The sequence below is a fragment of the Balaenoptera ricei genome, chromosome 7 (assembly GCF_028023285.1).
Source record: "Balaenoptera ricei isolate mBalRic1 chromosome 7, mBalRic1.hap2, whole genome shotgun sequence".
Taxonomy (NCBI): Eukaryota; Metazoa; Chordata; class Mammalia; order Artiodactyla; family Balaenopteridae; genus Balaenoptera; species Balaenoptera ricei.
The window spans coordinates 109,719,505-109,791,593 of NC_082645.1; the positions used below are offsets into that span (position 1 = coordinate 109,719,505).

The following is a 72,089-nucleotide window of genomic DNA, read 5'->3' on the forward strand; positions in this document are numbered from 1 at the left end:
TTTGCAGCAACAAGAAAATATTCAGAAGTATATAAACAATATATATTTTCCATGTCAACTAGATAATAGATTTAGTTAGGTAAAGGGCATACTTTTTTGTATTTGTGTCCGTGTGTGTACCTGTGTACGTAAATACGATCCTTTGCTGAGTGCTTTTTATGTGTCATGTGTGTTCTGAGTTCTAATTACTTTATCCCGTTTAAGCATCTTAAGAACTCTGAAAAGTAGCAATTTTTATCCCCATTTAACATATTAGGAAACTGAAGTTTGGATAATTTAAATAACATGCCTAAGATCAGACATCTAATAAGAGGTAGAGCCTAGATTTGAATCTGGTTTTATATGATTCTAAATCCCTTCATATTTTCAAATTCTTTTCACACACATCTCATTGGACTCCCCCAATAATAATGTGAGGCAGAAAAAAAAGGCAAAATATTATTCCATCTAAGTGTATGTATGCACACAGATACACACACACACACACACACACACACACACAGAAGAGAATACTAAGGCTTGATGAGCTTAAATGTTCATGTCTTGATTTGAACCCAGACCTTCTTACTCCAAACACATTTTGATTTTACTAACTACTTAAGAAATTAGACATTCTTTTATAACACAATCTACACGAAGTCAAACAAGTATTGGCTGTAGCAGACATTTTTTATTCCTTCAGGTCATCTGTGAACCAATCATCCTTTTATGTACAAGTCCCATGCCTATCTTATGGAAAAGACTACCTCCCAGTGTATAACTGGAGAATGCCAGCCTCCCCTGAAGCTAGGGCAAGACCTAGGCTCCTCCAGTCACATGTGCCTTCCCTGAACTTTGAATTTTGAAATGGGGATGCAAGCAAATAAAGTGCATATACGATCCATTGTAATAAGGTCGGGGAGGCAGCAGAATTAGCGACTGCATCCAGTTCACAGGGACACAAGTGCTCAGCCATAGCGTTGATGGTACTGGCCACTTTGGCGGTACCCTGTGGTGATAGTTTATGTGTCGTTCTGGGGCACAATTTGAGATATTCTCCCTGGCTGCCTTCCCCCAGGCCAGTCCTGTGGTCCTCTTGGAGACTCTATGACCAGCCACCTACTCCGTAATAAATTTCTTTACTACTTAAATTAGTTTATTTCAGTTGCTTGCAATTCATTACACCATTCAATGTACCCATCATTGGTCTAAATGATAGGTATTTTTTCTGGGGGTCATATTTGACTGTTTAATCAACCTCAAAGACTGTGTCTTTCCTGAGGTTAGATATATTTCAGAGAGCCCATTTTTTTTCAGTGAAGCAAATGCTTGGTCAGAAGGGACTCCAGCAAGCTAGCAGGAGAAAGGAATAAACATATCACAAAGCAACCAAGTCTTTCATCTCACAGATCTTCTGCAGATGTTTAACAGACCTTCACTTCATTCCTTTTGTAACACTGTCTTGAAAAATAGGTTATTTCTATGGGGAAAACTTTAGGCATGAAATGATTGGAATGACTACAGGATTTTATGACATCTTGAAAAAAAATAACTGAAACCAAGAGTATTTTGAAATTAGCAGTAACAGCCAGTCGCCCTCAGGATATCTGTTTCCTTAATCTTCTACCTTCAAAAACATGACTTTGATGGTCTACTTTTTATATATGGGTGTGTGTTCATCTTATATGAATGTTTAATCAGCTTCAGGGATGCACTTCAGTTGGAAATCTGGAATTTTTCTCTCTGGATGCTTTTAGAATTTTTTATTAGAAGCTGTATTTTCTAGAATGTCTAGGCCTAGAAAAACATCATTACAATAATTTGGCAGTAAAATTCAAACGTTTCGTAAGGGACACTAATCTTTATTTTGTTAATGAGCAGAAATGTACATAATGTTTTTTTTTAATGAATGCATTTGGAGGCTCCTGAAAATTTCACTCTCTATAAATAAACTTTATTGTTCTCAATATTTTAGCTCCAGATCCTAGAAGATTAGTTTTTTTTTTTTATTTGGTTGGTTTTTGTTTTGTTCTGTTTATGTGTGTGTGTGTGTGTGTGTAAAAAGTAAAGAAAAGAATGACAAAAGAGAAAGAAAATCAAGAAATGTAAGCTCCAGTCAGAGTAGAATAATGGCTCTCTTTAAAGTGCTACAGGAGATCCTGGGCAAGTTTGTGTTCCTCTTTTGGCTGGACCCTGATAACCAACAAGACCTTCCTTATTCCACCACCCTTCATATTTATATCTGTCCTGTCTCTTCCTGTTCCTCACAGGTTTGCTGACTTTGCCCTACCAGCTTTCTATTCTTTTTCTTTACCATGGCTTATAAATCAAATTAGTCTCCTGGTACCCGAACACTTGCATTTGGCCTAGGGACCCACATTCTCTTTAACAACTTTCCAAGAGGGACAGCTGTTTATTCATTCTTTGTTCAACAAAAGGTTTTCAACCACCAACTACGAGCCAGGCATTGCGCTAAGTGTTCTGTATCTGATGGTGAACAAAACAGACATGGTCTTCACTTTTACAGGATTTACAACACAATAAAGAAGAAAACTTTTCAGTAAAATAATACATAAACAATGACATATGTATTGGTACCTTCTATGAAGGAAAATAACAGGGTAGAGCAGCAGAGGAAGCTTAATTTATGCTGAAGATTAGTGAAGGCCCATCAGAGGAGGTCAAATGTGAGCTAAAATCTGCAAGATGAGAAAGAGCCAGCCACATTATGAGTTACCACAGGTGAAGGTCTCTACAAGGCCAAGAGATTGATGCTTGGGACTTAAAATAAGGCCAGTGGCTAGAGCAGTTAAAGAAAGCTGAAGTTCTAGTGTAAAGCAAGGAACACACTACTTCAGGCCTGGTAGACCAAAGCTAAGAGTATAAAATAAAATAATAGGAATAATAAGAGTATAAAATAATGCAAAGAATAATAGTAAGCTACAGCAGGATTTTGAGCATGCAAGTGTTATTTTCTAATTAATATTTAAAGACTATTTATAATGTGGAGAATGTATTATAAGAGGAGCTGGTTTATCTATGAACTCAAAATTTAGTAAGTATTGTGTGAAATTCTACCCCCGGGAAGATTTCTTTTCCCACACTGTCCCTCAGGGCCACCCAGGCAGCAGGTTGTAATGCTGGTGCCAATATATCATGTATAGTTATCTTTAACTAGGCTCTTTTTCTCATTTTGTCATAGGAAATTGCTCTTGAGACCATAATAGTATTTTGCAGAAGAAGCAGATATTATAGGGATGTTAGTCACCTGTGCCATCAGGACATGCTTCCTTTTGATGAGGAAGTGCCCAGGGGAACCCTTGACTCCATGGCTCAGTCAATCAGATGACGGTGAATTGATGACAGAGAGAGCTTGGACAGCATCGTAACCCTGTGTTTAGTCTCTTTGACGTCGCAGGAACAAGCTAGGGTCTCCTCCTTAAAATAAAAAGAAATTTACTTTCTGAGAAAGTATGTCTTTCCTCCAAAACTCTGTGGCGTTTGTCACAAGCTCAATACAATAAAGATATCTTCCACAGATACTGCATCAGATAGGCAAGGCCATTCCTATGATAAATAATCTCCAATTCTCACTAGTTTAACACAATATAGATTTACTTTTATGTCCCATTGCAGTGCTGATCATTTGGGAGCAGCGGAGGAAGCAGCCTCTACTCCAAGTTCCTCCCATCTTGTGATTCCCCAAGTCCTCAGAAACCTCCCCATTCATCAGACATTAGGGAAAGAGGGTTTTGGAGGATTTTGTCGGGTAGACGCATAAGTGATCTATACCATTTCCATCAATCCCATTGAGTAGAACTCATTTATATGAGTTTGATATGGATCTAGCCACAGGGAAGACTGAAAAATATAATCTAGTTGTGAGACCAGGATGAAGAGAACATGAATATGGATGAGTACTAATAGCTATTTGGCAAATATTTAAGCCCATTAGATCCAATGGGTCATAAGGGATTGGTGACAACATCTTGATTTGGTTCCAATTACATTGTCCTTTATACCCAACTCTGAGCTTTGCCAAGTTGAAACACTTCATTTTATGAAGGTTCTATATGTAATAATGAGCAATGGCTGCAAATTGCTGACCAGACCACATATAGAATAAGGTCTTTTCTAAGGCCCAGTGTTCTGTTGGCACAAAAATAATTTTACATCAGAGTTCCATTCTAAATCTTTAGACCATTCAATGCCATTATCTCTCGCAATGCCAATATCTCCCTGATATTTTTGGCTTCTATCCAAAATGCAAATCTTTTTGTATTCCACTCCTTCCCAAACTCTTACTCAGACCCCATTTCTTCCAATTCATCATCCTTTTGAGGCCCTCCCTGCCAATCCATTTAAGGTTATCCTCGGGAACGCATGTTCCAATAAATGTTATTTCTATCATCATCATCAATTTGTTCACAAAAGAGTCCCTGCGCCTAAAATTGTTCCTAAGTTCACATTTCACTCTATTTTTCCTTAAGATAAAATTTTTCTCCTTAAGATTTTTCCCATCTTGCTTTCAGTCCACTCAAATAGAGCCTGCACATTCTCCCACTCCAAGTTCTTACAAGGCTAAGATTAGAGAACGGGGGTAGAGACTAGGAAGTGTGTGGAAATTATTCAATAATTGCTTCTTGCCCATTGCTACTGTACAATATTATTAAACCTACTCCCTAGAGTAACTATATCTCCTTGGGACCCTTGTCTCTCTCCTCATCACTGTCATCTATTTGCATTCTATTTCCTTCTCCACGTTCACTAATGATTTTTTATCAGTAGGTCATGGTCTTCCATGAGGATAGACCCATAGTCTTGCCATCATCCTAGCTGACATCCATGTTCATTTTGGTAGTTTTACTATGTTAGACAACTGCTCCTTGATCTCCTCCATGTCAGTAATTTTTCTTACCTTCACACCATCAGTTCCTATAAACGTGGCTGATATTTTGTATAGTTCCACATATTGTTCATTAAATTCCAATATTCCACTCTCCCACTACAAACATCATTTCACAAACTCATCTTTCCAAACCTCTCTATTTCTTACCCTCATAGAGACAGTCTGGCTCTTGTACCCATCAATGTTTCCTAATTGCCTGTACTTTCCAGGTCTTACTTCCATACCTTTCTAACCCATTTTCTTAGGCTTATCACATAAATATTTCCTTGTCCTTTCCTCAAACTCTTGTTTTCTTGCTTTCTCCACCTCATTTGCCCTGGAATAGTATAGATCTGGATAAATCCAATTGCCTAACTTGCCTGTTCTTTATTCCAGATGACTGAACCCTGCTAAAGAATATCACTCAGGGATCTTGATGATGAAAGCCCATATTAATTAATAATTTCTAAGCATGTACATTAATAATCCCACCAGCCCTTCTATCTATCCTTAGCCCATTCATCTTTCCTTTGCTTCTCAGCAGATGCTCTAAACTTCACTTCTTTCCTCAAAATTTCCAACCCATTACCTGCTAGCTTATTCATGGAAGCTTTGACACTAGCTAGCCAGGAACGATTAAGAAGATCTACTGTTCATACAGAGACCTTCATTCCTTCATGAGAACATGGGAACTATCAGGATAAAAAGAAAAATTCTACTTATTAATTTGAAACTTTATTCCTCATTTCCTTTTGTCTCTGAAGGAAAAACTAAAACTCCAACCTTCCCTCTCCATAGATATTTTTCATTTACTTTTACATACAAGCAATTTTACATAAAAGCAAACATTTCATTGGCTTTAGGATGTGCAATACTGGCACTCTTCCAGTATTTTATGTATATCAGCTCCTTTATCCCTCACAAGAACACCGAGAAAGCATAATTACTCCCCTTATTTTACAGATGAAGAAACTGAAGCATGGGGTAGTTAAATGATGGGTCCAAAACCACTCATCCAACAGAAAATTTCTCCTATGTTTAAAAACAAAATTGGCCCTAAGTTCGCATTTCTTTCTATTTCTTCTCCCTCTTCTTTCCTTTACGAAATAATAAATGTTTTTAAAATAAAAATCTATATTCATACTATCCACTACCATAGCTCTTATTCGTTAACATACTGCTATTCGCTTTTGTCCTCCCCACTCCAGTAAAACTGCTCCTGCTAAGGTCACTAATAACACCCATAGTATCAGATCGGTGAAAAGACTCTGTCCTTCTCTTCTTTGCTTTCTCTTTGGTAGTTGGCACTGCTGACTGCTCCTTACTTCTGAACCCTTTCTTATCCAGTGGCCTGCATGTCACCTCTCCCATTTACTACTATCGTTTTACTTATTTTCTCTTGGTTGCCCTTGTGAATTCCTCTTTCTCGCCTTGCATTTATGTTCGTGTTCCACAGGGATCAGCTGTCAACTTTCACTCCCTTCATTCAATTATCTATCCTTCAGAAAGACAATTGCCAACTTCAAGAATTTGTGACCGTTTGCTTAAAATAATCTCAAAACTATTTTTATGTATATCTTTATCTTTCTGTGACTTTCAAGAATGTATGTAAATGTGCTCTTTTGGCCAGGCTAAACAGAAGGCCTCTTATCCAGGGATGACCATCAATAGATCATCTTTAGACCAAAGGTGAGGATAGGAATATCATCTGAGACATGATAAGTAATATATGCTTATACGTCACATAGAAACCCTTGTCATTTTAACCCATAACTGGGTTCGGGTCCTCTGAGAAATAGATGCCAAGATGGGATTAGATGTGTAAGAGCTTTATTGCAAGAAAGGCCTATGAAGAATTAAGATAAAGGAAGCAGGAATAGACAGGAAGAGCTTTCCAACCACAGTGCAGGTCAGACATTTGTGCAAGAAGAGTGGGAAGAGAATTGGATAAAAAAGTCTCAGACTATAGTGAAGCTTTGAAAATGTCTTGGTCAGGTTAATAGGAAGCTCGTGAGCAAAGAATGTCCATGAATGGACTCCCATTTATGGCAGGACTGCTATATCTAGCACTACTGCCATGCTTAGTCATTGGCCATGGTGTGAATGCCCCTATGGAGCCCAAAGTTGTGGTAACTGGAGATTGTTAGGTAGGCAGCTCTGTTCCTCACAGCAATTTTCTTGATGGGACAGATGAGAAATGCAACTCCATGGCCACCACGTTGGTCTATCCAAATTCTGGTGTCTCCTCTGCTTGTCTCTAAGAACAGGCAACACAGAACTCTGCTTCTGCCTTATGCCCACCCCACATTAATTATGTTATATCTAAACTGCTTCTGATTCCATTTATGGTACCAATTAAGACGAACAACTAAAGTCCTCTTACCTGAAACCCTGTCTATAATTGGCCAGTGAAGCATATCTCCACAAAGATTAGATCAGTCTTTTAGAATTAGAAAATTGTTGCCTTGGGAATCTGATTCTATCCTCAAGGGAAAATACAGCTGATATTAAATGCCCTAGAAAGATCAGAAGTGTGACTCAAGGGGAATGTCCACTTGAGACAAAAGGGGGTTAAGAGAGACACATCTAGTGTTTCAGGGGACCTCTTCTCCTTGTCTAGTTGAAGGTTAATCAAATATGCCAGAAAATACTCTCAAACATATATCTAAATCCCAAGCTACAACCTTGAATTCTAGACACAAACAACCCAATCTTCCTGAATATGCCCACTTCTCACGTTTTGTGTCCTCTATCTTAGTGATCCCACCATCCATTCCCAGTTGCCAGACTAGAATCAAAGGAACCATTCAAGACTATACCTTTTCAATCCTCCCCCACCTTTAATCAATCAGTCACCAAATCAAAAGGATTTCATCTTTCACAACTCTTCTATCCATCCTCCTCTCCAGCCCTCATCACAATTCACCTGGATTAGGAAAAATTGCTTCTCTCCACTTCTACCTCCAGGATGGCTGGCTTTCCTTTACTGTACCATCAGAGTGATATTCCCAAACTGAAAATCTGGTAATGTAACTGTTATAAGTCCTTCAGTGGCTTCCCACAGTTTTCATGATCAAGTTCTAACAGTCTAGATAAGTGCCCAAGGCTCTAAATGATCCACACCTGCCTCTACCTCTAATTTTGTCTCTTCTTACTCCTTCATACGAATCCCTCATTCCAGGCATACTAAATACTTCAGTCCCTTGAACCAACATGAGAGTTCTTGTGTCCATTTTGTTGTATATGCTGAGTCCTTCAACAGGACAGTTTTCCACCCCACCCTTCCCATGCTAAGCCTTATTCTTCTCTAAATCTCTGGGAAGACTGTTTTGAAGACTCTCCTCTTTCCTATGAAAGCACTCACCTATCATCACACTTAACCCATTGCAAGTTATAAAAAACTTAAATGGTTTTCTGCAATCATGCTTAACTCTTGAGGGAGTTAACTCATTCTACGTATCTTTATGTCACAGTACTCAATAAAAAAGGTCAGACAGATACTGGTCATTAAATAAGTGTTTAAATGAGATTCTTTGAATTGTCACCACAACAATTCACCTTCTGGTCAAACTGTTAGTGGTAGACCTTTCAAATTTTCTGTAGTTATCAAGTACATAACAATAAAATGTTTCATAAATAGAAATGAGTCAAATCAATTATTTGAGCCTAAAAGCCAAAATATTTATTATAGTCTAATTGATTTTAGAAAATATAAATTCAGTCATTACTCAGCAACTCCTGAGGATCTCCAAGTTTTTAAAATCATTTCATCTTAACTTGAACATTAGGGTTTTCACTGACTTCTGCTATCAACAAGAATAGAAACAACAAAGACAAGCACATTTTAAGTGCAGCAGAAGCAGGATGCAAATGCCTTGTGTTTTGTGATCATTTTTGATTCACAAAAGTTTCTTTGCAGATTACAAATACTTAACCTTAAGTTAGCCTATGGAATCTTAAAGATCACCTGGCAAAAAGTATATAATGATTCCTATGTTATAGTTGAAGAAACCAAGACCAGAGAAATCACATTTACAGAAAGTGACATATCTAATCAAGTGTTTTATGTGCTACTCTCCATGCCTACCTTCTTCACTTTTGGTTGATCATGATTTTATATATATATAATCTTCAGTCACTCATTAAATGTTCCTCAAACATTTAATACACAGCTAATTTAGTAGAAGGAGTAGTCCAACAGGACACCTAATTATTTAAAAAAATAGAGTTCAGTGGTTACTAGCACAAACTGCAGAGATCTAAAGCCCGAAGTTCCTCACTAGCTATGTGGCCTGGACCTTAACCACTGAGTGCCTCAGTTTCCTTATCTACTAAACAAGGATGGTCCACAGTGCCTTCTCCATAGGGCAGTTCTGATTATCAAATAAGCAAATAAATATAAAACACTTACAATGATGCCTATACAAAGTAAGTGTTAACTATCATCATGTGATATCAAAAACTAATAATTCTGTGGAAATGACAACACTTGAGATCAAATTGCATCCCACAAAAGTCGTGTTTACAGGATAATTCAATCTTTTTCCAACTGAACAATGCCCCTTAATGTAACCATGCATTCCAAACCAATGACTCTCATTAAATCATGTTTAACTATAGATACAAAAGGTGATCACTTAAACCCCCCATCTTAAATATTATCGATATCTATTAGTTTTTAAAACATAAAGACTTTTAAAAAATCTTTGTTTATATTTTGAGAAAGTTTTATTTTTCCTTTCTTGGCTAAATGGGCGATTAATATGTTGGCTGTACTTTGTTTCATATATTTTAGGCATGTGTAAGAAAAGTGAAAAGATGAATGTTTCATTTATGGAGCTTAATGCTTATTGACGTAAGTAATAATTATCATAATTTATATTTAGATGTGACAAGTATCATAAACAGAAAAATAAAAGATTCTGTGCAATAAGATTTTTATTCTTTTCATCACCCATGTGTATGTATACACTTAAGAGCTATATGTAAAGACTAATATTCTACTTTATTAAATATTATAATAATTTTTCATGATGCTATACCAGTTCATAAAGATTAATTAAATCAAATTTAATATTATCATAACATAATAGAAAATATTTTATCATAAAATAGAAAGCATTATTAATATTTCCAAAAATACTTCTATTACAACCTTAAAACTCAAATAATTGTACATTTACTTAAAGTATAAGCAAGAATAATCAGATTTGGGATATTTATTTAATTTTATAAAATCTACAGTATGGAGTAAATGATAAGGATTAAGAAAAATGAGTAGAGAGATCATAGCTTGGACAAGTCTTACCTCCTTTTGAGGGGACAGGGAGAAGGTGATGGGAAAAAGGTGAGGCAGCTAAGAAAGGAGGCAAGAGGGCTGAAGGAGTAATGGGAGCAAACAAACATCTGTTTCAAGGAGTGTATGAGCTGTCCTAACAACTCTACAAATATTTCTACCAAGCAACGGTTCAATTCCCATGAAGTCATGGCCAAAACACCCAGGAGGGAGAACGAAGAAAAGTGAAAGATATTAATCAAGACATTCCATCACCAGCAATGGGGAAACGGCAGCATTTTACCCACAAGAGGACCAATCATTATGAATAGCTATCCTGGAAATGCTTGCAGAGCATCTAGGCTATTTAACTGACCAGTGAACACATTTCTTCACCATAGTGATTTAAACAAATGATTCCCATTAAAAATATGTCTCCCTGACACTCTGGTTTTAGTCATCTAAATTTGGTTATTGCAGACTTTGTTGGGCTAGACATGAAAAGCACGTATATAATTGTTAAAAAAAAAAAAAAAAGTAATATCAGCATTCAGGAAAATGAACAAGCCTTTTTGTGAAACAAGCAAGGACTTACACATTTTTTGTTTGCTCTTTTTCATACTGATTGCTTTGAAAAAGCCATCTCCTTTTAGTCAATATGTTCCTTCCACGTTGTCCTGCTGGAAAAATCCTCCTTATTCTTTAAAACATGGTCCAAATGTCACTCTCTGACAAAAGCTTTGTCTAAATTCTGCAGGCAGCGTTAACCAAATCCTTCTCTGCACATTGTCCACATTTTTATTAGGACATTTGTCATACCACTGTAATTATTTCCAGGTTGGTCTGTCTCATAGACAATAGGCCCCTAGAATGTATGAATGAATAGTGAGAAATTGAATGGTTGGGATGTGTTTCAGAAGGGGAAATTATGCTTTTGGTTCATTTAACTCCAAAAAAAGATCTTTCTATAATCTGGGATTTCTAACACTTTGGGTTCACTTTTTGAAAAATAAAATAATTGGGGACAACAGGTGGGTTCAGTTTAACTAACCTAAAATTCACTCTTCCAAGTCCATGTATTCATTTTTCTTTCTTGTTCGTGTCAATAGCATGCTTTGGATCAGTGACCCTTTTCCTTTAAGAAGGAAAGATCATTCAGATTTTTATTAAGTCCTGGCAATTTGCTATTTAGTTCTCTTTGTTGTTCTGCTTGCTAGAGTCTTATGAATAGTGGATGCCTGCTCTTCTGGGAAAAAACACTTCACAGAGCTCCCCCATCCTGCTTGACATGTTGAACAACCCTTAATTTGATTTACTGGAAAGAAGAAAATGCTGTTCAACATGTTTTCCCTCCTGAGATTAATCTAGTTAAGTATGAGAAAGAAATGGGGTGCTTGGCACTCAAAAAGCTCAAATTATCCTGAAAAAAAATGAAATTTATGGAAATTTTAACTCATGTAAAAAACAAACCTTTTCCTCCTACTTCATAGTCTAGAAACAAAGAAGTATGGTGATCAAAAGAATAAACAAAATTTCTCTCTTCTTCTTTAATGAAGATTTAAAAAATAGGAAGCATTTTGTGTGAGATCATTAAACTATGTACCCATGGAAACCTTTTTTTTTTAAATGCTCTCTTTTCTATTCATCAGAATCTCGTAAGGTTGACTTTTTGCATGCAAGCTAATTTGAATATCTTCTTATGGACTTTTTCTCAATTCCCATTCCAAAGGAAAAATTGTAGTGTTTAACACATACAGTGAACACTAATCAATGACAAAATTAAGTTCCAAAATAGTGACTGATTTTTTTAATGAGAAATCATAGGCAAATATTGGTCCTGCTTTTCTGATAATAGATTTAATGAAAAAAAAGTATCTAGAAATTATATATGTAAATATTCATTTGCTCATTCAACAAATATTTATTATATTTCTACTATGTGACACGCCATAGACACACAGGGAGCAAAACAGGCAAAAATAGAAAAATTGTCTCATGTGGAGCTTCCAATCTACTGAAGAAAAACAAAATGAAGATAAATAAATAAGGGGGGTGTGTGTGTGTGTGTGTGTGTGTGTGTGTGATATCAGATGCTGATAAATTGGTAAGTACCAAGGAGAAAATTAACATGAAAAGAGAATAAGAAGGATCAGATTTCTTATCCTATTTTAAATAGGGTTATTAAAATATATCATAAGAATACATAGTGTGATCAAATATAGGAGGCGAAAAAAGCCAGTTGTCATCTGTTTGTCTTAGTCACTTGAAATCTGGGCTTTGAATTTGAACTGTGGAAAAAATGAAGAGTAGATATTGAGTCCTTTCAAAGACCCCTGATCACTCAGAGTGAACTGGAGATTCAGTAACATCTCTTGAGCTTAACTTCAGTAACACTAAGCCAGATTTGATCAAGTCCTGACAGAGCACAGCCAGAGATGATAGGTGTCCTTTTAAACAGTGGTCTTTTTTCTTCTATGCCATGATGTCAAGTCAATGTTATAGCAGAAAGGAAGTATCCAAGAGAGGAAAAAATATAAGGTAGGAAAATTTCCTCTCAAAATCCAAGGAAAACAATAATTTGGCTAAAATATTACAGATGTCTGCTAGTAGAGTAACCCAATGCAAAGGGCTTTCTTGACATTAAACTACACTAATTAAATGGAATTTTCAAAGTTAAAGCTGTCACGCTTTTCAACCTTAAAGCAACCTTTTAAGTCATGCTCCTCAACTCAATATTCTACAAAGAAAGAAATAAGATGAATGAGATTAAAGAATGTGCTCAAGATTATACACATAGTAAACTGCAGGGGAAAAAAGCTCTTGGTAACTCCAATTTAATTTGTTTATTGAATTTTTTTAAGTATTTATTGAGTGTCTATTACATCCTGAGTCCCAAACTGAGGCTATAGCTCTGAGGATACAGCTGAAAACAAGAAGGGCAGGATCTCGGCCCTCACAAAGGTTTCTCCTACTAAGAGGATACAGACAATAAAAAGGAAACAGATAGGTAAGATGATTTCAGATATTGACATAAAATAAGGTAATGTGATAGAGAGTAATGGCAGGGGACCACTTTAGAAAGCATTAGAGCTTTAGACATCATTTCCTACTTGAGGAAATGACATTTGATGTGAACTTTGAATGACAGGAAGGAACCTAGCAAGTAAAGATTTAAGAGCAAAGCATTCTGAGGGGATTTCATAAAAGAAGGGAGACAGTAACCTGTAACTTAAAGCAATATTTAGTATGCTAATTTTTTAACTATCCACAATATGAGCTAATAAACTGCTTATTGTCAGGATTTCAAGAAACAACAGTCTTTGCGTAGGTGATTCTGATCCAAAATGATACCAAGAAGAGTTTTGTTTATTTTTTTTTTTAAAAAAAGAGATGTCAAATGCCATAAATTTGAAGCTCACCTGTCTTCTAGTAACCCTTATATCAAATAATATTTCTGGATGACATTTCTTTTAAGAAAATAATATGCATTAGAGCATAGCATCAAGATTTCCTAATAAGGAAACACAAAGAATACAAAAAAAAAAAAAAATCAAAAGCTTAAAGGTTAGCAGGTCTGTAGTCTTTGGTATCCAGACATGATTTACGTTACAAACAAGTGCAGTAAGCCTGGGCCACAATACAGAAGTGAAAGCCTGATGAACTCAGAGAATTGTAACTTTCCCCAATAAATCACAATTACCAAACACCAATGATAAATAGCTAGAATCTCAGAGTATTTACTAGCTCTCACCATTTGTTGGTTTGTTGACTGTTTGACTCTTTCCTCCAGAAATTGGTGTTTTGTAGTTCAACCCCAATGTATTAATATTTAATTGTGAACCCTTGGAAACATCAGTTATGAAAGTTTTAAAGAACTTACTATTATAAACAAGACTAGAGTACTGCAGAAAATTCTTCTCCATGATTCTAGCTTACATTCTAGAAGAAATAAAAGCCTCCAAAAAAGCTTTAGATCAAAGAAGAGACGTTTAAAAACTGAAAGAAGAACTTATATGAATAAGGAAAGAAATGTTGGTTCAATTTTCGATCAGAACATCTCCAAAAGAGCAGCTAAGTAAACTATTGATACGTCAAAGGAACATAACCCAAAAGAACAGGTGAAATATCAGAGTTATCAATAAATCCAATCGACAATCTTTTTTGCATTGATATAATTTTTCCAAAATTTTAATATTTCATCCTTGCAGAATGACTGCAATAACATTGCTTTTTTTCTTCCAATCTTATTGAGATATAATTGACAGACAGGTCTGTATAAGTTTAAGGTGTACAGCATAATTATTTGACTTACATACATTGTGAAATGGTTACTGCAATAAGTTTAGTGAACATCCAGCAACTCATATAGATACATAATAAAAGAAAAAGAAACAATATATATTTTACTTATGAGGAGAACTCATGATTATTCTTTGAACAACTTTCATACATACACAGCCATGTTAATTATATTATTCAGGTCATACATTGAATTTATAGTACTTATTTATCTTATCACTGCAAGTTTGTTCCTTTTGACCACCTTCATCCGATTCCCCCTCTCCCCACCCCTGCCTCTGGTAATCACAAATTTGATCTCTTTTTCTATTTTTTTTGTTTGTTTGTTTTTGAAGTATAATTGACCGACAACACTATGTTAGTTCAATCACAAAGTGATTTGATATTTCTATACATTTCAAAATGATCACTAGGATAAGTCTAGTTACCTTTTGTCACCATATAAAGATACTACATTATTATTGACTATATTCGCCACACTGTACATTTCATACCTGTGACTCATTTATTTTGTAACTGGAAGATGGTACCTCTCAATCCCCCAAACCTATTTCTTAAGTTGTTTCTTCTAGTAACCTCGTGAAGCAGCATTGATCTCCCTATTTCCGAAACGATAAGAACTGAGGCACTGAGGTTGTAGAGGATGAAAATAAAATGAGGAAATCCCAGAAACAGGATTAAATCTAAAAATCTTTGTTTTTAACATTTTCTTTATAATTACTTAACTAAATTATTTCTTTGCACACTGTTAAAACATTTTGGTTGGCCATAACTTAAAAGCATTGCCTTGACATAGTAACACCTGAATATAAATCTATTCTCCCACAGGTTTTCCAGTTCTTCCCAAAGTTGAACCCAACACCTATTTAGAGTCAATACTGCATCCATAACTTGCACAAATCAATCCTTCAGTCATCCTGAATGGGATTTCACTCACAGTAAGAACCCACACACCATCACTCTAAAATCTCTTTCCATTTGTGTTCCCACTGACTGCAAAGAGAGCTCCAGGCAGGAGAAATGTTTTTAATGAACCACGAATTGGTATCATAAGCTGCTGTGTGACTTAATGGAAAACTGTTTCAAGAAAAACTAGTCCTGAGCAGAACTGTGAAATACAAGTGTTTCTCTTCATCACCATCATCTTTGTCTCTCTTTTCTGGTTTGTTTTGTTGGGTTTGGTTCAGTTAGTGAGTTGATTCGTCAGTGTTTTTAAAACCAAAACATTGCTGACACCAACTAAAAAAGACAAACAAACAAACAAAAATACCTGCAAGTAGGAAGAGCTCTATCACTCAGCTATTGCCACATGGAGTTTACTTCACAATTTCACATACAAGAAGTTTGTTCATCCCTTAGGTTTGCCCCTGATTGTTAATTATACTGCTGAAGATAACAAGAAAGAGTCAGAGATCTGTGAAGCCCCCAAAGTAGGTGTTTTGATTGATTTCTATTCTCCAAGGAAATTCATCTCTAATCTGGACTCACTTCACACATTGGATTTCTATGAGTTAAAGTTTCTAACTTACACATTAAACACATTAAATTATGGATGATAAATATTTGAAACAACTTATTAAAACAAAACATTTCCTTCCATCATGTGAGATGACTATCACCTCATTCTCTACCCTTCCCAACACATGTAATCCTGTTTAGTCTCACATGAAATCCCCAAGCAGCACTCTTTTTAAAACATATATCTTTAATTTTTCCAAGGTCATATAACAATTTATAGGTATAAGTTAAAGTCTTCTTTCCATTCCTTTTTTCTTTTCCTCAGTTCTTCATTACCACTTACCAAGAAATCACTATTGCAAATTCTTGTGTATCCTTCCAGAAGTTCTAAGATAGATTAGATATATATAGCCATACACCTTTTATTTTACACAATTGCTAGCATACTATACCAAGTGCTCTGTATTTCTTTTGTTTTATTCTGAGAGATCATTCCATATATGTACATGAAGAGCTTACTCATTCTTGCATAAGGACTCAAAATAACCCATCCTGAGAACTGACTCTTGTCCTAAAAAGAACCCAAATGAAAACACTCTAACTTACCACGGTCCTTCTTCCTACTACTACAGTGGGTTCCTACAGTTTTCCCCCAGCCACTGGCCAAAGTTCCAGCCCTACTATTACAATTGTCCCCGTGGCTCAAACTACCATCTTGGATCTTGGACATTGTCTATTCTTGCCTCTGACAGTTGCCTAAGTCTCCAGCTCTTGGGCCTTCCAATCTTTGTTGGGAGTTGATCCTCATTCATTTGCGTGTTCTCTTAAATTGCATGACTTGTTAGCAGTTACTGAGTTTGAGTCCCTTTTCCGTCATAAGCTTTTTCTTATCTTCCCCAAATATTAACCTGGACTATTAACTACATTTCAGCACTTCTTATCTCAGTTGTCTATCCTAGGCCCCTCACCAGTTCCCTTCAGTGATATTAGGGCAAATACTAAGTTACATATGTATGTCTTTCTTCATGAGCCTAGAATCATTATGTTGTTCCTGCCCTTCTTTTTAAAATACCATTGCTGGCTTTAAAGAGGAGTCTCTTCTTTTCTTTCATATACCTAAACAGTTCCAAAAGCAAAGGCTCTCTGTTCAACTATGAAAATATTGCCTAGAGAGTAATTTCTATGACTGCCTTCTTTCACAAATTTTTTTACATAATCCTTCTAAAAGCTTTCAGCACCTCTTAGATGTTTCTTGAGATCCTCTGAGACACAAAAAGGATGTCAAACAAGCAGCCATTTGTTTCAGGACACTGAGTCTATCTGCCTCCTGAAGAATTCTACTTTGCTATTCCTTATTCTCTAGAAAAAGGAAAAAAAGGTAATTTCATCCTTTCCTTTCTCCTAACACTGTAATATTACTTGTTAATTAACTTATAGCTCTTCTCAGCCTTAAGGTAGTCTCCGGGTACAAGCTGATATGTTTTGTTTTAAGCTACAGGAAAACTGCAATAGAAGAGAAATCATCCTGGCCTCTTCATTGCTTATTTCAGTTAATGGCAGCAACGCCATCCTCCCAGTCACAAGAGATGGCAAAATGATAATCATCTTCAATGCCTCTGTATCTCTCAACCCAACATCGGATCAGATTCTTCGAAGTCTTTGAAATCAAACTCTCTTTCCTCACGACACTGACCTTGCTCAAATTCTCTCTGTCTCTAACAGTTCTCTTTAAGTCATATTCCAGGTAGGATTCTGAAAAGACAAACACCTACTTTCCCCTGAACCTTCTTTTCTTCTCTCCAGGAGGAAGAACACTCATTTAATGAGTCAGATTTCAGGCATGTGCCTGGGCTGCGTTTACTAATGAGCAGGGTCGCTGTGGATTAATGATCACACACATTGGCATGGCTCATTCTTTTGCTTTCTCCTTTTATGGACCAGGAATGGCAAAGTAGCCCGGGACTTCTCCCACATGGGGGAGGTTGAGTCATCTAGTTGCCTTACTCATCAATTCTCTTTCATATATATTTCAGTCCACTAATCTCAAAAGTTTCTGTCCTTTCTCGAAGACAGCAGGAGCACAGCCCCCAGGTTACGATCTAGGCTTAGGGATAGCAAAGACGCTCTTTCTTGTCTACATGCCACTTGCTAAGCCCATCTTACTAGAGTCCTTAGGTGTTGAGGACAAAAATTTCAACTAATAACTTTTAACTCACAACATGGGCAACCTTATGAGAGGAGTGGCTGTGGTCTTGTTAATATAGTTAATAAGATCACTGTCCTAACATTCCTCAAAATCATAAAAGGCATGTTCCTATAGTTCATATCTAATCACACCAGATCCTTCTTGGAACTATCTGATGTTCTGTTTGTCTCCATTGGTATCACATATAATTTAAATCTCTAGAATGTCATTCAAGACTGTCCAATATCTAAAACTAAATCTATGTTGATGATTGCTTCATCGCTGACCCCCAATGTATGAATCCACCAGTCATGGACTTCCTAACTGGATCCTTTCCATGCCTCCGTGTTTGGTTTATACTCTTTCCCCTCCAAAGAAGCTTTCCCCAAACCTCTGACCTCTACCTGCCACACTCAGTCACTCCTTATATATCCACTGAGCACCTGCTATGCAGCTGCCACTGAGTCAGGTACTGTGAAGACTCCAGGCAAGTAAGATATTCAAAGTTTCACCACGCCTACAAATCTTATCAGATTCTTCCAGCTATTAAGAATGTCTGCTTCCTTTGTGCTCTGGTCTTACATTATTTATTGTGCCTTGGACTATAGAAATGTACATATATTCTATATCTCCTCCACTGAATGACAAACCTCTTGGATATTACTTTTTATTCATCCCTGCATTCTTCCAGTACCTTAAAAAGAGGTATATTTATAGATGATTTTTATAAAATTATTTAGCTATCTTGTCACATGTTTGGAAGCCAAGTTTGGCATCTAGAGTTGATGGCAAATTTGTGATATTAGCCAACGTTTCCACTCCACATATTTTGTTCCAAGCACAGTTTGCTCCAGGCAAATTAGGTGTTAAATTAGTTTTCCTTCACAACAGCCCTTTGAGGTAGGTACTATTATTATTTACATTTATACTGATGAGGAAACCGAGACATACAGATATTAAATAACTTGCCACACAACTGATGAGTGGAAAAGCCAGACTGTCAATGCTTATAGTGAATGGATAAGTAGGAATGTTCTGCATCAAGGGTGCTTTCTGGAAAGCTCCAGTCTGAGTCCTTTCTTTGAAACTGAAGGAACCTTGTTGCTTCAGTCTTACTCCAGGTCTGACTCTGGTTGTCAGTGTAACGGACAGGGAATTTATTGAAAAGTCCAGTGAGAAAATTGTGATGGTAGAGGCTTGGTACAAGGCCTGAAATCACTTCTACAATCTGCAGGGATTCACTTTTTGCTATGTTAAGACAGAGACAAAGAGGGTGAACAGGTTTTATTTTAACTCTAGAAATTTTGAAAAGAAATTTTCCTCCTTATTTTCAGTACTGCTTGAGAACTTGTTTCAGTTTCTTAGAAGGGTGTATATGGAGGCTCATTCCAAACAAATCAGCCACATTGTTAGAAGGTGGAGCGCCCTGGAAAAAAAAAATAATGAGTACATCAAAATTACTGAGATATGATAAAGAGCCCTTAGCTAGGATTTAAAACTGGTTTTACCCCTGGCTTTGCCACTTACAAAGCAGGTAATTTTGCACAGGTCCTCCCATGATTCTCACTTTTCTTATCAGGAAATGGAGACAACTATGCCTGTTTTGTAGGATTGTTGGGAAGATTAAATGAGACACTAAACAAGAAAGCATTCGACATCAGAAGATTACTGTCTAAATTGAAGGAACCTTGTTGCTTCAGTCTTACTCCAGGTCTGACTCTGGTTGTCAGTGTAACGGACAGGGAATTTATTGAAAAGTCCAGTGAGAAAATTGTGATGGTAGAGGATTGGTACAAGGCCTGAAATCACTTCTACAATCTTCAGGGATTCAGTTTTTGCTATGTTAAGACAGAGACAGAGAGGGTGAACAGGTTCTATTTTAACTCTAGAAATTTTGAAAGGAGATTTTCCTCCTTATTTTCAGTACTGCTTGAGAACTTGTTTCAGTAAATACAACAATTTTCATCTAAGTTTAAAATACAAATAGATATTTTTGTTCTTTTTTTAACTTGCAAGACTTGGAAATCACAGGCCAGCAGTGACAACATTCAACCTTCTGAGTAAGGATCTTCATAGTGCACTCAAAAATCTCACCAGCAACTTCTTCAACTTCCTTATATTGAACCTGAATCCCTCTAGCTACAACCCCTGTTCCTCTGGCTTGTTTTAGCAGGGAACAGCTGGTCTACAATCTCCATGTAATATCCATTCATGGATTTATTAAATTGTAATGCATATTAGCTGGGTTACATATTCTGAAAGTAGCAGGCTCTTAGCATTACCAGCAGTCATTTTTCAGTTCTGTGCAAAATATACCCCTGGGAGCTCTTAGCAGATGTTTGCTAAAATTATTGAAAGAAACAAGAAATAAGACTTTCCCTAGTTTTGAATCCACAGTGAGTAAACCATTTAAAAATGGCCACAAGGCATCTCCAAATCTGAAAATTAAGAAAGGCACTCTTTTTATGAGTATCCTTGTCCAAGCAAAGTTACATATCACAAGTTAAATCCTAAAAGGTGATGCCATCTTACACAGGAGAACATGTTCCTATTACAGCAGTTATGGCTTATGCATGTTAAAATACTGTTTATTTTTTAATTTTTATTTATTTATTTATTTACTTACTTATGGCTGTGTTGGGTCTTCGTTTCTGTGCGAGGGCTTTCTCTAGTTGCGGCAAGTGGGGGCCACTCTTCATCGTGGTGCGCGGGCCTCTCATTATCGCGGCCTCTCTTGTTGCGGAGCACAGGCTCCAGACGCCCAGGCTCAGTAATTGTGGCTCACGGGCCTACTTGCTCCGCAGCATGTGGGATCCTCCCAGACTAGGGGTCGAACCCGTGTCTCCTGCATTGGCAGGCAGATTCTCAACCACTGCGCCACCAGGGAAGCCCCTAAAATACTGTTTTTAAAACTAAGATTTTATATATTCTTACCTCAAAAGGGCCAAGTAGGATCAGACTTTATGTAACAACCTAAATCAGGAAGCAAAGAAAGAGAGAGCAAGAGGGTGAAAGAGTGAGAACAGGAGTGTAAATGAGAGCAAGAGAGGAAGGGAAGGATGGAGGAACAGAGGGAAAAATGAAAGGAAAAAACATTCATTCCTCTATTCCTAGAAAACATATGGTGATTTTATAGCATTTTATTTGTCTCATTTATTTTCTGTAAGATACTTTGCAAAACTTGTGCCAGGAGAAATCTTGGAAGGAGTAAATCAAAATTAAAGGGGGATACACATAAATATATAAAGCAAATATTAACAGACATAAGTGGAGAAATTGATAATAATACGATAATAGTAGGGGACTTTAACACCCCACTTACATCAATGGACAGATCCTCTAGACAGAAAATCAATAAGGCAACAGTGGTCTTAAATGACAAAATAAACCAGTTGGACTTAGTAGATATCTATAGGACATTCCATCCAAAAACAGCAGAATACACATTCTTTTCAAGTGTGCATGGAATGTTCTCAAGGATAGACCACATGCTAGGCAACAAGTCTCAACAAATTTAAGAGAATAGAAATTATATCAAGCATTTTTTCTGACCACAATGGTATGAAACTAGAACTCAATCACAGAAAGAAAAATGGGAAAAGGACAAACACATGGGGACTAAACATGCTACTAAAAAAGAAAAAAATAGGTCAATGAGGAAATCAGAAAATACTTCAAGACAAATGAAAATGGAAACACAGCTTACCAAAATCTATGGAATGCAGCAAAAACAGAAGGAAGTTTACAGTGATACAGGCCTTCCTCAATAAATACGAAAGAACTCAAATAAACAACCTAACCTACCATCTAAAGGAATTAGAAAAAGAAGAACAAACAAAGCCCAAAGTCAGCAGAAGGGAGGAAATAATAAATATCAGAGAGGAAATAAATAAAATAGAGACCAAAAAAAAAAAAAAAACAGTAGAAAAGGTCAGTAAAACCAAGAGCTGGTTTTTTTGAAAAGATAAACTTTTAGTCAAGCTCACCAAGAAGAAAAGAGGGAAGACCAAATAAACAAATTAAAAAATGAAAGAGTAGAAATAAAAACAATACCACAGACACATGAAAACAATTGTCAGAAAATACGATGAACAATTATATGCCAACAAATTGGTCAACCTAGAAGAAATGGACAAATTTCTAGAAACATAAAATCTGGCAAGACCAAATCAGGGAGAAACAGACAATCTGAATAGACTGATCACAGTACTGAAATTCAATTTGTAATTGAAAAAACTCCCAGCAAACAAAAGTTCAGGACCAGACAGCATCACAGGGGAATTCTACTAAACATATAAAGAAGAGGCAATATCCATCCTTCTAAAACTATTCCAAAAAACTAAAGAGGACAGAACACTCCTAAATTCATTCTTTGAGTCCAACATTACCCTGAAACCAAAACAAGACAAAGACACTACAAAGGAAAAGAATTACAGGCCAATATATTTGATGAATATAGGCAGAAAAATCAACTGAATATTAGCAAACCTAATCCAACAATATATGAAAAGGATCATACACTATGATCAAGTAGGATGTATTCCATGGATGCAAGGATGGTTCAATATTCACAAATCAATCAATGTGATATACCACATTAACAAAAGGAAGGATAAAAATTACATGATCTTCTCAATAGATGCAGAAAAAGCATTTGACAAAATTCAACATCCTTTCACAATAAAATCCCTCATCAAAGTTGGTATGGAGGGAAGATATGTCAACATAATAAAGGTCATTTATGATAATCCCACAGCTAATATCATACTAAATGGTGGAAAGCTGAAAGCCTTTTCTCTAAATTCAAGAACAAAACGAGATGCCCAGTCTTACCATTATTTAATATAGTATTGGAAGTCCTAATCACAGAAAACAGAGAAGGAAAAGAAATAAAATGCATCCAAATTGGAAGGGAAGAAGTAAAATTGTGACTATTTGCAGATGACATGATACTATATATAGAAAACCAACGATTCTCCACCAAAAAGCTTTAGAACTAATAAATGAATTTAGCACAATTGCACAATACAAAATTAATATACAGAAATCTGTTGCTTTTCTATATGCTAAAAATGAACTACCAAAAAGCAAAAAACAATCCTATTTAAAATCACATCAAAAAGAATAAAATACCTAGGGATAAACTTAACCAGGGAGATAAAAGATCTATATCCTCTGAAAACTATAAAACACTGATGAAAGAAATTGAAGATGATACAAAGAAATGGAAAAATATCCCATGCTCTTGGATTGGAAGAATTAATATTGTTAAATTATCCATATTACCCAAAGCAATCTACAGGTTTAATGCAATCCCCATCAAAATGCCCATGATGTTTTTCACAAAACTAGAATAAATAATCTTAAAATTGTTATTGAACCACGAAAGACCCCAATTGTCAAAGCAATCAAGAAAAAAGAATAAAGCTAGAGATATCACACTCCTTGACTGCAGACTACAAAGCTACAGTAATCAAAACAGGATGGTACTGGCACAAAAGTAGACACATATGTCAATGGAACAGAATAGAGAGCCCAGAAATAAACCCATGGTCAGTTAACCTATGACAAAAGAAGCAAAAATATACAGTGGAAAAAAGACTGTCTTTTCAATAAGTATTGCTAGGAAAACTGGACAGCTACATGTAAAAGAATAAGATTAGAATATTTCCTCACACCATATATAAAAATCAACTCCAAATGGATTAAAGACCTAAATGTAAGACCTGAAACCATAAAACTCCTAGAAGAGAACATAGGCAGAACACTCTTTGACATAAACTGCAGCAATATTTTTTTGGATCAGTCTCCTAAGGCCAAAGAAACAAAAACAAAAATAAACAAATGAGATCTAATTGAACTTAAAAGCTTTTGCACAGCAAAGGAAACCATCTACAAAATGAAAAGACAACCTACTGAATGGGAGAAAATATTTGCAAATGATATGACCAATAAGGGGTTAGTATCCAAAATATATGAACAGCTCATACAATTCAATATCAAACAAACCAACAACCTGATTAAAACAAATGAAGGAATATAACAAAATAGAAACTGACTCACAGATGCAGAAAACAAACTACTGGTTACCAGTGGGGAGAGGGAAGGGGAGAGAGGTGAGATGGGGTAAGGGATTAAGAGGTACATAATACTATGTATAAAAGAAATAGGCAACAAGCATATATTGTACAGCACAAGGAAATATAGCCATTATTTTATAATAACTTTATTTATTTATTTATTTTGGCTACACCACGTGGCATGCGGGATCTTAGTTCCCTGACCAGGGATCAAACCTGTGCATTCTGCAGTGGAAGCACGGATTCACTGGACCACCAGGGAAGTCCCTGTAATAACTTTAAATGGCATATAATCTATAAAAATATTGAATCACTCTTTTGTACACCTGAATATAATATAGTAAATCAACTATATTTCAATTTAAAAAATTAACAAGGGATAAAGAAAACAATTTCCTTGGAGAAATACTAAACATTGCAACCTTGCATTGTATTCATAACTGCATGAGTTTCCATTAACAGTAACTAATAATTCTTTTTCTAATTCAGTAGACACAGAAATCAGGAACTTTATGTTATTGTTTCTATGCAAGTGGTCGTTTTCCTCTCTCCACTCCATGATGCTCAAATTCCTTTTTCAAAAATATCCCCGTGAGTGTAAGTCTAAATTCATGCCACAGCAGTTGAGAAAGACTATGGTCTGCAAAATTCTGTGCTTTGCTTACAGTTTAACATGTTTGCTGTTTCTGAAGAGAAGGAAGTTTCCAAATCATGCATAGTTATGAATGAAGCATTTTAGCAAGTAATCCTCAAGGAATAACAAAAGATCAATTCCCATTGTCACCTTACAAAGGAAGAGATTGAGCTTTTAATGCTGTACTCACAGTACATGCATGCCAAAGAAACCCAGAACTGGGACTTTGAGAGCAGGACAGAGACTGGTGGGGCACTTTGTGGAAGTGATCCTCAGATATGTCTATCATTGAATGACACTGTGTACATATGGAGTGCTTTCTTCCTCTCCCTGTGAAGGCACTAATGTCATCACCGAAGACAAATATCACTTGTATGAGAATACTTCTATTGTTCCTTCATAATTATAAGTAATACATAGCTGATCTGGAGATTTTTGAAAGTATAGAAATTGCAAAGAAAAAATTAAAACTCCTTTTAACTCTACTACATCATTGTTCACAGTTTGGTTCATTTTCCTCCTGGAATTTTTTTTTCCTTAAACCACAGAAATTTATTCTCCCCTAGTTCTAAAAGCTAGAAGTCCAAGATCAAGGTGTTGGCAGAGCTGGTTCCTTCTGGAATCTTTTTATACCCAAAATAGTTATTCCTTACTTACAAAATTTGGATTATCCTAAATATGGTACTTTTCACTTAATGTAATGTCATAGCTTCTTCTGTGTCATTAAATGTTGCTCAAAAATTTGAATTGATACATATTATCTCATAGCATAATCATGACAATATTTAACCATCTGTTAAGTATTGCCACACATTGAGTTGGTTCTAATTTTCCAGTGTTATAAATAAATATTCAATAAGCATCCTTGTACATAACTCTTTGCCTCATCTCTGATAATTTTCTTAGGATAAATTCCTGAATATGAATTTACTAAATCAAAGGGAAAACAAGTATTTGGAGGCTTTGTGTCCCAAATTACAAACTACTCTTCTGAAAGAGAAGACCAACTTACAGTCCTACTAGCTGAGCAAAAGGTGTCCATTTCCTGAACCCACAGAAATTACTGTATTCATCTTTGACAGTTTAAGAGTCATGACATGGTACATTGTTGTTAGTTTTACATGCACTTCCTTAACAATCACCATGGTTGAACACCTTAATTCTGTTGATCAAGTATTCCCTTTTCGTGATAAAGCCGAAAGGTTGTTCCCTCAAATCCCCTGGGCAGTTTGTTTACTCATCTCAGGGACCAATGAAAGGAAAGAAGGTGTACGGTTTGCCTCCTCTCCTTGGTAACCCTTTCATTCATAGTACCAGCTTCATTCATGATTTCTCATTATCTATCCAGGAAGTGAGATATTTACTTACAAGTGGTGACTACAGTGAATCATCGAAGTGTGTAAACATTATAAATAGATTCTTGTGGATACTAAGAAAGATGTTTATACGTTTCAAAATATAAGAGAAACCTAAGTCAAGCAGCTGTGAGGAGAGGACTGCATATTCTTATCAGTGTGGCTGATATGGTCAACAATGAGTTTCAAAAATCTAATGTCAGTTTTATACTTGATAGGCATTTTATTATTTTGTGTCCTGGCTATAGTCAACAAGTTCAATAAGAAGAAAAATAACAACAAATAATTATTAACACCCCATGAGCAGAACAGTGTATTTTTTTAAAATCCTAGATTTTAAAAAAAAGAAGAGATTGATGATGCTTTAACGGAATTGTGGAGGGCAAAGAGATTTCAACTACAATAAGGTGCTAGATGTAGTGAGATTACATCTTTGAAAAATCATATTAGTCATTGTGAGGGCTTGAGAAGTGAATTCTTCAACCAACACTCTTCTCCCCTGGAGAAGGGGAGAGAAGGGAGCAGAGGAGACATGATGAGAAGAGAGAAGTGGGTAGATCCTCATCATAAGGACTAACTAGCCTCCTAACTAAAATCAGAAGCCTTTTTACTCCCTTTGGGGTGTGGTCTTTCAATGTGGAAAGAGGGTGGGTGGTCTTCACCACTTTTGCTTTTGGTCTGACTGCTGCCCTCCCCTGAGGCAATGAATGAAGAAGGTTTAGATGGTTGGAATAGAGAAAGGGTAAAAGATGGGGGACAGAAATAAACACTCATAAATATCTATAAAATATCAGTTAATATGGCTGAAAGGAGGTCCCCAAGGTAACAACCATGGGAAAGTCCCAGGGTGGAAAGCAGCTGTGAGCTGTCAAGAGACAACACTCTTGGTAGCTGGGAGAATGGATGCCTCAGTCCTGAAAGGAGAATCTGGGCATTGTCCCCCAGTTCTATTTTAGCTGGTTAGGGCCTTCAACTCACCCCCAGTATAGCTGCAGTGTATGAGAAAAGCACGGGAAAACCTAAATTGACTAAGATATTTTTTCTGCTACTATGGCAGGATAAAGACTCCAGAGAGAATACTATTGATAACTACAGTAATGTTACTTTAACCTCTTTACATTTGGCAAAATACAAACACAACACTACAAAATTCATTTACGTTTATCAAGACCCTACTCATTTATTCAGCAAAGCTACCGAATGCCTTGCCTCCTGTGTCCAAGCTAACTGCAGTCCAAAATACAGAGATGAGTAACAAAAGCCTGACCAAATGGATGTTAGTCTTTTTTTTTTAAGATTTTTTTTTGATGTGGACCATTTTTAAAGGCTTTATTGAATTTGTTACAATATTGCTTCTTTTTTCTTTTTTCTTTTTTTTTTTTATGTTTTGGTTTTTTGACCACGAGGCATGTGGGACCTTAGCTCCCTGACCAGCTCCCACAACCCCTGCATTGGAAGGCGAAGTCTTAATCACTGGAGTGCCAGGGTAGTCCCAAAGTCTTACAGGGGAGATTTGGCAATGAGGGTAGAATGAGATCCCAATTCCCTAAAATGGAATATCTAGTTGGAACTATCTCGTTGGAACAACTATCCAGTCTGAACCATAGCAAGCCTGAGGTTTACCTATGTGACAACTATGTAGGATCACTTTTCACCGTTATAGCCTGGGCCCAGGAATATCAGACTGTCTGAGTTGAAATCTGAACTTCATCACTAGGTACTTATGATAAGTTATTCGACCTTTCTGGGCCAGTTTCTACATGTATCAAATGGGAATTATTATAGTACCTAAATCGTGGAGTTGTTGTAAGGATTCGAATTAGAAAATTCATATAAAGAACTAAGCATTGTGCCTGGCACATAGTAATCATTAAATTAATATCAATCTTCACACATCTGTCTCACCATCACAGAGTTAAAATGTAGTTTGCTTTATTAAAATTCAACGTACACAGTTTTCTATTGTATAAAGCATATGAAATGAGGTGCATCTGGCATACACTTAGATTGGGATACAATCATGAAGAAATATGAGACAGGGTTAATTTTGATATCACCAAATCTGCCATTTGTGAAAACTCATTAATGTAATTTACAAATCAAATTCATAATTATTCAGGTAGAACATTTGCTCTGCTCTCCACTGACCTAAATTTCATGCCACATTCAGTAGTTGTACAATCCAGAATTTAGTAATCATGCATATGGGATGATTTCCCCAATATTTGTTTTTACCTTTAGAATAAGGACTGACGGCTAACACTTTCCATTATATATGTATCTGCATGGGCTTAGCAAGTTTCTTCATCCAGAAAGACTTCTATCACTATGCTTTTCCTACCATGCCAGAAATTCAACAGTTATATGGAAAAAGGAAATCATGTGAAGAAAAGGGGACTTGCCCTCACTCCTCAGGGAAAAGAAAAACTCTCTGCTCTATCCTCCAGGACCTCTTGGCCACAAAGCAGTAATGTACCACCTAGGCTGGGCTTCCTGCTGCTTTTGATATCACTGTGATAAGCTTATCAGGGAAAAAAAATAGCAAAGCAGAAGCAGAGCATCAGCATGTCACATTAATGTGATATTCTTGCTACCTGCACGACCAAGTGGGGAGCGTTGTATGTTACAGTGAGCTTCCTGGTTCCCTGGAGGATGAAAGAATGCCAGTATGATCGCAAACACGCAGCTTGCAGAGGCACTAGCTCACTGCAGCAGACGCTGAGCACCTGCCTGCACTGAGCTGGCAGGAGGACTCACCATATTCTGTGCTGCAAAATCACAGGAAGGGCTGTTTATAAACCTGTGAAAGGAGGAAGCTTCATTCGATGGAAAAGGCTTTAGAGGAAATCCAGCTCCCTGGCACATAATCTGTTTCCTCTGCCTCCACCTTCCTGGGGACCCTGCAGTAAGTAATGCAAAAATGACCATTACATAGTGCGAAACCATTATAGAGAGAGAGATAAAGAGAGAGAGAAGAGGGAAAAAGAGAAGAGGGTAGAGAGTTCTTAGAAGGCAAGGTAAGATAGCCAGTTTACCAGCAGCTTCATTTGGGGGCTGGTAGGTGCATTTCCTCCTAAACTGCTGAATATCTAGACTTGATGTGAAAGTGATCAGATGAATATCCTTAACCCCCATTTCCTTTGCACTCCTTGGGCACTCTGCAGGTTATTTCAAGTGCTTAATAAAACAAACCAATAAGACAAAAGAAAGATCTGTGTTAGATTTCCTAAGAAGCCTTAAAGTCAAACATTAATTGCAAATTCAGATACATAATACAGAACTCAATCACTGTTCCAATCTACAGTCATCACATACCTTGTTGATTTCGTGCAATTTACCAAGATGACTAAGATCTGACATACTCCAGTGTAACTCTTCAGCACGCAGAAAATCTAGTGAAACCACTGGGGAAATTAGTCTTAATAGTAGTGCTTAACTGTAAATCTTCCCATGGCTGGTCACAAATTTAATCTTTGGCTAAACTCTGGTTCCCAGTTTTTCTGTTGTTTTGCATTAAAAGCTTAGGATGCTTCTGAATTATAATCAAAAGCGATCATGGTTTTAAATTAAACTATATTCATACATGCATACACGTACACATACACATAATTCATTTGGCACAAACACCAACAATTAGGTTTTACTCCCAGAAAACTGATAGAGTGAAGATGAGATAGAAAGAAAAAAAAAGAGAGAGAGAAGAGAGTACAAAGAATCTCTCCGAGCATTCTGTGTTTAAATGTTTTCTCCCCATCCCTCTTCTCTAAAGTGTTAAGAATATTTTTTGGAATGCTTTGGCAGGACTCCAAAGATTATCGCCGCCATATTTCAGAATCACACATAGAATTATAATCTCCATTCCAAGCCAAGTGCCAGCCTGAGTCTTAAGAAATGCCTCTTCTTGCTCCCTCCCCCTTTTCCAGAAACTCCTAATGTGGAAGTAGTTGCAGCTTTGAAAGAATCAAACACAATGCTGCACTGCTTTTCTCCTTTTAAATCCCACCCTGACAGTCACCTCTAAGCCAACTGGTTTCACCCACCTCAGCCTCCTCCAAACAGCTTAATCCCAGCCTACAATATTGAACATTCCTGACTCTACATTCCACTGACCCCTAATCCTTTAAATCTCTCCCCCACTCTCCTTTGCCACATTCCTAGGATTTATCAAACTTTTGTAATTCAGGATTAGTTTGCATATTTACCTTGGGTCACTCTGGGATACACCAAACTATTCTGGTGCTAAGTGAGTTGGCATACCCTGAAGAAGTTGAAGGTAAGTAACATATAAATTCAGATACTCAGACACTGTCAAGTACCCTAACTGCTGAATTTAAGGTGCCAGACTTAGCAAATAAAACTACAGGGTAACCAATTAAATTTGAATTTCAGATAAACAATGTCTTTTGCATAAGTATGTCCTTTGCAGTATTTGGGACATACTTATCCCAAAATGTATTTGTTGTTTACCTGACATTCAGATTTATCTGAGCATCCTGTCTTTTATCTGGCAACCTTAGCTGAATCTGGACACGGTGAGGAGGAAGTCAAAGTTTAATTAATCAATAATATTCCAGAAGCAGACCTCAACAAAGTGACAGAGGACCCATGTCCTGCCTCAGAGTTTAGGAAAAGAAAGTCTGGAGCAGAAAGGGCAAGACAAGGCATGCAGCTGCCCTTCCGCTGTCCCATGCCCACGGCCAACATCCTTAATCAAACAAGATACCCCTTTCTGGCTTCAGCACAACCCCTCAGACATCCATTACAAATCAATCAGACTTCGCTCGTGAGATGAAACCTTTTAGCAGTCCCTGGCCTAGACAAGGTGAAGAGTGTGGAAATATGTGGAATTACTCAGGTTTAGTTCCCAGGCAAATCTCAGTGGGTTTTCCTGTATTCTCTGAAAAACAGAAAATAAAATTTAAAAAACAACAACAAAAAGACCATAAAAAGCCATGAAATTGCAGAGTTGTCACTAGATAGCTCATTGGGGCCTTGATAATGAATGATTCTCTAGTGGTAGTTCTGAAAATCTGGATTATAATCCACATTGGGCCTCATTGATAATGCACATTCTTTCTTTGGTTCTTACAGCTGAAAGATGCATAATTCATATACTGTCATTACATACATTCAAAGATTACTTGTTGGCCACCTACTAAATGAATGAGTTAAAGTTATTGAAATGATGTATTTACAAAATTAAGCTCTTGCTTTAGTAGGGTTTACTCTACTAAACTCATAATTAGATGACTCTAATTCAGGGTCCTACACTGCCATGTAATGCAGGCAAGGTTGTGTAAGTCTAATTGAGCACAACTTGTGGAGTGCCTGCAGTTTTCAGGAAGCATACTTGGTTATCGATGTGGTCTTAACTTGGTCATGGTTTCCAAATGCCGTGTACTTACGAATTACTTTTGGCTTAGCTTCTTCATTTACATTGGACTTTGTTGTGGATCATTTGGTTAACCCCAGAGTGTAGAGTGATATATGCTTCCATCAACGGTATTTGAGGACCATAATTTTTCAATCACCAGACTTTAAGTCATGTATACATTGTGATTCAAAGACGAGTCATCTCTACCACTCTGCTAAGGCAAACCACAAAAATTTGCTTATACAGTGACACATTCCCTCTTATTACTATATTCTCTTCCCTCTGTAGAGTGGGAATGGATAGAATAAGTGGGCTGTGGGGTCTTTTGCTCTGCCAATCCACACCATAATCAAAAATAGTTTGAGAAATACTCTTCCAGAACAATGACTCTCAACTGTAATCAGATGGTATTAAATATTAATACACAGAATGATATCACGTGGCCAAATCTTTTTCATAACCAGAAAAATGTCACAGCAAGAAACAATAATTTTATGATACATAAAATTTCAACCAAAAACACATCACTAATGTTTTAAGTTATTAAACTAAACATGGCTCTACTAATTTTTTTCCCATAAATATTTGTTTCCTCTTCCTTTATTCTTTATGTTTACTGGCAAAAGCCAGCTCTTTAAAAAGAAATGTATAGAAAAAAAATCTTTAAATTGACAAACTGTTTTCCATTTAATTTATTTTTCCTACAAACAGGGAAACTACTTCCAATATTCTATTTTAGGGCTATACTACTTTGGTTTCTTTGGGAGCACAAACCAAATAAGTCACAAACTATTAGTGAATTATGAAATCAAAGGAGTAGATGTTGAGCAGATTTTGGGGGAGACTTTGTGTTTTTGTTTGTTTGTTTGGATAGCATAGCATAAAATATACAGCATTAACCTCCTGAAAATTGTTTCTTCAGCTGCATGTGTGCACGCGTGCACGTTTTCTAGGCCACAATGAAAAATGAATTTCTGGCTATGTGAGAACGTCTTGGTTTAAAAATTTGAAAAACATTGCTCTAAAGTATTGCTTCTCAAACTTTACGGCATAAAAATTACCTGGGAATCTTACTAAAATGCAGCTTCTGATTTGGTAGGTCCGGGTTAGGGTATTATTGATACATTTTGCATTTCCGTAAATCCAAAGTGATTCTGATGCTTCGGATCCAGGGGATCACACTTTGGGTCGCAGCAGCCTAGAGCGACAGCCACAATCCACGTTCAGAGGAAGACTAGACCTCTAAGGGCACGGTGAATGAACTCTGTATCCCTGTATTTCCCACTCAGGTTGCTCATGTAGCGTGAGGAGCCTGAAGCCATAGACCCTGGCTAAAGTACAGTAGACCCTCCTATTGGAGGGTTCTGCATCCGACATTCAATGAATCAATTGCGATTGGTTGAATTCTAGGTTGTGGAACCCGCGGATAGGAAGGGTCGATTTACTACACCGTTTTATATAAGGGACTTTAGCATTCGTGGATTTTGATATATGGGGGGAGGGGGGACCAAACCCCTGCCAATACAAGGGACGACTGTAGTTCCTTCTACCAGAGACTGAGCCTGCTTACCTTCCCTTCTCTGCTGTCTCTTCTTCCCACTCCTTCTTGTGTGTGTTATTGAAAAGTTGGGAAAGATTACTGGTCACAAGTCACTGACATGAAACAGGTCAAAATAGGTATGGGATTCAGAGATGCACAGTTGGTGAGAACTCTGGACTAATATCGCTGCAATATCGATTTTCCACCCTGCCATTCACATAATCTATTCACAACACAAATCTGTGTCTTGTTCCTCCCTAAAAGTCTTCAGTGGTTCTTTATTGAGGATTAAGTTTTCTAGTTTTATAGACTTAGGACATACTCTGCTTCCCTCCAGCCTTGTTTTCCTCCAATCCAGTTCCCAGAACCCAACCTGCCTTTTCAGTATGTCTATTTGTTCACGTATGTTCCAGTGTGAAGTCTTCATCTGGTTAACTTCCATTCATCTTTCCAGATACCCAGCTAAAAACTGCATTCTGTTGATCTGGTTCCAAGGGAGATATCACCACCTCCTGGGCGCCATCTTGGAAATTCTAAACCCAGGATTATATGCCTCTCCTAGGTACTCCTGTAATATCCCTACCTCTTCTTATGTGCTGTATGTAATTGTCTACCTCCCTTCACCAGATAGGGTATAGATGAAGCGAAAGGGCTTGCTTTCATTGTCCCACAACCCTAGCACAGGTCCTGGGATGAAAAATAGGATGGAATATTGAGAAGGGGACTTAATGAAAGAGTCAGCACTTTTAATCATTCAGGGAATCAATAAGCCTATTGACCACCATGGAACTCCCTTAAAGCATGATGCAAAAACTGAGAACCCTAGCTTTCTTTTTTGTCTTGTTTTATTGAAACTAAAATTGCTAGAAATATCCTCTAGATAAGCTTCTTCCCTAAATAAGTTACTCTAGATAATGGAAACTTTTATTTTGTTGTAAGGCTTCCAGAAACACAGGGTGAGGTTTACAGGTTTCTCTCCTTTAATTTCTATACCTGGATTTTTTTAAGGTGAGGTGTTCTGATTCATGGAGAGGTATGAATAGAAGTGACCTCACCATGGGTGGGGTCAGTCTTAATCTGATACCTCCCTGCCTTGATCCATTCCCTGATTCTTCTGCCAGGCAAAAGGACTTCTCTGCTCCTCTCCCCTCTAAAAGTCAAAGAAGAGAAAAACACCAAAAAGCTCCATTTTATCAAACTCTGCCAATAACTGCAGGGCATTGGGCTGATTATTAACGGTGTTTTATGAGACTTTCTCATTTTACACCTTCCACAGATGTAGAAAATTATTTTGTATTCATCCAAAAAGAATTAAGGGCATCCAGATAAGTTTCCTAACATGACAGACAAGTCACTCCTAAAGTGAATTTTTATGTCTTGTGTTTAGGCAGAGATTATTTTTCTGGAAATTGATAGGTTGAATACTTTTTATTTCTCTTTCCTTAAAGTGCTTAGAGGTAGCCAAATGTTAATTGAATATTGTGAAGAGACCCTTAATTCAATTAATTGGCTATTTTATGACATGCCACCTGAAACCTACCTTCCAACAAAAGATGAGAGGTTAGTACATTTTCGCTTTGTCTACTAGCAAGTTTTCCTTTTTGTTCCTTGGATTCTTGCAAGTTTACCAACTTTATTTTGCCTTAGGATAAGATTAACTGCCAAGTAGATGTTCATTGTTTTTAAGTCGAAGCTATATTTAGTCAAGTGATGAAAATCCAATCAATCAGTTCCCGTGTTATTCTATAAATACATATGAGGGAGAGTTTGACTTTGTCAAATTCTCAGTAATCATAGAATAGAATTTGTTCTAAATGTCAAAAATGGCTTCAGAAAGATCCCTCAGAGACCCAGTATGTCCCTGTTGAGTATCACTGAGTTCTTAATTTCACAACAAAAAGAGCTAGGAGGAATAAAAATTGAGTAGAAAGAAAAAAAGAGGTTACAACAAAAATTAAAAGCTCCTCAAGTTGTACAATTAAGACATAGGAATAACACACATTGGAAAGACACAGCTTTGTAGTAGTTGGTTTTGCAGAATAAAACTCTAACAACAGGTTTATTTATTATCAGGTTTTGTGGCTATCGTCATCCTTTCTTAAGTAATGTTTCTATGTATATGGAGATAAGTGGCTTCCTGTATTAAAACTGTGCAATTGTTCCCTCAGCTCAGAAGTCCCATTGCCTATATATGAACATGAATTAATATAGCCCAGAATTGTTATTAATGTTGAGTAACATATCTACCCTGGCGAACTATGTACCCCTATTCTTTCTGATACTCAATTGCATATTTGTCCTTATGTCACAAGGGAGAAATTCAAAAGGAATTTGGGACTTTTGCCAAATTCTCTAAATTCTTGAATTCAAACATTTTAAGCAAGATGAAACAGGAAATCCAAAGGGTATCCTCTGAGCAGGAAAACACATCCTAATAAAAGGAATGCAATGAAGCAAGCCTTTATTTCAGGGCACTTTGGTCTGTGAGCAAGGTGGCATGCAGGATTGTTATGAAAATTCCTTCACAAAGCAACTTGAGAGGACTTTGAATATCAGTTTCCATCACATGGCTCAGCAGGGATGTTAGCTGGTCCAGAGAGTAGAACTAAGATGACCTTCTACCAACAGACCTAGGTCAGTGCTATTCAAAGTTTGTTCCAGGCACTGATGCTGGTCTTCCAACTGTTATTACCTGTCCGTAGTGGCAGAAGTATAAAAATTGAAAGAAACTATTTAGAAACTTTTTAGTGAATTGATTTGCCTGATCAGCAGACTTGTGTTTGTGTGTCTTTTCTTTCTTTGGGATTAAAGAATAAAACCTGGTCCTTCACAATAGATACAGTTTGAGAAGCGTTCCTTGAGGCACTTCTAGATTGCAGCCATCCAGGGTGACACTGGGGATGGGCATATCTCTGAAAAAGAACTATTCAGACACAAAATAGATGGTTGCCTCAGGAGTTCCCACTGTTTGAAGTCTTCTTCCCAGAACGAGTAACCCATCAGGAAGGAGAGATACCACCACTACTGCCCAGTAAGCATCAAAAAGAATGTCGAGACTTTTTTTACATTTCATCTTCCAAAAAAAAGAGCATCTTTTACCAAGCCACTCCCTTCCAGCTGAAACTTTCAGGGCCAGATACCAGTTTAGAGCTTTTTTTTTCAGATTGTCTTGAGCCCCTATCTAAGTTGCAGGGCGGCGGGGGGGCGGCGGCAGGGGCTGTCCAGCATCGTTTCCTAGTGAGAAATTATTATGTGAATATTCAGCATCAGTTATGAACTGCTCCCCCTCCAAAACCAAGCCTCCAGAATCCCCCTCCTGGACCACCGATGACTAGTTCCCAAGGAAGTCTTTGCAGCTCCTTTTATTCCAATAACTTTATAAACAATCATGAACAAGATTTTTCCCTTCTTCCCCTCCTGATGCACTCTGTCCAGTAACAAAATCTCCATCCACCAAACAGTGGAAGAATATAGACAAATATTGTACTTAAATGACATTTCCTTCCAGGTATAGAAGATTTACAAATGTCAGAGAATGCATTTGATTCCAGAGAAGGTCAATAGGGAGGGTGATAGAAAAGCAATGAAGAATTACATTCTAAATATGAATATCAGTTTCGAAAAGCGCTCTGTTTCTGAACTTGAATAAGTTCATTTAAACTCCCTGCTAGCATTTTACCACCCAGATTGGAGGGACTAATTCAAAACAGAACTAATCTGAGAACCCCACTGAGGTTAGTGTTTCTAAAATGCTTCACAGTGTATAAAAGGGGGATCTACGTGCCAAATGCTATTACTGTCCACTCCTGCCATGTTTCAAATTGACCTCTAACCTTTGATACAATGGAGTGTGAAACCAGTTTTAAGATGTAGCTAATGCCAAACTGGCTGCAAGGGAAAAATAGGAAAAGTAAGCCTGGCTGAGTTAAGCTCTAGCATACCACAATTTCACAGTCGAACCAAAAGTAGTGCAAATTCAAATTGTAGGGTGTAGAGAACCTCAACTTTGAAGTCAATCCCTTGGGTAGTGGAAAGTGGAGCTTGTTTATATCTGCAAGTTAACCCTTAGGTAGGACAAGATCAGGCAACAGAACTCCAGCTACTGCTAAGAGTGTGTCTCTGTGTCCCCAAACTGCCCCAAACACTGTTGACAGTTTTAAAAAGATTCCAAAGAAACACAACACTCCCCCTTAGTTTTTTTTTTTGGCTTTCAGCTACTTTTCTCTTCCTCTCTGTATCCTTCATTTCATTTCCAAAAGATCCTGGAGAAAACTACTTCTAGGTAATTAGAAATCTGAGAAACGTTTCCATCTAAAAGCCAAAAAAAAAAAATGTTTTTTTATTAAAAAAATAATAACCTGTCAGTTTAAAGGGAGCCATTTTTTAATACAGTGACTCAAATTTCTGTGGCCAAAATCTTCTTTCCTGATCATGACCATTTCCCTATTCAGTTAACGGTATTGAGATTTCCTTCTTTATCACAGCCCTGCTCTAGCTGTTACAGATATAAAAATATGAGAGAGTAACTCCCTGTACTCCCAATTCCTTATAAAGTGCTGCTGAGAAATTACGTGTATTGTGCTCTTTCGGAAGTTGCCTCACTTCTCTTATTAAAGCATCTTCTACATTAATGAGTCATTTACCATTGTCTGGTCAAAGTTAAGGGAAATCAGCAAGGGAAAGATTAGAAAGGCTGAGATAGAATCTGGCAAGGTCAGTGAGACCCGACAGAGAGTTTTATGTGCCTTAAGAGGTCCCAAATGTGTGAAGGAAGGTATAAGAAGGGGTAAGAATAGAGAAAACAGAAGAATATTGAAAATCCAATTTGGGATTACTGGCCCAATCAAAGATAATGGGTAAACCCAAAAGAGCTGAGTTCAGTACCCAAGTCCAGGAGTCCAGGCTGGGCAGAGGGGGAGAGGTCAAATCTAAAATCTGAATACACAGCTAGAATTTTAAGATTCAAATGAGAAAAGGGGAAATTGCACAATTCAGGAGACTTGAAAGCACATCTCAACAACTGGACCAAGACAGCTGCCTGGTCTGAAACACCCTCTAAAACGGTCTAATCTAATGGAAGTGTTCCTCCCGCAGACGGGCAAGGCTCGGTGGGTGCTTGAGCAAAGGTAGAAACCCAGGGGCCCGGAGCATCCTCTCAGGAACCATGTTGTCTTTTCAAAGACAAACATGCTGGTAAATTACTAGTGTTCATGCAGTATAATCATTTGTATAAATAATAATAATGACAATGCATTTAGAACCAAAGAATACGTAGCCAGTAACTGTCAACTTACTCCTTTTTAAGTCTTCTGGGAATCCCAGAGACCACATGTCTTGGTTCTAACATGATTCTGCAGAATGCCCTCATGCAGTCATACATACCTACTCTATACAATGATTCCCAGGCTTGGGATGAGGCTCCTGAGTATTTACCCAAGAAATACCATTTTCAGTTCTGCCAAAATCAGCTAACTTTTGCTAATCCAGTTCAAGAATTCAACTTTTGTCTTTCATTAGGTAAATCTAAAATGAGGGGAGGTTACGGTAACCGGAATAATGCCCCCACCAATGATGTCCACACCTTAATCCCCAGTACTTATGAATATGTCATGTTACATGACAAGGGAGAATAAAGGTTGCAGATGCAATTAAGTTTGCTAACCTTGAGATTATCCTGGATTATCTGGGTGGGCCCAATGTAATCACAAGGGACTTTTAGAAGTGGAAGAAGGAGGCAAAAGAAAAGTCAAAGTCAGAAAAGGAGATGCAATGATGGCAGCTGAGGTCGGGGTGACACAATGTGAGAAGGACCCAACACTCTATTGCTGGCTTTGAAAATGGAAGAGAGCCATGAAGCAAAAAAATGTCAGCAGCCTCTAGAAGCTGGAGAAGGCAAGGAAACAGACGCTCCCCTAAAACCTCCGGAAAGAAACCCAGGCCTGCCAACACCTTGATTTTAGCCTAGTGAGAGCCATGTCAGACTTCTGGTCTGCAAAACTGTAAGACAGTAAATTTATGCTGTTTTAAGCCACAAAACTGTGGTAATATGTTAAACTTCCATAGAAAATTAATAGTAGTAATTTCTAAAATATACCAAATGGTTCTAAACCACCAACCAAGCATTTATATGCAGGGCAGAAGGGGTCTTCCATGCAAAGGGAATATCCCACACTGAAGAGAAGGATTGCAATGGTGTCTTCCCACATGTGTAGGATGACCAGGCCACAAATGCCCTTTTGAGTATAGGGAGTGCATTGCTATATATATATGTAACAGTGTTTTATATATATGTGTATGTGTATATATATATTATATATATATAATATATATATAAAACAGTGAAGAATCTAGGTTGAGAAATCGGACCAAACTAGTTAATAAACACTGCCAACATATGATTATCCTCTTTATTCTGGGGTGTGAATTGCTTGAGGCATAAAATTTTTCTAACCCCTTCTTCTTGTTCTCCACCTCTCAGACATAACAAAGGGGAAATGGAGGATTTTTTTTCAATTCAGGGTCACATCTCTAAGCCTGGCAAGAAGCAAAGAGTTCTAGATGGAAAACGACATTGTTTACTGCTCCCGAAAATCACTCATTACTTTGATCAAAAGATCAGATAATCCAAACTCTTTAAACAGAGAAAAAAGTCTTAATTCCCAATCCTTATAAAAACGTGTACATTAAATGCTACTTTTAATATTGGCTAGTACTATTTCTCAAGCCCTATGTAAAGAAGACAGATTTCCAAATATATCATCCTCTCATTTGCCAGTTTTACTGATGGAAAGGAAAGAGGAGGTGGAAAACGTCATTTCTAATCAGGTATGATGGCGCTCTCACTGCTCTCTATATGCTTTCTACCTATGAGATAAAATTATTTGCAAGATATTTTTCCTAAGGGAATATTGATCAATTCTACCAAACAGAAGTTCTCTTTACATCATATTGTTAAAACTCTTTTCTTCCTAAGAAAGCTGAGAAAGTAGTTGTAGGATATTCATTAAAAAGGAAGATCAAGGTGCCACGCAAGCTGCATAAGGCCCTTTTGTATCCCAGGAGCATCTGGGGAAGCCACATATGTATGTTGCCATATCATTGCATCATCACTTCTCTGAATCTGAGGGGAGGGTTTTGCGCTACATAAATTGTGGTCACAGCGACTAACTGAGCCCACTTCTGTTACATTTGCGGCCAGGAAAAGAATTGTACATAATTATGCATCTTTGTGGACCGTGCGTGGAAACAAATCCTGGAAATAAAACCAACTCTTTTATCAAGTTCTCCAAGCACACATCCATCACATTTACGAGACCTCAAGAGTGTGAATTTGGAAATTCAAGCATGGCGCTTCCCCTGAAATGGTTCCCCAAGGTGTGTGGATCAACAAGAATGGAATCCTTCACAGTGTGACTGGGAGCCAGGAGAGAGAATCTGGGTAGAACATGATGAATGAACGACTGCCTCAGTCACCCAGTACATCTGCAACAACTGCTTTGGCATCCAGCTATGGACTCCACAAAGACTTAATTTAACGGTACGAATACACAACGCGGTGTGTGTGTCTGTGTATGTTTTTAATGACCTCCACACAGGCGACCATTTTATCGTGGCTTCCAGCAGAGAGAGGGAAAAACAAGATTCAACTATAGAAGCTGTCTATATTTAATATTTCTGTTAGTTTTCTGTCTGCCAGTCTGGCAGATTGGCCCAATTGGAAAAACAACATCTATGATTGCTGAAACAGTTCCTGGCTACATTTGGCACCCTTAATCATGGAATGACACAGAAATCCCTGTCTGCAAATCTAAGGCAAAAGAGGCCAGCCTTTGTATATCACCAAGACTTATCTGTTTGTCTTTATTTCAAAGTCCAAATTCTAAGGTCATAACTCAGTTCAATAGCATAGCCTTCCACAACATTTCACAAAAACAATGCAAACTCTATGCAAATCCTTGGGTTAACTGGATGTCATCAGTACCATGGCACTATAAAAAATGAATCTATTTCCTGTTCTCTGTTTTGTTTTGTTTTTCTAGGTCAAGCAAAAAAAAAAAAAAAAAAAGACACCCAAACTTTCATTCACTCCACTCAAACTCTACTTTTAACAGTAATAGAATTAAAATAATTTTTCTATATGTTGATATACAGCAAATGAGAAAAATAAAATTAACATCATGTGCTTTTGGTTACTGTTTGGCCACCAAAATTCCTAAATGTGGTGAAAGAATTTTTCAAAGTACTGAACTTGAAATTGGAAGTGCCAAGTATGAAACTTGGTCCTGACTCTTAGTAGCTGGGTGAGATTTGACAGCTCAGCCCTCTGAGTCACTCAGTCTTACATTATTGGAAGATCAAGTGGGACTCCATGGGAGGGAGTTATTGGTAAAACACAGGGTGCTATTCAAAGGTAACATATTATACGATAAACTGGAGAGAGGACACATGAGTTTGAAAGGTACTACTTAAATCAAAGTTTAACATTGAACAAATCTGTAATTCTTAAGATCAAAAAAAAGGCTGAAAATCCTATTCCTAACTTTTATCAGTAACCATCTGGGCTCTTACTGAGCGAACAAACTGTAATATGTGGTCCCACGTCTAATTAGGTCCTGAAAAATTCAGCAGGATGTGAATGGAAGTTTTGTTTCTATGCAAGAAATCCTGGCAACTAGAACATCTTTTTTTCTCAGCACATCAACATTCCATACCACAAATTACTGGCGTAGACTGCCTCCAGAATCAGCTACCTCACCCTTAACCCTTTGGTTGCCAGTAATGGGGAATACACATTATCAGCAGAGCTGGAGTGGCCCAAGGGATAGGCCCGGGAAAAGACAGATACCATCTTGAGTAAGGCTTTGAATTGGTTATAAGAAGAAAGCATGAGCTTTGAAGTCAGACCATGGTCATTCCAATTTTGGATACACCGTTTTCCTCTTCCCATCTGTAAAGTGGCATAATAATAATCTACAGGATAGTAGTGTGGTTGTGAAGTATCATAAGACGAATTAAGGAGAGTGCCCCAATGCCTAGAAAATACCCAGGAAATGATTGCCTTTCTTATTATCAACTGTGAGTTCATTTTTTGGAATGTTTTAATGTCCACTCAAATTTTCTATGCCTGAAAAACTGTTTTGAAACAAATGCACACATGAAAAAAATATAATATTACCTCATTAATAACATATCTTACATGTTTTTAGAATAAATACATTTTTGTAATAGAAAAGAGTTTCACTCCTCCTCCCCCCAGACAAATTAGCTCAAGTTGAAAAACTTATTCAGTCTAACTTCACTCTCACCTCCTATACCTACTCAGTCTTCAAATCCTGTCAATCTCATCTCCAAAATCCCCCCTGAGAGCCCCCGTACCTGCTCTTGTTCTGCCTCTGCTCTGCTCTGGACCTCATCACCACTCTCTTCCACAGCTTTCTGGTCTCTTAATTTTGTCTCCATGCTTCCAATCTCGTCCTCCTTCCACGCATGCTCTACACTCTCACCCGTTACCTGGGTCAAACCAGTGAACCTGGCCCATGGGTGCTGCGGAGAATAATCTTCTAATTGTGTCTCATTAACCCAAAAGTGCAGATTTCTTACTGTAATATACAGCTTACTTTGCAGACTGACCCCAGGTAACCTTTCAGTCTCACAGCCAGGGACTCCCTCTGAATGACCATTTTGCACCTAATTATACACAGAAGGATGCTCCAATGGGAACTTCACCCCCTTCAACAGACACAAGATGCCATAGAGGGGAGGGTGTGTGGCTGATCTAGGCTAGCAGACAGAAGCAAAGGAAATAACCAACCTGATATATACATGCATAACTGAATCACTTTGCTGTACACCTGAAACTAACACAACATTGTAAATCAACTCTATTTCAATAGAATTTTTTAAAAATTAAAGAAAAAAATAACCAACCTGAGCTTTTTAAACCACTTCCCCCACTTGGAGTAAATAAAAATGGACCTGAGTGTGGAGAGAGGGGATTGTGTGGGATGTCTACACTGGAGAGAGCTGTTGTCATGTAGTCTTACTCCTACCTTTTGAGAGAGGGGCTTGAGGGTCCAGCCTTCTAAATTAGCCCATCAAGGAAGGACTTGTTGTCTCAGGTACTAGGAGGGCTGGTGGCACACTGCTCTTAGCTGTCAGCCCTGTAGGGATTCCCTCAGGTGCAGAGAATAACCTTTCTCAAGATCACTCCTCTGTCAGGGTGGCCCACATCCAATGAAGGATCCAGTGGCATATAAGGCCAAGCTATTTCAGCCTATCTGGTCAACGCCAATGCACCATTTTCGTGCCAGAGCCTCTTATGCAATCAGCTGAGACTCTCCCTCTCAGCTCAATAACTCCCTCTGCCCAGTACTGCATCATCTCCTTCCCTTCGGCATGTATTGATTCCAAGGACCTTTCCCAATACACATTTTACATATTAAACTTCACCTCAGAGCCAGCTTCCAGGGGAATCAATAGTGTGTTCTAGTTGTTTGCTTTCAAATATATCTTCCTCCCAGGCTGTAAGTCACTTGAGGGCAGAGATGGTTCTTTTTTTTCTTTTTTTTTTGAAACTATGGTTGATTTACAATGTCATGTTAGTTTCAGGGTATAGCACAGTTATTATTTTTCAGATTATTTTCCCTTATAGGTTATTACTATAGTGTGTATATGTTACCCCAAGCTCCTAATTTATCCCTCCCCTCCTTCCCCTTCGGTAACCATAAGTTTGTTTTCTACGTCCATGTGTCTATTTCTGTTTTGTAAATAAGTTCATTTGTATCTTTTTTTTCAGATTCCACATATAAGCAATATCATATGATATTTGTCTTTCTCTGTCTGGCTTACTTCACTTAGTATAATAATCTCTAGTTCCATCCATGTTGCAGCAAACGACATTATTTCATTCTTTTTGTTAGCTGAGTAATACTCGTGTGTGTGTGTGTGTGTGTGTGTGTGTGTGTGTGTGTGTGTGTATCCCACATCTTAAGAGATGGATCCTAAAGCATTACTGAGACCTGACTCCTTGAGACAGGGCTCAGAATTTTCATTTAATAAAAGACATCAATCTAGGACAAGAAAATAAAATGTGAGATTTCAAATCAGCACAAGGGAGATTTTTCTATGCCAGGGACTCGTTGAGTTTCTCACTGTGATAGAAAAGTACTTATTTTTTTAACTACTCTCACTTCCATGAGAAGAGATTTTTTTTTCCTAAATACTCTTGGCTTATGACTCCAACTCACTCCTAGTGGAGTTACTTACCTGATCACTAGGTAACCAACTGACTCAAGGAAGCTCATCCACTTGCATTTGCATAGAGAGAAAACCGTCTTTGAAGTAAAGGTCCTGGCTTCTCTCAACCCTCATTCTTCCCCAGTGGGAGGAGAAACTCATCAGTAGGTAAGTTTGGTAAAAGGAACTAATCCCCTCTCCTCAGTTGATTTGGAATCCACCTGCCTAACAAAAGCATATTGTCTTCTCTGTTTCTACAAGCTATAGAGTATGAGGTATGTAGTCACTCAGTACCCCCAGAGAGTAAGGGGGTATATTTGTCTACTTTAGGGGCAGAGTATTAGCAAGTCCACTTGGCAAACACACCTGTATTAGTTACCTATTGCTTAGGAAAAAATTACCCAAAATTTAGCAGCTTAAAACAATTTACTATCTCACAGTTTCTTTTATTTTAATATATTTTTTTTAAATTGGGGTATAGTTGCTTTACAATGTTGTGCTAGCTCCTACTGCACAGCAAAGTGAACCAGCCATGTGTATATACATATCCACTCCTTTTTGGGTTTTCCTCCCGTTCAGGTCACCCCAGAGCACTGAGTAGAGTTTCCCACACTACACAGCAGATTCTCACTAGACAACTATTTCATACCCAGTGGTGTATATATGTCACTCCCAATCTCCCAATTCATCTCATCCCTCCTTCCCCACCTGGTGTCCACATGTTTGTCCTCTACATCTATGTCTCTATTTCTGCTTTGCAAATATGTTCATCGGTACCAACTTTCTAGATTCCACATACAGGTGTTAATATACCATATTTGTTCTTCTCTATCTGGCTCACAGTTTCTGTGGGTTAGGAATCTTGACATGGGTTACTTGGACCCTCTGCTGCAGAGTCTCTCCTAGGGCTGCAGTCAAGGTGTCAGCCAGAGCTGAGGCTTCATTTGAAATCTCAATTGGAGAAATATTGCTTCCAAGCTCACATGGTTGTTGACAGAATCAGTTTCTTGCAGGATATTGGACTGCGGGCTTCCATCCTTCATTGACTGTTGTCCAGAGCCTGCCCTCAATTTCTTGTCAGTTGAATGTCTCCTTCATCAATGCCAGTAAGGGAAAGAGTCAATAGACAGAGCCCACTGGCCAGATGGAAGCTACAATCTTATGTCTCTAATCATCACCATTGCCATATTCTATTGGTTACAGCAAGTTACTAGGTCTTGCCCACAGTCAAGGGGAGTGGATTACACATGAACTTGAATGCCAGGAGGTGGGTATCTTTGGCGGTCATATCAGAAGCTGTCTTCTACAATCCTTAAGGCCCACTCTCCAGCAGCCTTATCAAAAATCATAAAAGTGATATTTTTATTTTATGGATCTGGCTCCAGTGCCCATTGGTTCCAATCTCAGGAGGGAAGAAAGATGATATTTATTGCCCCCCACCTCAAGTCACCGACATGCATCCCTGAGATTATTCAGCTCATGGCTGGACAACCTTTCAGTGGAGGAAGCACTGGTTGATCTCTAACTCCTTTCTCAATTGTGCATTTATCCCATTGTGAGGCAGAATCTCACTGAGGCTCTTAACCTTAACCTGTAGCCAAAAGGCACTGCACTTATCCTTACAGGAACTTGAGAGAATTCACCCCATGTTCTCACGTGGGCCAGTGATCTGACGTAAGCACACTCGAAGGCCAAATGTATACTTGTCATGCCAGCTCTCAGGAGACAGAAATACTAAAGACTCATGTGACTCTGGAGGAACAGCACTGGAGATGGTGTGACGCAAAATTCCAAACTGCGTCTCCATAACAGAGAAGTGTTGAGCAGTGTGCCCCATACTCATCACCACAAAGGTCCTGTCCATGTTGAAGCGAATCCAAAGCACAGGGTTGACTGAATGACGCAAGTCCTCCTGTGCTCAGGAGGCGTTCTCAAGTGCCATGCATAAGATACTGACATTTACACGCTGGAAAAGAGCTTCAGAGCTAAATTGGAAGCAGCTAAGCGTCGCTTGGGACATTTGCATACCCTGTTCCTCTAAGACATTGAAATTAATAAGCTCTAATAACACAAGAGCTGACTGTGTGTAAAGTCAAAGCCTCATAAGCCCACCCTGAGGACAGAGACTGGGTTCTTCCCTTACCACCGAGACCTACTCATTGCCATATGCATAGGGTGTTTTATAGGTACATGTTTAGTTGTTTCATTGCTAAGTCTTTGTCTGTGGCTGTGGTTTGATAACTAAGAGCCTTTTTCAATTCTTAGTTTTTACCTGTGTTACAATATGTGTGGTTGCCACATAAGAATTCTCGATAGATAAGGAGCTACTCTACAGTTTTTAAGTTATTTAATCAAAATATGTATCAAGAGTACCAATATGAGAATCATGGCCAATAACTGAAACCAAGCACTAAATTGGATGCACTTGTCTTGCTGGGGTGTGGTGATGGGTGCTGGGAATCTTGTGTATGAGCAGGAAAAGAAGATCTCAGGAGAAATCTCCTGTAGCTTAGATTACACCAGGGCTTAGTAAGTGCTAGACCTTTGGTTCTGGACCTTCTGAAAACATAGACGACTTCTCTGGGAAAAAGAGCTACCTTGAAATTTCAAGAAGCCATGTCCTGTTTACAGCCTTGCACCCAATCTAGAGTTGGACTGTCCATCTTCCAGAGCAAAGTTGTCCAATAGATGTTTCTGAGATTATGGAAATGTTCTATTCTGTGCAGCCCAATACTGCAACACGAGTCATGAATGGTTATTCAGTGCTTAAAATGTGGCTAGTGAGACAAAGAACTAAATTATTTAATTTTATTTAATTTAAATTTAAATAGCCACATGTGGCTGGTGGCTACTCTCTCAGACAGCACAGTTACTAGAGATTTGCTATTCAAAGTGTGGTCTGGGACCCAGCAGCTTTGGCATCACCCACTGCATTTCTATTAGAAATGCAGAATCACAGATCTACAAACAGAATCTGCATTTTAACAAGATTCTCAGGTGATTTGCATACACATCGAAATCTGTGAAATGCTGCTTTAAAATATTTCTTTACAAGGCTGATTAGTTCTTGACTCTCTAAGGGAATAAAACCTCAAAGCTTACTTTTTTGAATCAAAAACCTAGAGAATACAGTATTATGTCAGTACCCTTCCTAGAGAGATATCAAGGTAGAGGGATGACTCCAAAATTAAATCTTCTGGAGTCCTCTAAAATATGATCTGTATTCAACCGCATTCAACCAAGACCCTCTTTCTTTCTCATTAAGACTGGCTTTACATGTGAGCTTCATACGTGTATTCGGTAAAAGATTTCCACTGACCCTAGAAAGAGGCCTCTACATTCACTACACTTCTTGCCATTGAAATCAGTTTGCCAATTCTTTCCCTAATAAAGATCAGGCTTCAAAAGTTTATAACCTGAAAAGCTTATATGAAATTTGCACTAGGCTAGTAGAAACCACAATATGAGTTATCTGAGTACTAAATGTGATAAGGAAGGGGTGAGAAAGGGCACATCTTAAAGAGGAACGGAAGGGAAATAGCAGAGGTGAAGGGAAAGAGAAGAAAGGGAAGCTGACATTCCATGTAGCATGTTATTCAGGCTATGATTCCAGATTGAGAAAACCGCTGTGGTCCAAAATCATATTCCTCAGAGAGTGACCACAGTCACTCTGGTAAACTGAATTCTCTGGTAAACTGAATTCTAGGAATATTAGGTGCACACATTGGAAAGTTTTGAGTATCTCCAAGGGCACCTACACTTCATCATTCTTCAGGCCAGTCATTCATACCACAGCCTAAACTGTCACTGGCTGGAACGCGCAACAGCCTGCAATGGACTTTTTGTGTTTGTTTGTTTTCAGGCTCTGCATACACTTCCCTTTTTTCCAATATTAGCTCCAGAATACTATTTGGGCATTTACCTTCTGGTCACCCTTAGCCAAGTGTATTATTACTTCTACTCAAAAGTGGAAATGTGACAAATGTAAACCACTAGCCTGGTGATGGTGATTGGTTCAGAGACGTGCACATCAGTCAATCAAAACGAAACAGAAGCATGGACTTGGGCTGGATCTTCTAGGAGAAAGATTCTTCCTCTATTTAGTTGGACTTGAAACTATAACGCATCATTAGACAACCATTTTGATACTACAAGGAGAGAACCTGTATGAGAACAGACCCAAGTGGAACCTGAATCTTGAAACTGAAAAAGAAGATGCCATCATTTGAACATCTGACTCAAACCTCACCAGAAGGCAGCCCTACACACTGTACATTTCATGAGTCAATAAGTTGCCCCTTTTGCCTAAGAAAGCTTAGGTTCAACTATGTATCTCTTGGAACCAAATGAAACCTAACAGATAAATCTACTCTCAAAAGAGTATCCTGAAAACAAAACAAAACAAAACAAAACAAAAAACTATCCTAAGAAGAAAAGGAAAAAGTTAGCTAAAAGTGCAAAAAAGTACAGGAACAAATAATGAATACAGTGCTCTGAGTGTAATGTGGCATAAAAATCCTCTTGAAACACTAAGATTTTCTACTTTCTTCTTTCTTTACTACATACATATTTCTGTAAATAAATATATAGCTCAGAAATAAACTTCAATAACAAACTCTGTAGTAAACAACATTAAAAAATTAACTTGTGATCATAAAATTCTCAGTTGTTCCCATTCATTTATGACCGGAATAACATTATCCACCACTTGGGTAAAAATTCACAAGATTTTCAAATGTACAGTTTAACTACATATTAACACTATTTTACAGATTCAGCCAAATTTAATTTTACTATACAGAGAACAATAGAAGTCAGGATGCACACTCCCAGCTATCTTGCCCTATTATTAAAATCTGACTTCTAAGGAAAAGCTATGAGAACAGAATAAGGGAAAAATTTAAGGGGGGTTCCCTAAAACGTTGGAAACAAAATTTAATTATGCTGAATACAATTACTTTATGTTAATATGTCTGGGTTGTTTCTTATTAGTGAAACAATGTTTGGAACTGAGTTAGAGTCTATTTCATGTAAGATATTAGATGGTGTAATACACATCAGTAACAATAATAAATCAGTGTCAGGGTTTCTGACGGTGCATAATGTAATACCAGGCATAGAGTGGCATTCTATCTTGAGCCACTTGAGCCGCTTACACCCCTAAAAGAAATGCCAGTCACGTGTCCTAAATCACAAGTTTCCACAACACCAGAGACTTCCAGCATGCCATTGCTTTTTGGAGACTACATGCAAAAATGCATCTGTATATGGATTCATTTTAACAGGGATCTTTGTTAAAGGAAGCTAAGTGTTCTGTATCAAATTAGGAATGAGAATTGCGGCCAATGAAGATGGAAAAAAAAAAAAAGCTTATCCCTTACTGCTGGCAAAGCCAATTAGGCATATCTTTGTTTCATGACAGCTATATAAAGAATTGGGGAGTGGAGAGTGTGGGCATTTGATATGGATGTACAAACTAATTCTTTCTGTTGGCTCACATAAACAACAGTTAGTAGAATATCCGGTAGATGTTTTTTGGCCTCACTTCCCTAAACCATGTAAGGCAATGCAGTATAATACATGCAGTGGTTTTCTGTCTTCTACCCAAAATATATGAGTTTCTTCAAATAGAGCACTTAAGATGTGTCGAGATTGATCCTGATTCATTAGATTATTCAATTCAAAACTAAAATAAAACTCACATTTGCATTATGTTCTTGATGACTTTGACTTTCTGTATTTGTCCAGGAGGCAAATTCAGCACCAATAGGAATTTTGTCATTGTAATTTATTTCATTGTTTAAACCTCTGTAATTTATTTATTAGTCCATCACTTCTACTAGATTGTGAGCTCCTGAAAAGCAAAAGGGTTGCATTTGTGTCTACTTTGCTAGCACTACACATAGATGCTGGGAACTCAACTGTTTTGAAATAAATTTAGTATTGGCTTCTACAGAGAAGTATAGTAAGCATTTTTATTAATAGTTTATTAATAGTCCCACAAGTAAGGTATAGTGGGATTCTCCTGGCCAGCACTCATTCTTATTTCACAAACACATATTTAAAAAATAAAAAGTTCTTTTAAGCACAGGGCTATGGCAATAAGTGCCAGCACTTCTGACTGCTTACTATGAGTCAGGTAAAATGCCATGCACCCTCAATCCATTATTTCTTCTCTTTTTACAAATGTTCTATGCGGTAATAATATCACTATCCAGATATCACAAATAAGGAAACGAATGCTTCCTTAATAAAGGACTTAATTATATATCCAAGGTCGTACAATCTGACACTTGAGTCCTCGTTCTTAGCTACGCTATGCTGCAACCCAATAGGTTCTGTATTTTGATGACCCTGAGAAGTCGGAGGGGAAGGCCAAGTCTGTGGGAACAGGTAGGTGGGTAATTAACTTTACCATAAACTCTAATCTTTCTTCCTTTTTGTTTCCTATTTTCAGAAATGAGATCAACCACATAAATTCCTTCAATCCAAAGGGTAAATACGGAAAGAGATCATATGAGATTTTAAGTCAGGAAATTGTTGGGTTCAGGGAGGTTGGCACAAACCAACAAACACTGAAAAGCACAGTTGACTGCATGCTCAAAGAAAACAGGTATGCAGAGAAAGCAATGAATCATGTACCTCCCTGGGATCGCTGGTCCTGAAAATTTAGTTTGCTTGGGACATCAGCATCCCCTGTTGTGTCAGCAACTCCTCCAACAAGAGATGTAAAAGCGACAAAGGGAAAAAAAATATGAACGTTTTCTATGATAATTGGAGATGCTTGGCTGGACAGCTGTTACCCTAAACCGACGAGTAATTAATAGTGACTAATATGCATTTGGGCACAAAATGTTATTTGCCTGATATTTTCATATGACTGTTACAGTAGTTTTACTCACATTACAGGATCTTTTTGTAATACAAAATAAGGAAAATGATTCCTCTAAACTAACACTAGAAAAAAAAAAACACAACTTTTACATAATGTTAAATTCATTTTATTTCTTTTGCAAAGAATCTATATTGAATTCAAGAGTTAGTAAATAACATCTGAGACCAATTAAGGGACTATCAGGAGGGCTGCATTATTAAAATATCCTAGAATTCTCAATCTATTTTTCTGAATCCTCTTCAACAGATTCAAGAAGGAAATGAATGGATATGTGAAACTAACTACTTGTCAGAGCAGGGAGAAAAATAAGGTCAGCAATCAAAAAAACAAAAGTATGAGGCACCTCATCAAAAATTATTCATTACCTAGTTCATCCTTGTAGGGTTCAAGCCTTATCCTCATGTTACAGATGAAGAAACTGAGACCCAGAAAAGTTCAATGAGTTCCATTGTCACACAGATAATATGTAAAAGAGCCACAGTTCCAACTTTTTCATAAGTTTTCACTAAACTAGGCAATTTCTCATAAATATTCACATGAAAATGCTCACCTATTTCTAAACTCTTTGGAAATTTATGTTATGTTATATATCTCTCATATTATTTTCCACGTGTAAGCAATCCATATAGATAATTTCCCTTTCAAGCTATCAAAATATTCTGCAGTCATCGTATATAACCAAGCAATCTTAAATCAGAATGTGGTATAAATTTTCAAACTGGCTAAAATACTTGAATTAGTAAATGTGTTTAAATGTAAGTATATTACAGAATATGTAGCAAACACTGGAAGTGACAGACTTGGAATCAAAAAATTGTAGGTTTTAAACAGGCTGTATTTCAAATTAGGTGACCATAGGTAAATCCTTTTGCTCTTTGGGACTGTCCTTCAACTGTAAAAAGGGAAGTTGATTGATCTACTCTATACCAGCTGGAAGGTCTTGCTTATTTCTTCTTGTTGCTCTGGTTGTTGTTGTTTTGTCATGGCTTTTCAAAGCAATGTAGACATCTACAAATCATTAAAACTCAAAGAGCAAAGAAGGATTCATAATGAAAGGTGTGTCAGTCTCCCATAACAAAATGCCACCAACTGTGTGTGGCTTCAACAAAGAAATTTATTTTCTCACTGTTCTGGAAGCTAGAAGTCCGATATCAGGATGCCAGCATGGTTGGGTTCTGGTGAGAGCTCTCTTCCTGGGTTGCAGATGGCTATCTTCTTGCTGGGTCCTCACATGGCTGAGAGCTCTTCCTCTTCTTATAGGGCCACAGTACTATCAAATTAGGGCCCCACTCTTATGGCCTCATTTAACCTTAATTACCTCCTAAAGACGGTATCTCCAGATATAATCACATTGAGGGTTGAACTTCAGCATATGAATTTGAGGGTGGTGGGGACACAATTCAGTCCATTGAAAAAGGTAACAGCTCCTTTTCTATCTTTTATCCATTCCTAAGAGCCACTTTAAATGAAAGAGAAAGACAAATACCAAATGATATCACTTATATGTGGAATCTAAAATATGGCACAAATGAACCTCTCTACAAAACAGAAAGAGAATCATAGACATAGAGAACAGACTTGTGGTTGCCAAGGTTGGGGGGGGGGTGGAGGGAGAGGGATGGACTGGGAGTTTGGGGGTGGTAGATGCAAACTGTTACATTTAGAATGGATAAACAACAAGGTCCTACTCTATAGCACAGGGAACTATATCCAATCTCCTGGGTTAAACCATAATGGAAAATAATATTTTAAAGAATGTCTATATATGTATAACTGAGTCACTTTGCTGTACAGCAGAGATTAGCACAACATTGTAAATCAACTACACTTCAATAAAAAATAAAGTGGCTTTATTCTTGTGGCGGTATCTTCATGTCTTTCTCATGTGTGCTGTGAGGCTCTTGGATTCACAAGCTCTTTGCCAATTTGATGCTAGTGGCTCTGTTCTGAGAGCCCAGACCACAGGGTGTGGAAGCTTTGCACTGGAACATCAATCTCACTCCACACCACCGGCCCTAAGGGTGCTGTTGATTCAATTTCTTTAACAAACACTTCAGTTTGGGGGAGTGGCTTGTATAGTTGGAAAAAAAAAAAAAAACACGACTGATTTATTTTTCTCTTAGGAGGTAAGGGAAGAAAGGGATTTGGGTAGAGCTGATTGGTCGATATACAGACTTTATATGAGCCCCTCCATTTTCAACCCCTTCTCATTCCCATGCTTCATCCCTGCAGCCTCTGAGACCTGAAAGTCTTATTGGCTGCATCCTTCGCTGAGAGTGTTCAAGTCTATGGCTGTTCTATATTTCATCATTCAAGAAAAGGTTTGAAATATCTTATTCGCTTAAGATTGCCCAAGCTATATTTTTTTCTAAGATCATACTTGATTTTTATTCTTTTACTGTCATTTTTATTCAATCTTTGGAGGCAGAAGAAATAAATCCACATGCTCAGTTCACCATTTTCAATGGGAAACCTATTTACGCTTAACAATTGAGAATTTACCTAATCACCCACTCATTCCATATTCAACAAACATTATTGAATATTTTCTAACAAGCACTCTCCTAAAATCCAAATAAATATATTGTGCATTCATTGAATATTGTTTTGAATCAGGCGTCTTCTATGTGCCAAGCATTGTAAAGAACTTCATGATTTAGTGTCTCAGGATAACAAAGTAGACAACTAAGAAGAGCTTTAAATTTTCTGTTCTCAAAAAGCTAAAGATTAAGATAGATATTTATCTCTCACAGGAGGCTGAGTGTAATAGCTTCTAGAGTCTCTTTCAACTCAAAAATTCTGAAAAATGCAATGTGTAGGGAGCCCTAATGATCTGGATTCCCATCTTATAGTGAGGTGAGGATTGCTGTCCACATTTATCAACTCTCTTCTTCCTCATGGTAATAGAGTTTCTTCTTTTAGTTTTGGCTGGAATCATGGGAAACTTGCTAGAGACTACATTTTTACCTTCTTTTGCAGTGGAATATGAGTGAAAATCATCTGTGCACACTTCTAAATCGTTTATTTAAGAGAGAATGTCATGTCCCAGAACTCTTCTCATTCCCCTTATTGTGAACTGTAAATATAGATAAATCAGTGCCCAAATTCCATCATCCAGAAAAGATCTGTGACCCATTTGGTGAAAGAATAAGATGGATGAAAACCAAGTCCCTTAATGAATTCAGGGAGCATAGCTTCCCCACCAGGCTAGATTGGACTGATAGTTACATGAGAAATGGAAAAACTTCTCTCTTTTCAAGCCATTATATCATGGGGGTCTTTTTATTAGAACATCTTAAACTTTGCCCTGATACGATAGCCTTATTTCTCCAAATAATTGTCAACTCATTATCAGTTTCCACACATATGTTAAAATTATAAAAGAATGGTGCCAACCATAGCTTCCAAATATTTAAATTATACTCAAATAAAATTTCAGGTGCTATGTTTCTAAATAACAATTCAGTGAGCAGATGCACACAGTTGCCATTACTCTAATTTTGGGCAAAGAGAAAGAAAGAGCAGTGAAAGAATCATACAATGGCTCCTGAAGTTTCAACTCACATACAGTCACCTCTACTGCTACTCACATTTCATTAGCTTAAGTAGATCAGCGACAAAACCTGACTCAGTGGGATGGGGATGCATACAAAAAGGCACTGTGGCTCTTATACCAATAGGTAGGGATACACAAATAACACACAAAGAGGGCAACAAATAACTAGGAGCAACAGCACAATCTCTACCACAACCAACTAAAACATACTTTAAATAATTTTCAGCTAAAAGCCAAATAATTTAAATGGGCTTCAATTGTATTCATATATTTTCATATTCTTTGTAGTGATAGGTCTCATAACTGGAAGACATCACTGTATTTATTTAAGACAGACTTTAAAGAACTTTTTGACAATAATGTTCTGGCCTTGTTGATTCCTTTAAGTAAAACCTATGGATATTCAAGCATCCATTGCCTTATTTCCTGATATTTTTACTTTCTTACCTCTAAACACTATAGATGAAGTAATAACTTACTTGCTATGGAAAGGATTCCTGTCATTATATATAAATTTTACCTTTGACTATAGTAAACCCAAATTTAATCAATTCATAAGTTCTATTAGAATTTAAAATGGCAATTTCAATTCTATCATAAAATGAGTTTTAAATATAAGGATTCAGAAAATATTCACATGCCATCCACTTTGTTTTTTTCTCTTCTTCTATTTTTATGATGTGAAATTAATACAATTTTCACTCAGACTTTTCCTATTATAGAAAGGGAAAACAACTAAACTTCTATACCCAGTAAAAATATTCTTTTAAAATAAAGTTAGGTAACGATGTTTTAAAACAGGTAAAAACAGAGAATTCATCTCCAGCAGACATATACTACAAGAAATGATAAAAGAATATTTTTAATCTGAAGGTACGTGATACCAGATTGAACTCAGACTCATAGAAGGAATAAAGAATACCCAAAGGAATAAATCTGGGTAAGTATATGTTAATAATTCATTCTATGATTTTACATATTAATATAATTTTGAATTTTAAAAGCTATTGACCATTTAAACAACAAGGCCTTACTGTGTGGCACAAAGAACTATATTCAGTATCCTATGATAAACCAAAATGGAAAAGAATATTTAAAAAAAGAATGTATATGCATGTATAACTGAATCACTCTGCTGTACACAACATTGTAAATCAACTACACTTCAATAAAAAATATATTAAAAAACTATTGACCATTTAAAATAAAAATAACATCTATGTACTGGAAGGAAGAGAGTCTATGCAGTGAAATAAAATGTAAAACAATAATAGCACAAATAATGGAAGAGGGTAATTGAAATTACTACACTGTTAATTTTATTTGGAAGTAAACTGTGATAACATAAAAATGCATATTGCAACGTCTAGAAAAATTAATAAGAAGATGACCCCCAAAAGGGATACCTAAAATATGTGATTCATTCAAAATAATAAAAGAAAGGAGAAAAGATGGAACAAAAATAAATGAGATAAATAAAATCAAATAAAATTTAAAGATGGGAGATTAAGCAAAATCATGTTACAAGACCTATTAAACAGAATAGATAAATAAACATTCCAGTTAAAAAGTAAATATTATCAGACTGAGGGGGGAAGCAAGACCCATTGTATGTTCTTTATAAAAAGGGTCTTTAAATATAAAGACAGACAAGATGAAGGTAAAAAGGTGGGAAAAGTTATACAAAACAAACACTAAGTGTAAGAAATCTGGTTTGACTATACCAGTATAAGACAAAGTGGAACTTAGAACAAGCAGTATTGTCAGTGGCAAAGAAAAACACTTCATAATGATAAAAAGATCAATTCCTCAAGTAGACAGAGCAATCCTAAATGTGTAAGCACCAAACACAGAGCTTCAAAATACATGAAGCAAAAACTGACAAGAGTAAAAGATGACTTCTGCTTTAGGTCAAGATGGAATAACAGAAACTGTTTTTACCCTCCTTCCTAAGACACTATTTTTAACAAAATATATGGAAAAATGGCTTACAAACTAGAGATGGGAAACAAATGAGGTGGACTCTACAGTTACCCCAAGCTTACTGCCTCCAGTTTGTAGCACAGGGAAGGAAAACTCAGACACCTTGTAGAGTCCAGTGAACATCCTAAGTTAAGGAAGAGCTGAGAATTCAGGGAGAAGAGCATAATTAAAGTTCTCTGGACAGAATACTAGAAAAGGAGGGAGCTGCACAGAGGAATAGCCCTGGGGTTCCTCAGAGGTTCTCCGTCAAATATTCAGCTGAATATTCATAAGCACATGCATGCAAGGAAACTACCCAAGCTAGAGAAAGAATTACCCAAAACGATTAGAGGATACAGTTCTTCACTCTCACAGAGAGCTGAGAATAGTACATTTTCCCACCAGCTACACTGGAAACTTCATGATTTATGGGGAATTGCAGAGAATGCATTAAGGGTCTTGTCTCAGTAGTGGACAATAATTACTCCTTGACCAACCATTGCTCCAGTTTCTCCTAACAAATTCTTTTTTTTTTTTAAATAAATTTTATTTATTTATTTATTTATTTTTGGCTGCTTTGGGTCTTCGTCGTTGCACGCGGGCTTTCTCTAGTTGTGGTGAGCGGGGGCTACTCTTCTTTGCAGTGCACAGGCTTCTCATTGCAGTGGCTTCTCTTGTTGCAGAGCACAGGCTCTAGGCACGCGGGCTTTAGTAGTTGCAGCACATGGACTCTAGAGCACAGGCTCAGTAGCTGTGGTCCATGGGCTTAGTTGCTCCACAGCATGTGGCATCTTCCCAGACCAGGGCTCGAACCCGTGTCCCCTGCATTGGCAGGTGGATTCTTAACCACTGCTCCACCAGGGAATCTCTCTCCTAACAAATCTTAAAAGCAAGACCCAAAAGTATCAAACTGTTTTCAAGTAACTTAACTACAACCCAGAACAAAGCTCTAGAATATTTACAGGAATGCAAAAATAACTAACACCCACAAGGCAAAAATCACAATGTCTGGTATCTAATCAGAAATTACCAGGCACGTAAAGAAGGAGAAAAATATGACCCATTATAAGGAGTTAAATAACCAATCAAAACCAACCCAGAACTTAAGCAGATGTTAAAATTATCAAAGACATTAAGGCAGTTATTATAAAAATATTTCCTATGTTCAAAAAGTTAAGTAAAGGCCTGGAAGATATTTTAAAAGACCCAAAATCAAATTTCTAAAAATGATGCTATAAACTGGAAGATGAAAAAATATACAGGATGGAATTCACAGCAGATAAGAAATTGCAGAAGAATATATTAGTGAACTTGAAGACTTAGCATTAGAAAGTATTCAAAATAAAGCACATGGGAAAACAGATAAGCCTAAAAACTGAACAGAATATTGAAACTGTGGGACAACTTCAAGTGGTCTAATATATGTGACCTTGGATTGAGCAAAGATGTCTTAGATACAAAACCAAAAGCACAATCTATAAAAGTATAAATTAATAAATTGGACTTTGGGCTTCCCTGGTGGCGCAGTGGTTGAGGGTCTGCCTGCTAATGCAGGGGACACGGGTTCGAGCCCTGGTCTGGGAAGATCCCGCATGCCGCGGAGCGGCTGGGCCCGTGAGCCACAGCTGCTGAGCCTGCGCGTCTGGAGCCTGTGCCCCGCGACGGGAGGGGCCGCGATAGTGAAAGGCCCGCGCACCGCGATGAAGAGCGGTCCCCGCACCGCGATGAAGAGTGGCCCCCACTTGCCTCAACTAGAGAAAGCCCTCGCATGAACCGAAGACCCAACACAGCCAAAAATAAAATAAAAAATAAATAAATAAAGTAGCTATAAAAAAGAAAAGTGCTTTAAAAAAAAAAAAAATAAAAAAAAATAAATTGGACTTCAAAATTAAAATTTCTGTTCTTCATAAAACAATGTAAAGAGAATTAAAAGACAAGTCACAAACTAGGAATAAAAATATAGAAATTATATATCTGAAAAAGAACTTGTATTAAGAACACATAAAGAACTCTCAAAACTCAATAATAAGAAAACAAACAAACCAATTACAAAATGAGTTAAAGATTTGGACACAAACACTTCACAATAATCATGTGAAAAGATACTCAACATCATTATCCATTAAGGAATAAAAATTTAAAGCTGCAATGAGCTACACACCTATTGGAAGAGCTAAGATTTAAAAGATTAACCATACCAAGTGTTGGCAAGGATGTGGAGGAACTGAAACTCTCAAACACTGCTGGTGGGGATGTAAAATGGTTCAACCACTTTGAAAAACAGTCTGGCAGTTTCCTAAAAGATTAGATATACAACTAACATATCATCCAGGCATTCTTAAATTCTGAATCTAAGAAAAGTTAAGACATGTGTCTATGCAAAGATTTGTACATGAATATTAATAGCTGCTTTATTCATGATAGCCCAAATATGAAAACAACCAAACTGTGATCTGTAGAATAGATAATACTGTAGAATTATTTAGTAATAAAAAGAAATGCATTATTAATACAGGTCACAGTATGGATGGATCTCAAAATATTAATTATGTGGGGATAAATCCTAAATAGTATGTTGAGAGAAAAAAGCCACACACACACACACACACTCACATGCACACACCAAAAATACATATCTATGGTTCACTTTGACTTCCAAGAATAAGCAAAAGTACTATAAAATAGTAAGAATCAAGATATTCATCACCATTTGGACAAGGAGGTTGGGTATTGACTAGAGAAGGGCATGATTGGCCTTTGTGTGGTGATGGAAATCTTGTTTTCAGTTATTCAGCTGTATACAATTGTCAAAATTCCTCAGCATGAACACTCAATAATATTTTAAAAGAAGAGCCATGAAAAGTAAATTACTCTTTATACCACCCCTCACATATAATTTCCTCAATTATTTATATATTGTTATTACAGATTGAGTGTATTTTACTTATTCATAAAAACAAGCTCGAAACATAATTAAGATATATCACATACTCTACGGAAAATATTAAACATGTAACTTTTCTGTAAAGAACCTCAAATGCAATAGCAGGAAAAGCAAATGGCCAAACAACCAAGGAAACAGAGACAAACTTAAACACAAAGGGATACTCTAAACAAAAACCTTACCCAAACTTAGTTTAAACCCAATGTTTTCTTCATGCTCAGATAATTTTCTTAATTTCAGCTCATCTAAGGAAATTAAACATTAATATGAATTTTCATGGCTATTTGAAAATAAATACCCTGTACCAGTGTTCTGAGGGTGCTATGGTCCCATCCAGCCAATTTAAACTCATGTTGTAAAGCAGTTTCTTCATTTTGTTGGCAGTAGTACTATAAAATAAGCCTGAAAGTAAAGGCAGAATTTTTTAAATATAAAAATTAAAATCCCACTTTACTTGCCAATTCTGGTCTGCCATCAAATACTTCTTACACACTTCTGAGAACTGTGCCCCCCAGCAAGTAATACCTCACCCACAGACAGGAGCCACCTCACTAGGGCCGCTGGATCTATACAGGATGCATTTAACCTGTCTAAAGGGAAGGACCAGGTGCCTTCCTATCTGATCCCTCAACTTCTCTTGTCCTCCCTCAGAGCTAGACTGAAAATAAGTAAAAGTTGGGCATTTATAAATCCATCTTAATGTATGGTGTTTGGCCAAAAGATACATACAATAAAAAAGGAGAGAAAGGGAAAAGTTGGAAGTAAAAAGAAAGAAGGCAGTGAAGAGGAAACAGATTTCATACTTGTGAGCTGCTGTTTCTTCAGACTCTAAATTGAGATTACCCTCCTGCCTCACAGGATTATTAGGCAGACTTTTAAAATTAAATGGCAAATATCCAAAAGTGTACCCCTTGCTTTTGTCTCATCTTCACTGGGAGGGATTTGTGATATTCTTTGAACCTGAAGGACCCAACTTTCATGACTTTAGACTTCAGAAGAACTAATTCCAATTTGAGCACAGGGGTGTCTGTGTAGGAGTTCGGTTGTGTGATTATTAATGTGTTTTCTCCCTCATTGGTTACCTCAGTGCAGAGCTAAATGCCCCACAGTTTTAAGGACGCCAAAGCAGTTTCCTTTTAGGGCAGAGATAATTAGAGCATATGTACAGCTTACATATTTGTGGGCTTGGAATTAATGAAGTAAGTGTATTCCTAGGTCTCAATGAAATTTACAGACCATTCTCTTTCCCAGGAACCGTGATGTAGGCAGAGCTCCCTAGAGATGTGCAGGGTCCACAACCCCTGCAGTCCCCCTTCCTTCATTTAAACATCCAAATTTCAATCTCACATTGTCAAACTGTCCCACCCAGCCCCTCTTCCTATGACAGCCATACCCCTCATTTTTCAATGACATTAGCTCGTGGACCTACTGTTCCTCTCTCCTTGACATTTCCTATCTCCAAATAGATGATTCTTCCAACATTCTGGTTTCTTAGATTTTTGAACCCAATTTATTCTGATGGTTCTGTTCTTCCACCCGTCTCAGCCATTTACTTACCATTCTCATACACCAGACCAGTGGTTCTCAAAGTTCATTCTAAATATCACCTGGGAACTTGCTAGAAATGAACATTCTCAGACCTCACTTCAGACCTATATTGAATCAGGAAATGTGGGGTAGGGCCCACAAATTTCTGTTTAACGAGCCCTCCGTGTGATTCTGGTACTTGCTCAAGTTTTCCTCACTGTTACCAAAATCTACAACATCTCTATAATCCAGTTCCAAGAATCCCACACTCTGACCTCGATTTAACTATAGTGCCCTGGTTCTTACCAGAACCTCATCTCTCCCTGGGGTATACCTTGAACATGGTGTTTCATATCACTCATATTCATATTATTAACATTTTACTCACTTGGCAAAAAACTCAACCCTGATTAAGACTAAACTTCAACCCATTTCTGGCCTATCTCAGAAAAGCTAAATATGGCTAAAGAAAATCTAATATCAGCTTAAATTTGAGGTCACTATCATTAGAGGTCCCTTCCTGATACAAGGCAATCATTCTAAATAGATCATCTCTATCCCTCCTCCCATCCTGCTGAGTGACTGTTAGGAAATTCCACACTTCTGTTCCAGTCTTCACTCTTGTCTGAAGACTTTGCTTCCTAATTTAACAAAAAGTAGCAACAATCAGAACAGAAATTCCCCCATCACTTCCGCCCACCTACCAGCATCTGACTCTTACACCCTGCCTGCAGTCCACTTTCTCCAACTTGCGTGCACTTCTAAGATCAACCTTTTCTACTTGTGCACCAGTTTCCATCCTCTCTTGCCTACTCAAGGATGTTGTTGTAGTACCTATCCACTCTTTTCTGCTTCGTAAGTTTCTCCCACTCTACTATATCATTCCATCTACATAAAGCATTTTTTAAAATAAATTTATTTATTTATTATTTATTTTTGGCTGTGTTGGGTCTTCATTGCTGTGTGCAGGCTTTCTCTAGTTGCAGCGAGCTGGGGCTACTCTTCGTTGCGGTGTGAGGGCTTCTCATTGCGGTGGCTTCTCTTGCTGTGGAGCATGGGCTCTAGGCACACGGGCTTCAGTAGTTGTGGCACTCAGGCTCAGTAGTTGTGGCTCGTGGGCTCTAGAGCGTAGGCTCAGTAGTTGTGGCACACAGGATTAGTTGCTCCGCAGCATGTGGGATCTTCCCAGACCAGCGCTTGAACCCGTGTCCCCTGCATTAACAGGCGGATTCTTAACCACTGTGCCACCAGGGAAGTCCCCATAAAGCATTTTTTTTCGTCTTAAAAAAAATAACAAAACCTTCTTGATATTAATATGACTTTCCCCTACTTTCCCCTACAACCACTGCCCCATCCTTCCTATGTCTAGCAAAATTCCTCTACGGAGTTATCTATACTTGTCTTTAACAATACCTCACGTCCCATTTTCTCCTAAACCCACTCATTAGGTTTTGCTCCCACAACTCCACCAAAGTGTTCCTGTTAAGGTCACATCTGACATCTTTCACTGGCTTGACCTCTCAGCCATACTTGACATGTTCTTTCCTCCCTACAAGTTCTTCCTCCTCTTGACTTTCACCATGTTTTTACCACCTAAACAATCCCTCCTTGTGTGTCTCCATTCTCATTTCCCAGCCACTATACCCTGGAATTCCCCAGTTCTCAGTCCTTACTCTCATTTTCTTCTTATCCTTTACTCACTCCCTTGGTGATCTTATTAGTCTCAAGGTTTTAAGTACCTTCTATCCTGATAATCTCTAATTTATATCCCGGGCCCAGGCCACTTGGCAAACTTCACACTGGTAAATTCAACTACATATTCAACATTTCCACTGGTCTAACAGACATTGAAGACTCAATATGACCAAAATTAAACTTCTCTTCTTCTTCAAACCAGTTCTAACTACAGTCTTCCCATCTCTGGTAAGGGTAACCACATACTTCTAGCTTCTAGGGGTCAAAACGTTCAAATCTCCCTTGCCTTCTTTTTTCTCTCTCACATCCAATTCATCAATAGTCTTGTTGACTCTATCCTCAAAATATACCTCAAATCTCACCACTTTTTACTAATACCACAAAGCCCAAGCCACACCATCTCTAACCTGGATTATTGAGACACTTCTCAACACCATCACCTCACTTTTAGTCAATCAGTCAGAGTAATCCTTTAAAAACATGTTTCAAAATATGGCACTCCTCGCCTCAGAACTGTGCAATGTCTTCTCACCTCATCTAGCTGAAAATCCAAAGTCCTTACTTTCTTGCATGATCTGACCTGCTCCTTATTACATCACAACTCAGTGACTACTATTTTTCCCTTCAATAGTTCTACCTGTCAGCCCAATGCAATGGTTTTGAAAACTAACTTTTTTTGCTGATGGTGAGATAAGAATAAAAGAGAGGAAACATGCTTTTATCCACTTGACTATCTTGCCTCTAAATAGTAGCAGATTATAAGGATTTTTTTTTTTAATTTGGAAAGTGTTAACCCATTAGTAAGCAAAATAGAAAAAGCTGGTAGAAATAGTTGAGAAGAGAGTAGATAAAGCAAAATCTCGAGGTGAGAAAGAAACTCAGGTGTAATTTTAATCTCGGAAGAGAAAAGACACTTTTTATTTTATTTATTTATTTTCTCCCAGTTTTATTGAGATAGTATTAATTGACATGCAGCACTGTGTAAGTTTAAGGCATACAGAATAATGATTTGACTTACATAAATCAGGAAATGATTATCACAATAAGTTTAGTGAACATCCATTATCTCATATAGATATAAAAGTAAAGAAATAGAAAACATTTTTTCTTGTGATGAGAACTCTTAGGATTTAATATCTTTCATATATAATGTACAGCAGTTATGCTGCACTGATATGCTATACAGTTATAATCTATACCAATCAGAGGACCAGCTCAGGGCCCAGCTAGGCCAAGTGGCCCAGATTTATAATGGGCCCAAACAATGGTCATATTCTTACTCCTGTAAAAATGCTAATTATAAATCAATGATCTATTCATTAAGGCAATTAGTCTAGTGACCTTTTAATCTATTTCAGTTATTATAATTTGAAAGTTACAAACTATTAAAAGATTCTACAGGTATGAGTTATCACGAATTCAGAATGACTCTCTTTCCAGTAGGTCCAAATCTTTAATATTGTCTGTACTTAATGTATTTCATCCATTCTAAGACACAGTCATTTCAGATTTTATCATCTCAGAAATCAAGTTATGTTTTATACTTGATTTTTGAAATTGGGAGCAGTTTCCCCTAGTGGTACATAAAATAATGATGTATTTTACAATCTATGGCATCTTAAATGAGATGAACCACATTATTTACTTTGACTTCAGTTAACATGAATATTCCCAAGACAAGGAAAAGCTAGAAATTAATCTCTATACTCAAGATTTCTATAGTTTCTTGTCCTACAACACTTATCCACATGTGTTATTTTATACTCATGTCAAACCTATGAGGTAAGTGTCTGTTATCACTTCCTTTCACAGCTGAGGAATTAGGGGTTTGGAGAAGGTAATCCCCCTGCACGAGGTCTCTAAGCCAGGAGCTGAATGCATGTCCTCAGGCACAAGCTCTTGTCCTTCGACTACCCCACCATGATTACTCCTAGACTTTTGCTCTATATAAAAGCCCTTCTACCCTACACTTTAATTAAGGTGTAAACACTACCTGTACAACTTTGGTTGTAACTTACAACTTCTCCTCATCTATATAAAGAAAAGGTGTGTATAAGAATCGTTTGCAACATCACTCTGTACTCATGAACAATGAGGTATAGGAGCTTGCTGCAAAACCACTTCCTATCCTTTCCTAAGTTCTTTTCATTTCATAGGCCACAGTCGTTGAAATTTCAGGGTCTTCATACTAGTAGACAGAAGCTTTCTTGGATGAAAGAAAAAGAAATTTTAAAAAGAAAAGCATGCAAAAACTGCTCTGCAGAATCAGGACAATACTTTGAGCTGATGAAGGGAATAAAGAAAGCCAATGTCATTAAACAGTCAGTGGAAAAATAACCCTCAACTCCAGATTTACTTGAATACTACCAGAAAGACAGTGAAACCACATGAAATTGACATAAAAATCTGTTACTTAGAGAGAACTCAACTGAGTATATCAATTGGCCAATGCAATTATAATAGTCAACCCTCCTTTTCAGGTATCACAAGATACTGTTTACCTTACGTTACCCACAAAATGGGTTGCTCACAGATGCTGGTGAGCTACCCTCAGATTACTGGGCAGTGAAGCCAATTTAGATGTTCATGCAACCAAAACAGTCAAACTTCCAAATTACTAGTCTGGCTGAAGAATCAGATTTATTTTGGACAGTTGGTGAAATAAACAAATAGACTTGAAGGCTGAGGTTGAGCAGGATCTACTTGGGGTGAGGGGTGGATTGCTGCCAAAGGGAGAGAAAAGGCAAAGGGTGGGGGCACTAGAAAAAGGAGAGTAAATGTATTTCTGAATCAACTTTGTCACATGCTAATTGCTAATTGCTATTATAGTCTATAGTTTAATTGCTATTATAGTCTATAGTCTAATTGCTATTATAGTCTCATGATATTGATACTAAAATGTATTGCTAAGGAGTAGTAAACAAAACAGCATGGCACTAAGGCAAGAATAGATTCAACAATGGAGAGAATATGGTAATTTCACCAAATCAATAGAGAAAAGATGGATTAGTGAATAATTGACTTTGTAACAACTGACCAATAGTTTGGAAAACCAGGTGAAAATGGATCACTATATCTTTCTTTAAAACAAAACAGATTCCAGATGGATTAGAAATCAAAGTATAAAAAAATGAAACCTTAAAAATAGTAGGAAAATATCTTTATAATCTTGGGAAAAAAAGACTTTCTAATAATCTCAAAAATCAAAAACAAAGTAAACATCCATAAAAGTAAAGATCAGTACATTTAATTCCATAAAATTGCAAAGTTTCTACATAGCAAAGTATCTCCACAAACTAGATTGAAAGATAAATGACAACCTGAAAAAACAGTATTTTCAAGTCTATGCCCCCAAAATTTTAATATCTTTTTTTAAAGGTCTTTAAAATCAATACTTAGGGACTTCCTTGGTGGTCCAGTGGTTGGAACTTCGCCTTCCAATGCAGGGGGTGCAGGTTCAATCCCTGGTTGGGGAGCTAGGATCCCACACGCCTCACAGCCATATAGCCAGACGTAAAACAGAAGCAATATTGTAACAAATTCAATCAAGACTTTAAAAATGGTCCACATCAAAATAAGTTTTTAAAAAATCGATATTTAAAAAAATAGAAAGCAATAGACAAAAGAGAAGCAAAACCAAATGACTCTGCATGAGGAATCTTTTTTGGGTGATAAAATGTTCTAATGAAACTGATTTATGGTGATGGTTATACAGCTTGGTAAATTTACTTAAAAAAAAAGAAAATAGGGGAGGAGAGAAGATGGCGGAAGAGTAAGACGCGGAGATCACCTTCCTTCCCACAGATACAGTAGAAATACATCTACACGTGGAACTGCTCCTATAGAACACCCACTGAACGCTGGCAGAAAATGTCAGACCTCCCAAAAGGCAAGAAATTCCCCCCGTACTTGGGTAGGGCAAAAGAAAAAAGAAATAACAGAGACAAAAGAATAGGGACGGCACCTGCACCAGTGGGAGGGAGCTGTGAAGGAGGAAAGATTTCCACGCACTAGGAGCCCCTTCGCGGGCAGAGACTGCGGGTGGCGGAGGGGGGAAGCTTCGGAGCCACGGAGGAGAGCGCAGCCACAGGGGTGCGGAGGGCAAAGTGGAGAGATTCCCGCACGGAGGCTCGGCGCCGACCAGCACTCACCAGCCCGAGAGGCTTGTCTGCTCAGCCGCCGGGGCGGGCGGGGCTGGGAGCTGAGGCTCGGGCTTCGGTCGGATCGCAGGGAGAGGACTGGGGTTGGCGGCGTGAACACAGCCTGAAGGGGTTAGTGCACCACAGCTGGCTGGGAGGGAGTCCGGGAAAAAGTCTGCAGCTGCCGAAGAGGCAAGAGACTTTTTCTTCCCTGTTTCCTGGTGCGCGAGGAGAGGGGATTCAGAGCGCCGCCTAAACGAACTTCAGAGACGGGCGCGAGCCGCAGCTAACAGCGCGGATCCCATAGCAACAGGGGCGCAGAGGAAAAAACGGAGAGACTCCCGCACAGAGGCTCGGCGCCGAACAGCGCTCACCAGCCCGAGAGGCTTGTCTGCTCCCCCGCCGGCGCGGGCGGGGCTGGGAACGGAGGCTCGGGCTTCGGTTGGATCGCAGGGAGAGGACTGGGGTTGGCGGCGTGAACACAGCCTGAAAGGGTTAGCGCACCACAGCTGGCTGGGAGGGAGACCGGGAAAAAGTCTGCAGCTGCCGAAGAGGCAAGAGACTTTTTCTTGCCTCTTTGTTTCGCGGCGCGCAAGGAGAGGGGATTCAGAGCGCCGCCTAAACGAACTCCAGAAACTGGCGCGAGCCGCGGCGATCAGCGCGGACCCCAGAGACGGGCGTGAGACGCTGGGGCTGCTGCTGCCGCCTCCAAAAAGCCTGTGTGCGAGCCCAGGTCACTCTCCACACCGCCCCTCCCGGGAGCCCGTGAAGCCCGCCACTGCCAGGGTCCCGTGATCCGGGGACAACATCCCCCGGGAGAACGCACTGCGCGCCTCAGGCTGCTGCAACGTCACGCCGGCCTCTGACGCCGCAGGCTCGCCCCGCCTCCTCTGTACCCCTCCCTCCCCGCGGCCTGGGTGACCCAGAGTCCCCGAAGCAGCTGCTCCTTTAACCCCGTCCTGTCTGGGCGGGGAACAGACGCCCTCAGGCGACCTACACGCAGAGGCGGGTCCAAATCCAAAGCTGATCCCCAGGAGCTGTGCGAACAGAGAAGAGGAGGGGAAATCTGTCCCAGCAGCCTCAGAAGAAGCGGATTAAAACTCCACAAACAACTTGATGTGCCTGCATCTGTTGAATACCTGAATAGACAACGAATCATCCCAAATTCAGGAGGTGGACTTTGGGAGCAGGATATATTAATTTTTCCCCTTTTCCTTTTTTTTTGTGAGTGTATATGTATATGCTTCTGGGTGAGATTTTGTCTGTATAGCTTTGCTTTACAATAGCTTTATTTTACTTCACTATATTATAGCTTCTTTCTTTCTTTCCTTTCTTTCTTTCTTTCTTTCCTTCCTTCCTTCCTTCCTTCCTTCCTCCTTCCTTCCTTCCTTCCTTCCTTCCTTTCTTTCTTTCTATTTTTTCTCCCTCTTACTCTGAGCCGTGTGGACGAAAGGCTCTTGGTGCTTCAGCCAGGCATCAGGGCCGTACCTCGGAGGTGGGAGAGCCAACTTCAGGACACTGGTCCACAAGAGACCTCCCAGCTCCACGTAATACCAAACGGCAAAAATCTCTCAGAGATCTCCATCTCAACATCAAGACCCAGCATCACTCAATGACCAGCAAGCTACAGTGCTGAACACCCTATGCCAAACAACTAGCAAGACAGGAACACAGCCTCATCCATTAGCAGAGAGGCTGCCTAAAATCATAATAAGGCCACAGACACCCCAAAATACACCACCAGACGTGGACGTGCCCACCAGAAAGACAAGATCCAGCCTCATCCACCAGAGCTCAGGCACTAGTTCCCTCCACCAGGAAGCCTACACAACCCACTGAACCAACCTTAGCCACTGGGGACAGATACCAAAAACAACGGGAACTACAAACCTGCAACCTGTGATAAGGAGACCCCAAACACAGTAAGATAAGCAAAATGAGACGACAGAAAAACACACAGCAGATGAAGGAGCAGGGTCAAAACACACTAGACTTAACAAATGAAGAGGAAATAGGTAGTCTACCTGAAAAAGAATTCAGAATAATGATAGTAAGGATGATCCAAAATCTTGGAAATAGAATAGACAAAATGCAAGAAGCATTTAACAAGGACGTAGAAGAACTAAAGAGGAATCAAGCAATGATGAAAAACACAATAAATGAAATTAAAAATACTCTAGATGGGATCAATAGCAGAATAACTGAGGCAGAAGAAAGGATAAGTGACCTGGAAGATAAAATGGTGGAAATAACTACTGCAGAGCAGGATAAAGAAAAAAGAATGAAAAGAACTGAGGACAGTCTCAGAGACCTCTGGGACAGCATTAAACGCACCAACATTCGAATTATAGGGGTCCCAGAAGAAGAAGAGAAAAAGAAAGGGACTGAGAAAATATTTGAAGAGATTATAGTTGAAAACTTCCCTAATATGGGAAAGGAAATAGTTAATCAAGTCCTGGAAGCACAGAGAGTCCCATACAGGATAAACCCAAGGAGAAACACGCCAAGACACATATTAATCAAACTGTCAAAAATTAAATATAAGGAAAACATATTAAAGGCAGCAAGGGAAAAAAAACAAATAACACACAAGGGAATCCCCATAAGGTTAACATCTGATCTTTCAGCAGAAACTCTGCAAGCCAGAAGGGAGTGGCAAGATATACTTAAAGTCATGAAGGAGAAGAACCTACAACCAAGATTACTCTACCCAGCAAGGATCTCATTCAAATGTGATGGAGAAATTAAAACCTTTACAGACAAGCAAAAGCTGAGAGAGTTCAGCACTACCAAACCAGCTTTACAACAAATGCTAAAGGAACTTCTCTAGGCAAGAAACACAAGAGAAGGAAAACACCTACAATAACAAACCCAAAACATTTAAGAAAATGGGAATAGGAACATACATATCGATAATTACCTTGAATGTAAATGGATTAAATGCTCCCACCAAAAGACACAGGCTGGCTGAATGGATACAAAAACAAGACCCATATATATGCTGTCTACAAGAGACCCACTTCAGACCTAGAGACACATACAGACTGAAAGTGAAGGGATGGAAAAAGATATTCCATGCAAATGGAAATCAAAAGAAAGCTGGAGTAGCAATTCTCATATCAGACAAAATAGACTTTAAAATAAAGACTATTACAAGAGACAAAGAAGGACACTATATAATGATCAAGGGATCGATCCAAGAGGAAGGTATAACAATTGTAAATATTTATGCACCCAACATAGGAGCACCTCAATACATAAGGCAAGTACTAACAGCCATAAAAGGGGAAATCGACAGCAACACAATCATAGTAGGGGACTTTAACACCCCACTTTCACCAATGGACAGATCATCCAAAATGAAAATAAATAAGGAAACACAAGCTTTAAATGATACATTAAACAAGATGGACTTAATTGATATTTATAGGACATTCCACCCAAAAACAACAGAATACACATTTTTCTCAAGTGCTCATGGAACATTCTCCAGGATAGATCATATCTTGGGTCACAAATCAAACCTTGGTAAATTTAAGAAAATTGAAATCGTATCAAGTATCTTTTCCGACCACAACGCTATGAGACTAGATATCAATTACAGGAAAAGATCTGTAAAAAATACAAACACATGGAGGCTACACAATACATTACTTAATAATGAAGTGATTACTGAAGAAATCAAAGGGGAAATCAAAAAATACCTAGAAATAAATGACAATGGAGATACGACGACCCAAAACCTATGGGACGCAGCAAAAGCAGTGCTAAGAGGGAAGTTTATAGCAATACAAGCCTACCTCAAGAAACAGGAAACATCTCGAATAAACAACCTAACCTTGCACCTAAAGCAATTAGAGGAAGAAGAACAAAAAAACCCCAAAGCCAGCAGAAGGAAAGAAATTATAAAGATCAGGTCAGAAATAAATGAAAAAGAAATGAAGGAAACAATAGCAAAAATCAATGAAACTAAAAGCTGGTTCTTTGAGAAGATAAACAAAATTGATAAACCATTAGCCAGACTCATCAAGAGAAAAAGGGAGAAGACTCAGATCAATAGAATTAGAAATGAAAAAGGAGAAATAACCACTGACACTGCAGAAATACAAACGATCATGAGAGATTACTACAAGCAACTCTATGCCAATAAAATGGACAACCTGGAAGAAATGGACAGATTCTTAGAAATGCACAAACTGCCGAGACTGAACCAGGAAGAAATAGAAAATATGAACAGACCAATCACAAGCACTGAAATTGAAACTGTGATTAAAAACCTTCCAACAAACAAAAGCCCAGGACCAGATGGCTTCACAGGTGAATTCTATCAAACATTTAGAGAAGAGCTAACACCTATCCTTCTCAAACTCTTCCAAAATATTGCAGAGGGAGGAACACTCCCAAACTCATTCTACGAGGCCACCATCACCCTGATACCAAAACCAGACAAAGATGTCACAAAGAAAGAAAACTACAGGCCAATATCACTGATGAACATAGATGCAAAAATCCTCAACAAAATACTAGCAAACAGAATCCAACAGCACATTAAAAGGATCATACACCATGATCAAGTGGGGTTTATCCCAGGAATGCAAGGATTCTTCAATATACGCAAATCAATCAATGTGATACACCATATTAACAAATTGAAGGAGAAAAACCATATGATCATCTCAATAGATGCAGAGAAAGCTTTCGACAAAATTCAACACCCATTTATGATAAAAGCCCTGCAGAAAGTAGGCATAGAGGGAACTTTCCTCAACATAATAAAGGCCATATATGACAAACCCACAGCCAACATTGTCCTCAATGGTGAAAAACTGAAACCATTTCCACTAAGATCAGGAACAAGACAAGGTTGCCCACTCTCACCACTATTATTCAACATAGTTTTGGAAGTGTTAGCCACAGCAATCAGAGAAGACAAAGAAATAAAAGGAATCCAAATCGGAAAAGAAGAAGTAAAGCTGTCACTATTTGCAGATGACATGATACTATACATAGAGAATCCTAAAGAGGCTACCAGAAAACTCCTAGAGCTAATCAATGAATTTGGTAAAGTA

At 37.9% G+C, this 72,089-nt stretch overlaps 1 long non-coding RNA gene across 1 annotated transcript; it reads right to left on the reverse strand.

The window, feature by feature from the left end:
- Window positions 1-19,353: 19,353 nt before the first annotated feature.
- LOC132369274 (uncharacterized) lies at window positions 19,354-43,272 on the reverse strand. Its single transcript, XR_009504318.1, has 4 exons — window positions 43,117-43,272; window positions 21,019-21,057; window positions 20,711-20,929; window positions 19,354-19,510 (listed from the first exon to the last, which is right to left on the reverse strand). It is a non-coding gene; the product is annotated as an uncharacterized LOC132369274 (long non-coding RNA).
- Between the last annotated feature and the right edge of the window lie 28,817 nt (window positions 43,273-72,089).